This window comes from Erinaceus europaeus, chromosome 19, assembly GCF_950295315.1.
Source record: "Erinaceus europaeus chromosome 19, mEriEur2.1, whole genome shotgun sequence".
NCBI lineage: Eukaryota > Metazoa > Chordata > Mammalia > Eulipotyphla > Erinaceidae > Erinaceus > Erinaceus europaeus.
The window spans coordinates 16,822,801-16,894,889 of NC_080180.1; positions in this window are offsets into that span (position 1 = coordinate 16,822,801).

Consider the following 72,089-nt stretch of genomic DNA (forward strand, 5'->3'; position numbering starts at 1 on the left):
AAATTGTTTTCAAATAAATTTTATAATTTGAGAAGAGAAGACTGGGGATGGATTATAAACCATAGTTTGAACTATTTCAGGTTTGTACAAAGGTAAAAACAAGAACAGGCTGCTAGAAGGTCCACTTGTATAGGTAAAAAAAAAACTTTATTTTTTCCACCAAGGTTATCTGTGGGGCTTGGTGCCTTCATTATGACTCCACCATTCCCTGTGGCTTTTTTTTTCTTTTCTCTTTCTAATAGAGACAGGGAGAAGTAGAGAAGAGACAGGGGAGAGAGGAGATGGAGAGAAAAAGAAATATCTGCAGAACTGCTCTACTGTTCATGAAAGTACCCCCCCACACACACAAATGGGGGCCAGGGTTTTGAGCCTTAATCCTCTAGCATAGGAACCTGTGCTGGGTGCCGGTTGGTAGTGCAGCAGGTTAAGCGCAGATGCTGTGAAGCACAAAGACCAGCTTTAAAGATCCCGGTTTCAACCCCTGGCTCCCCACCTGCAGGGAGGTCGCTTTGCACGTAGTGAAGCAGGTCTGCAGGTGTCTGTCTTTCTACCCCCGCCCGCTCTGTCTTCCTCTCCTCTCTCAGTTTCTCTCTGTCCTATCCAACAATAGCAACAGCAACAACAGTAATAACAAGGGCAACAAAAGGGAAAAAATGGCATCCAGGAGCAGTGGATTTGTAGTGCTTGCATGGAGCTCCAACGATAACCCTGAAGGCAAAATGAATGAATGAATGAATTAATTAATTAAAATAAATTTTAAAAGAAACGGTGCTTTACTGAGTGCCACTTCCCAGTCCAGGTAATAAAATTATGAATAGACCAACAAGGTAGTTTTTAAAAATTTTTTAGTGATTTGATAATTGATTTACAAAATTATAACAGAGGTAGAATTCTACACCTTTCCTACCACCCCCGTTGGAAACTGCAGTAGCTCTCTCAAGGCCATAGATATGGGTTGACTATTATTTCTATAACTATCTGTATTTATATAGATTTGCCCAGTTTTTCTGTGGTCTTGCCTTCTCTTCCTTCCTTTTTTCTTCTCCTTTTCTTCTTCTTCTGCTCTTTTTTCTCTTCCTTTCTTTTTTTTTATTGTTGTAGTTATTATTGTTGTTGTCGTCGTTGTTGGATAGGACAGAGAGAAATGGAGAGAGGAGGGGAAGACAGAGAGGAGGAGAGAAAGATAGACACCTGCAGACCTGCTTCACCGCCTGTGAAGCGACTCCCCTGCAGGTGGGGAGCCGGGGTTTGAACCGGGATCCTTATGCCGGTCCTTGTGCTTTGTGCCACCTGCGCTTAACCCGCTGCGCTACAGCCCGACTCCCTTTCTCTTCCTTTGTAAGTCACACCTATACCTGTTATTATTCTGAAGAGCCTTCCTTTTTTCCTCTTCTCTGATTTGATATTGGTTATTTAAAATATTTGATTTTAATCTCATTAAGATAAATGACTTCATCTTGGCTCCACTTCCAACTGAATAGTACCTTTGAGGTCGAGGGATCACTAAGCCTTTGCTAAGATAGACTTTTGTAAAGAAAGTAACAGACCCCCAAATTATGTTTCTTCTGTCCGCTAATATCTTCAATAAGACAGGGATCTGGAAGATTTTATGATTTTCAGATAATTTTCATATACGTTGTCTATTTTGATCCTTATAATAACATGCAATGATATGAACAGAGAATTGTGGAGGTAGTCTACCCTGCTAATCCTGTAATGTATGGTTACACTAAGACTCAAAGAAAGAATATTAATCACCTGATGTTGTAATATCAGTTATTAGCAGAGAAAGTGCATTTGTTTTTGTGTGTATCACTAGTGTTTCACACAAGCTAGGTCTCACTTTCTTCTAGGATGACTTTTCCAGAGAAAGAGTATTTGTTAAATCTACTATTTTTCTCTTTCAAATATAGGCATTAAAAATGTGATGACATACATGAAGTTTCATAAGTTCATGGTAAAACAAGTACTGAAATGTTAATTTTCGTCTTTTTTTTTTTCTACTCAATCGTTCCACCAAACTTACAACTGAAATTTTAGTTTTAAAAGGAATATTTTCTGGGCTGAGTTTCTTTTATATATATATATATATATATATATATATATATATATATATATATATATATTTATTTACTTTTCATTGATTTAACTATGACAAGTCCATTGGCTTAGGAGTACAATTCCACACAATTCCCACCACCAGAGTTCTGCATCCCATCCCCACCATTGAACTCTTTCCTATTATTTATCCTTCTGGGAGTATGGACCAAGATCTTTATGGGGTGCAGAAGATGGAAGGTCTGGCTTCTGTAATTGCTTCTCTGCTGGACATGTGCATTGACAGGTCAACTCATGCTTCCAGCCTGTTTCTCCTACCTTTCTCTAGTGAGGTAGAGATCTGTGGAGGTGCGGTTTCAGGACACATTGGTGAGCTTGCCTGCCCAGGGAAGTCAGGTTGGCATCATAGTAGCAAGTGCAACGTGGTGTCTGAAAAGCATTAAGATATAAAGCAGTCAGCAAACTTAGCAACAAAAAAGCAATGACCCCCTTCAAAAATGGGCAGAGAATATGAACAAAGCATTCACTACAGAGGAGATCCGAAAGGCTAACAAACATGAAAAATTGCTCCAGGTCCCTGATTGTCAGAGAAATGCAAATTAAGACAACATTGAGATACCACCTCGCCCCTGTGAGAATGGCATACATCAAAAAGGACAGCAGCAACAAATGCTGGAGAGGCTGTGGGATCAGAGGAACCCTTCTGCACTGCTGGTGGGAATGTAAATGGGTCCAGCCTCTGGAGAGCAGTCTGGAGAACTCTCACAAGGCTAGACATGGACCCAGTAATTCCTCTCCTGGGACTCCCTAGCACCCAACCAAAAAGATATGTGCACACCTATGTTTATAGCAGCACAATTCGTAATAGCTAAAACCTGGAAGCAACCCAGTTGCCCAACAACAGATGAGTGGCTGAGAAAGCTGTGGTCTATATACACAATGGAATACTACACAGCTATTAAGAACAATGAACCCACTTTCTCTGACCCATCTTGGATGGAGCTAGAAGAAATTATGTTAAGTGAGCTAAGTCAGAAAGATAAAGACGAGTATGGGATGATCCCACTCATCAACAGAAGTTGAGAAAGAAGAACAGAAAGGGAAATTCAAAGCGGGAGTTGACTGAATTTGGAGCAGGGCACCAAAGAAAAAACCCTGGGTGGAGGGTGAGGGTGGATGTTCAGCTTCACGGGGGACAGGGATGGGTGGAGGGGAGGGGATGGGATACTGTCTTTCAGTAGTGGGAATGGTGTTTATGTACACGCCTATCAATTTGTAGTAATATAAATCACTATTTAATTAATATGAGAGGGGAAAAATTGATTGAATATCTCAAACTTTTTAAAGCACAGACTGAGTCTTTTTAATACATAGGCTGAGTCGTTGATATGTTGACTCTCTTAAATGCTTAGTCCAGGGAGAACAAAAGCAACTGGTGGCATAGCTATATGCAAACAATGTCAAAATGAAATATGGTGAGGGTGTGTATGATACAGCAAATCCTAACAAAGGGATTCTTCAAAGTTAACCCGATTGCCAAACAATGTGACTATTGCAATAACTATCTATTGTCTTCTTAAGCCCTAAGACAGCAGGAATCTCCCACTTCCTCTATAGAGCCTGGCACACTCTAATCAATTTATGACTTAAAGTTTCTGTGCTGAGTGAGGGCCCTACTTGGGAGGAAACAAAATGACTGTTAAGGAAGTTGTCTAGGTCAGTTTTCCACCAATGCAACCATTTGTTGGAGGCATATCTGTTAAATAGTTTGTTGAATTTATATCGCAAAATATGAGTTGATATGCAAAAATACATATGTAAATATGCTAATTTGATGGATTAATTGTATGCTTAAGATATTTATACTTTGAGAACGATAAAGCAAGAAAGTGCTATTATTGTACCGGTTTATAGCACATCAGTCTGAAGTTAGAAAGATTAGACAACAGACCGGTTATCTCAGCTGTAAATTAATCTTATCTGGGATGTATATTCAAATGAGGGAGCCTTAGTGCAGTTGTAGAATCAAGAGGTCTGACGTGTCACCAAGAATCCACACATTTTAATGAACTACAGCAGCATTCTCTGAAAGTATAGTTTTATATATTTTTAAAACTACAGAGGTGAAGAGGGCTCTGAACTCCAATTTCATCAAAACCTGGAGAGAGAAGAGGACAAGAGAAAGGACATTTGGAAGGAGCAATAGGTGTAGGTGTGACTTAGGAAGAATAAGAAGGCAAGTCCTTAGGGAAAAAGGTCAGATATATATAAATATAGGTAGTTATAGAAATAATAGTCAACCCATATCTGTGGCCTTGGAAGAACTATTGCAGTTTTTAATGGAGGGAAACTCTGGTGGTAGGAAAGTTATGGAATTATACCCCTGTTATCTCACAATTTTGTTAATCAATATTAAATCACTAATAAAAAAATACTACAGAGGTGATATTGATCTCCATCCAGGCTTATTGATATTCTGCTTCTTTGTTTTCCAGGCCAGTTATCTTTTGTTAGGAAGCTCAGAATAGGCCTATCTCAAAGCAGTGATATATATATATATATATATATATATATATATATATATATATATATATGGTCTATCATATATATAACATAAGCAGCATTATAGAATATATACATGTAAATAAAATCCAGGTTTTTAGGAGCTTAGATACTTGTAGATGAGATAAAAGATAAGCTAATATAGATTGATGCTGTGGCTCTCTCTTTCTCATGTAAATAAATAAATATAACCTGAAAAAGGTTAAGACTAGACCAAGGTGAACACACACACACACACACACACACACACACACACACACACACACCCAAGGTGCTTCTTCAGGTCTAAGTGTTTTATTCATGTGCTGACATTCAGAGATAAAGCAGGCGATTATACATAAGTTAAAGGAAGTTGAATACAATGATTCCTTCCGTTATAGAGAACGTAGCAGTAACTTCTATCTTGCATTAATGTAGAGCAGTGCTTTAAGATTTAAGGTTTCGTTGAGGTTGATTTAACTATACATCCTTTTTCTGATTGTCATGAATATGCTGTCTACATTTACTTAAAATATAAAATGGCTATTTTCTGAATTGATCTACAATTTATAAGGGACATCACTATAATTACAGATACGATGTTAGTATTCTGCGTTCATTGCGTTGAAATGGTAGCTTAATGCTTATGATAATTCCTTATTTTTCCACAACTGATTTATCACTTGTCTGACCCAACTTCTCTGCATGCCACTGTTCCCTGTTCTCCACATCTCTCACTTCACATAGGAATGTTAACAATGGCATGAATACGTTACTCAGATTTTCATTTACATGCTTCTAAGATGCCATGTTCTATAATTAATCACCATCACAAACATTCTCATGTATGTCTTTTATACATATATTCTTACTGGGTCACTGATCTAATAAAACAGCTTTTTCTAAGCATCATTGCAAATTACAGCCTATGGTGACAAACTCGCTGGTAAATTGAATAAGATAAGCATAGATTCTCCAAGCTATTTTTGGCCAGGTGAAATTGTTGGCAATCTTTAGTTTTCAGATAATGCATGTACTAATAATCAAAAGAAACCATTCTGAATTGTTTGATAAATTGTATTATTCTTACTTTAGATTTGATAATATTTATATTAAAATATTTATAAAAGAATCTAAATGCTAAATTGGTGAAAAGGTGGAATTCGCCTTTTACCCACTTTCCCTACATGTGGAAATGTGTGGTATATCACCTTTAAAATGAAAAGTTCATGTAGTCCAGAGATTTTTAAATGAGGTGTCGTCCTTCCAACCACATTTCTCTTCATTTGTATAACTGATGAACCACTCAAAATATGGTAGATGACCAAGTATGTATGTTTTCTTTTTAAGCATATTTAGATTGATTTTAAAAATGTAACTCAAAGTAACATCTGTTTCACTATTATATAGATCTCAGGTGTCCAACACTGTCAATGTCTGTCCACATACACTACATCATGGTCACTGCCAGAAGCTCACTTTCTGTCCTTTACCGTAGAAGCATCTTATTGTTTCATTGGTAGGGACCCTGAAATCACATTTTCTCCCACCAGTATGATTGCACTGACCATGAGATGGGAAAGGTTTTCTTAATTTAAGTCCTTCCCCTTTGTGGGACTTAAATTGAAGGTTGTAGAAAGTGAGGGTCCTGGTAGACAACACCAACAATTTGCTTTTCCTTACTAGAATTGTGACAGGAAGTACTAGAAAGTATATGGTTCTGTATAAACGGGGAGCCTAGGGACTGAAAGAAGGCCACCTCGAAGAAGCAAGGACTGAGATGAGATTAATAATCAGGGACTACTAGAACAGAAAAATGCAAAAGCATGAGAGCTGGGCCAAATTTCCAAGCTGACATCAATTTACCTGTACAACAGGAAGTCAAAGACTAGCGAGGCTTGAAATAATAAATTGACACAATACAATTTAGGCTTCAAAGACTGGGAAATAAGACAAAAATTGGGAGTCAGGTGGTAGCGCAGCAGGTTAAGCGCATGTGGCGCAAAGCACAAGGACCCGCATAAGGATAACAGTTCAAGTCCCCGGCTCCCCACTTACAGGGGAGTCGCTTCACGAGCGGTGAAGCAAGTCTGCAGGTGTCTATCTTTCTCTCCCCCTCTGTCTTCCCTTCCTCTCTCCATTTCTCTCTGTCCTATCTAACAACCATGACATCAATAACAACAGCAATAAAACAACAAGGGCAACAAAAAGGAATAAATAAATATTTAAATATTTAAAAAAAGATAGACAAAATTCAAATCTAAACTTCAAATTCAAAATTTCTAGCTCCATTATTATTATTATTATTATTTTAATGATTTAATCACAATCAACAAGATTGTGGGATAAGAGGGGTACAATTTCACTTAATTCCAACCACCACAGAGTTCTGTATCCCATCCCTTCCATTAAAAGCTTCCCTATTCTTTATCCCTCAGGGAGTATGGACCAAAGATCTTATGGGGTATAGAAGGTGGAAGATCTGGCTTCTGCAATTGCTTCTCCACTGGACATGGGCATTGAAAGGTCGATCCATACTCCCAGCCTTTTCCTATCATTCCCTAGTGGGTAGTGCTCTGGGGAGATGTGGTTTCAGGACACATTGGTGAGGTCGTCTGCCCAGGGAGGTCAGGTTGGCATCATGGTAGCATCTGAAAAGCATTAAGATATAAAGCAGAACAAATTGTTTAGTAGTCAGGAACCTAATAGTTAGAGTATAGCAGATAAAATTTGAGGTCTTTATGTTGGAAGAAGCTAGGAAGTCTATTTTAATATATCCCAAGGGGCCCGTGACTTTACTAATTTTTGCTTGAGCCCACTAGCATATGTGCAAGTGGGATGAAAGTATTGTCTAGGAAGATGGTGTCAGAGTTTGGAATAGGGCTAGAAAGCTGGATCAGGGCAGAGAGTAGTTCCCAAATATGGGAAAAGTGTATAAATACCATTCACTTCTAACTCCATTATTTTGACCAGAACAACTTCAGGGCATCACTTTAACTGTCATAAATAAATAATCTATAGTAAATAACAAATAAGAATATTTATCTAATGATGCTATCATGAAAACTATTTTTAGAATTTTGCTAGTATGGAATTTATTTATTTATTTATTTTGATCCACATAACTACTACCAACAATTCAGAATTCCTTTGGGTTACGTTTTTGGAGTTTATTTTTATGTCTTAATGCTGAAATTATGATACTGATTTGTTGTATAATGAAGATTTCCATTAATGATGCCCATATTAATTCTGTGGCATTTTTATAAAGAATTTTGTCTAGGTTTTATGTTCTGGAAAATATTTCTTGCATTTTTTAAAATAAGGAAATAAAAGCAATAAAAATAAAATATCTTAGAGAAAATTTGAAATGATTTGAAATTGTCACTAGGGGGAGACCTGGCCAGGTTTTGAAACTTACCCCAACTTTGACAGAGGAGAGAATTTTTTTTTCCCCTCTGAGGTTTTCAGTAGATGAGAGAAATAATGTTGTGGTTTAGGGCACTGAAAAACCTTGTCAGTTCCAACAGAAAGACTAGAGAGTATTTCTTTTTCTTTTTCTTGGAGTGTTCTTTGACTAAGTGTCTTCTCAGTGGAGGAGACACCAGAGGGGATGCTGATCCTGAGGTGTCTTTGTAGTTGATGTGTTTGAACTCAGTTCCCTAGGCGATATTTGTGGCAGTGTTGTAAGAGTCCCTGGAAGCACCACACAGGGCCAAGACCTCAGAGGGGAGTGTATGTGAAGGGAAACTGGTGTCCCCTCATGGCAGCCACCTGAGAGAGTGGGACATTAATAAACACTTCAGTTTACTTGTTGAAACTTTCAGTGATCACAGATGGTTTGTGAGTACACATACATGCAATGGGATGTATTATGTGTTTTTCTGTTAAGTACATTTCTCTAAGTAAATCTGAATCCTTCGGTAGAAGGGGCTTGACGTGTCAACGCCCATGTTCAGCGGGGAAGCAATTACAGAAGCCAGACCTTCCACCTTCTGCATCCCACAATGACCTTGGGTCCATACTCCCAGAGGGTTAATGAATAGGAAAGCTATCAGGGGAGGGGAAGGGATACTGAGTTCTGGTGGTGGGAATTGTGTGGAGTTATACCCCTCTTATCCTATGGTTTAGTCAATGTTCCCTTTTTATAAATAAAATATTAAATTTAAAAAAGTGAAAAACACCAGCGCAGGTGGCGCAAAGCACAAGGACCGGCATAAGGATCCCGGTTCGAGCCCCGGCTCCCCACCTGCAGGGGAGTCGCTTCACAGGCGGTGAAGCAGGTCTGCAGGTGTCTATCTTTCTCTCCTCCTCTCTGTCTTCCCCTCCTCTCTCCATTTCTCTCTGTCCTATCCAACAACGACAACAACAATAATAACTACAACAATAAAACAACAAGGACAACAAAAGGGAATAAATAAATAAAATAAATATTAAAAAAAAAAAAAAAAAGTGAAAAACACCAAGGAAGGCTAGCAAGGAGGAAAACTGTTTCTCAAAGGTAATGTTCCATGAACCTGAGAAGCTAACTCCTAGAAGGTTATCCTGAATTAACATTCAGTTAATTATATTCTGTCAAATAGATTCTAGCTTTCAACTGAAGCCTATTTATCTTTTCTCATTGTTTTTTTCTTTACCTGTCAATATATTTTGCTTTGTAGAGTGTACTTGGGATGAAATAGTAGATTTTTTAAAAGAAAAATAATTAATAGAAGCATGAAATATCATGGATCTTGGGTCTTTTTTTTCAAAAGGCAATTTGGGGGCCACTGAAATATCTTACTTAATGTGTTGCTTTGCCATGTGTGTGACCCGGATTGGGATTAGGCCCCAAACCCATTGGAGGAAGTTTGTTTGTTTGCTTTTACTAGTTTCCCTGAGATCTTTGCCTATTTTGAAATGTTATGGCTTTCCATTTGCATCTTAAGATACACTTTTGTTTTTGATGTTAAGCATAGCTTCTTTTTTTAACCATAAAAATATAGATTTCAAATCAGGAAATGTAGCTTTATACCTATACATGTGCAAGGACCAGGGTTCAAGTCCCTTGTCCCTATCTGCAAGCTTTACAAGCAGTGAAGCAGTATTACAAGTAACTTTTTCTCCTCCTCCTCCTCCTTCCCCTCCTCCTCCTTCTTGTCTTCTCTTTCTTCTCTTTCTCCTCCTCCTCCTCCTTCTTCCTGTTTCTCTCTCCCTTCCCTCTCAGTTTCTCCGTTAAAATTAAAAACTAAGGAATAAATATTTTTAAAAATATATTTCAATGTATAATAAAATGCCAGTAGTGTTTGTTCCATCATGAAATGGTAGATAAATTAGGGCTGGGGGTAGAGGAGAAACAGGAACTAGAGACATGGAGGAAGGTACTGGTTTGTAACGAGTCATGTTCCAGAAATATTTGGCTTTTGTATTAGCACTAGTTCTTGGTATCTTTTGTCCAGAATGGGAAACATACTAAGATTGCTTATGCTGACAGTGAAAAAAAATTTTAGGGAGCAACAGTTAAAATATATTCCAAGGATTTTTTTGAAGGGGTTAATGGTTTACAGTCAACAGTAAAACACAGTAGTTTGTACATGTGTAACGTTTCTCAGTTTTCCACAGAACAATTCAACCCTCTCTAGGTCCTCCTCTGCCATCATGTTCCAGGACCTGGATTCTTCCCCCCAACCCCAGAGTTTTTTTACTTTGGTGCAATACACCAACTCCAGTCCAAGTTCTGCTTTGTGTTTTCTTATTTTCCAGCATTATTGTTGTTGTTGTTGTTGTTGATTTAATAATGATCAACAAGACTGTGGGATAAGAGGGGTGCAATTCATATAGTTCTCGCCACCAGAGTGTCATATCCCATCCTCTTTGCTGGGAGATTTCACTATTCTTTTTTTTAAATATTTATTTTATTTATTTATTCCCTTTTGTTGCCCTTGTTGTTTTATTGTTGTAGTTATTATTGTTGTTTTGTTGTTGGATAGGACAGAGAGAAATGGAGAGAGGAGGGGAAGACAGAGAGGAGGAGAGAAAGACACCTGCAGACCTGCTTCACTGCCTGTGAAATGACTCCCCTGCAGGTGGGGAGCCGGGGTTCGAACCGGGATCCTTATGCTGGTCCTTGTGCTTTGCGCCATCTGCGCTTAACCCGCTGCGCTACAGCCCGACTCCCGAGATTCACTATTCTTTATCCACTTTTTAAAAAGGTAATTTGGGGGCCAGTGAAATATCTCAGTGTCTTACTTTGCTGTGTGTGTGACCCAGATTGGGGTTAGACCTCAGCCCCACTGGAGGAAGTTCTGGTGCTTTAGATGCTTTCACTCTTCTGCTGCTTGCCTGTACCAATCTTAAAAATAAAATAAAATAAAATAAAAGTAACTCAGGTTTGCAGTAGATATTAAAAGTTTATAATTGTAGTCCATAAATATTAAATTCTACAACTCTGACTCAAATGATAGTTTTTATTCATTTAGTTTCCTAATGTATATTTAACAATTTGGTTATTGCCTAATTATCTTTTATTAAGTTAATGTAAATTCATTAACAAAGTTCCAAAGACTTAATCTATATTATGGATGGTTGAATTGTCTCTGGAAAACAAGCGGAAATATATTGGAAGAGTACATTTCTGATTATATTAAGTTATGGTATGGAAATTTATTAATGTATAGCTCAGAAAATTCAAATTATGTACGGTTGAGTTAAATGTCTCTAAAAATTAACAGAAATATACTTAGAGTGTTTTTTCTAGTTATGAAATAACACATGCTTAAGAAATTTAGTATTATCTCCAAATGCTTCCCTTGGTGATGAACACTATTGACATGTTGGGTTGTTATATTTTTAACACTTATTCTGTGTTTTTTTTTACAAAGTTGAAATCATCCTGTAAGCACAATTATATATTCTGATATTTTTTTCTCAGAAAATAACACTTTGTTGTTGCCATACTCATTGCCTTTTACTAATGAAGCACATTTTATGCTCGTCTTTTAAACACAAAATCACTACATATATATATATATATATATATATATATATATATATATATTTTATTTTTATTTAAGAAAGGATTAATTAACAAAACCATAGGGTAGGAGGGGTACAACTCCACACAATTCCCACCGCCCAATCTCCATATTCCACCCCCTCCCCTGATAGCTTTCCTATTCTCTATCCCTCTGGGAGCATGGACCCAGGGTCATTGAGGGTTGCAGAAGGTGGAAGGTCTGGCTTCTGTAATTGCTTCCCCGCTGAACATGGGTGTTGACTGGTCGGTCCATACTCCCAGTCTGCCTCTCTCTTTCCCTAGTAGGGTGGGGCTCTGGGGAAGCTGAGCTCCAGGACACATTGGTGGGGTCTTCAATCCAGGGAAGTCTGGCCGGCATCCTGATGGCATCTGGAACCTGGTGACTGAAAAGAGAGTTAACATACAAAGCCAAACAAATTGTTGAGCAATCCTGGACCCAAAGCTTGGAAAAGTGGAGAGGAAGTATTAGGGAGGTACTCAGTGCAAACTCTAGTGTACTTCTGCTTTCTTACTTTGGTGCCATACTCCAAACTCAGTCAATTTCTGCTTTGCGTTTCTACTTCTTTTTTTTTTTTTACATGCATAACATTCCCCAGATTCCCATTTAACAATACAACCCCCACTATTTAATTCATCATTTTTCATGGACCTATATTCTCCCCACCCACCCACCCACCCCAGAGTCTTTTACTTTGGTGTAATACTCCAATTCCATTTCAGGTTCGACTTGTGTTTTCTTTTCTAATCTTGTTTTTCAACTTCGGCCTGAGAGTGAGATCATCCTGTATTCATCCTTCTGTTTCTGACTTATTTCACTCAACATGATTTTTTCAAGGTCCATCCAAGATTGGCTGAAAACGGTGAAGTCACCATTTTTTACAGCTGAGTAGTATTCCATTGTGTATATATACCACAACTTGCTCAGCCACTCATCTGTTGTTGGACACCTGGGTTGCTTCCAGGTTTTGGCTATTACAAATTGTGCTGCCAAGAACATATGTGTACACAGATCTTTTTGGATGGATGTGTTGGGTTCCTTAGGATATATCCCCAGGAGGGGAATTGCAGGGTCATAGGGTAGGTCCATTTCTAGCCTTCTGAGAGTTCTCCAGACTGTTCTCCACAGAGGTTGGACCAATTGACATTCCCACCAGCAGTGCAGGAGGGTTCCTTTGACCCCACACCCTCTCCAGCATTTGCTGCTGTTACCTTTTCTGATGTATGACATTCTCACAGGAGTGAAGTGATATCTCATTGTTGTCTTGATTTGCATTTCTCTGACAATCAGAGACTTGGAGCATTTTTTCATGTGTTTCTCGGCCTTTTGGATCTCTTCTGTGGTGAATATTCTGTCCAAGTCCTCCCCCCATTTTTGGATGGGGTTATTTGTTGTCTTGTTGTTGAGTCTGGCAAGCTCTTTATATATGTTGGTTATTAAACTCTTATCTGATGTATGGCATGTAAAGATCTTCTCCCATTCTGTGAGGGGTCTCTTGATTTGGGTAGTGGTTTCTTTTGCTGTGAAGAAGCTTTTTAATTTGATGTAGTCCCATAGGTTTATACTTGCCTTAGTCTTCCTTGTAATTGGATTCGTTTCATTGAAAATGTCTTTAAAATTTATGCGGAAAAAAGTTCTGCTAATATTTTCCTCTAAGTATCTGATAGTTTCTGGTCTAACATCCAAGTCTTTGATCCACTTGGAATTTACTTTTGTATTTGGTGAAATACAGTGATTCAGTTTCTTTCTTCTGCATGTTTCAACCCATTGTTTCCAACACCATTTGTTGAAGAGACTCTGCTTTCTCCATGTAATAGTCTGAGCCCCTTTGTCAAAGATTAGATGTCCATACGTGTGGGGCCTCATTTCTGGGCTCTCAATTCTATTCCACTGGTCAGTGTGTCTGTTCATGTTCCAGTACCAAGCAGTTTTGATGACAATGGCCCTATAATACAGTTTGAGATCTGGCAGTGTGATGCCTCCGGTTCTGTTCTTTTTTCTCAAGATTGTTTTGGCAATTGTAGGTCTTTTCTGGTTCCAGATAAACATGTGTAGCATTTTTTCTATTCTCCTAAAAAATGTGCTTGGGATCTTGATGGGGATAGCATTAAATTTGTAGATGGCTCTGGGTAATATATTCATTTTGATGATGTTAATTCTTCCAACCCATGAACATGGAATATCTTTCCACTTCTTTGTGTCTTTTTCAATTTCTTTGAGTAGTGACTCATAATTTTCAGTATACAAGTCTTTCACTTCTTTGGTTAGGTTTACTCCTAGATATTTTATAGTTTTTGTTGCTATGTAAAAAGGAACTGATTTCTGGATTTCAATTTCTTCTAACTTAGTGTTTGCATAGAGGAATGCCACTGACTTTTGAATGTTAATTTTATAGCCTGACACATTACTGTATTGCCTGATGATTTCCAAAAGCTTCTTGCTGGATTCCTTAGGTTTTTCCATGTATACTATCATGTCATCTGCAAATAAGGAGAGTTTGACTTCTTCTCTTCCAATCTGTATGCCTTTAATTCCTTGCTCCTGCCTGGTTGCTATGGCAAGAACTTCCAACACTATGTTGAATAGTAATGGTGATAGTGGGCAGCCCTGTCTAGTACCTGATCTGAGGGGAAATGCTTCCAGTTTTTCACCATTGAGTATGATGTTGGCTATAGGTTTGCTATATATAGACTCCACTATCTTCAGGAATTTTCCATCTATTCCTATTTTTTGTAGTGTTTTGATCATAAAGGGATGTTGTATTTTGTCAAAGGCTTTCTCTGCATCTATTGATATGACCATGTGGTTTTTGGTCTTGCTTTTGTTGATGTGGTGGATCACATTGATTGATTTACGTATATTAAACCAACCTTGCATGCCTGGGATAAACCCCACTTGGTCATGATGAACACAAAATCACTATATATATTTTAAAATATTTATTGACTTATTTATTCCCTTTTGCTGTCCTTGTTTTATTGTTTTAGTTATTATTGTTATTGATGTCATTGTTGTTGGATAGGACAGAGAGAAATGGAGAGAGGAGAGGAAGACAGAGAGGGGGAGAGAAAGACACCTGCAGACCTGCTTCACCACCTGTAAAGGGACTCCCCTGCAGGTGGGGAGCCAGGGCTGTGAAGTGACTCACCTGCAGGTGGGAAGCTGGGGCCTTGAACCAGGATCCTTACCAATGGTCCTTGCACTTTGCACCACGTGTGCTTAACCCGCAGTGCTAGCCTCCGAATTCCCACTAGATATATTTTAGACTACGTAGTTGTTTAAACTTTTACCATTTAAAGTCTTTGTAATTATTATTTTAATGGCTACAAGACATTTCATTAAATTTATGCATTATTCTTTTTCACAGTACTCTCACTGAGTAGATATTTTGCAGTTTCCAATAAACAATTTTATGATGAATATGTATTTTCATGAAATTCTTGTTATATTTCACTGTATTTAATTTTTTAAAGTAAAAATGATGGAAACATTTATAGAACTACTATATGTTTAAGAATTTCTAGAATATAGGGCTTTTGGAATACTAAAAACACTTTACATCTAAGAAAATGAATATGCATTTTAGATGTCTCCTCCCAAATTCCGCAACCTCTGAGATTATTGAGAATAGGGGCTGGGCAGTAAGCAGCGCAACGGGTTAAGTGCACATGGTGCCAGGTGCAAAGACTGGCAGTAAGGATTCTGGTTCGAGCCCCCAGCTCCCCACCTACAGGGGACATCGCTTCATGGGCAGTGAAGCAGGTCTGCAGGTGTCTATATTTCTCTCCCCGTTTGTCTTCCCCTCCTCTCTCAATTTCTCTCTGTCTTATGCAACAATAACAATAACAACAAGGGCAACAAAAGGGGGGAAAATGGCCTCCAGGAGCAGTGGATTCATGCCCCAGTGATAACTCTGGAGGCAGAGAGAGAGAGAACGTAAACTAATTACTGCTGTCACTGTCAAGTGTTCTTATTGACATGAGTTGTTTTTTTCATCAAAATAGCCCTAGGAGGCATGTAATGGTTTGCTATAAATCAACAGTTAAAAAATAGCTCACCTTGGATGGTGCCTATTTAGTCACATGTACCACCCAGGTTCAAGTGTCCAGTATACCACACAGAATCCTAGAGTGTTTCTCCTTTAAACACAAAACACTTGTATTTCTTTAAGCTCCATGTATATTATTATGTCATCTGTATGTAGAATACTTTTGTTCTGCTGATTGCTATTAATAAAGGCTGTGATTCTTGCTACACTTTTTATCATTGCAGAGGTAGGATTGGATCAAACGGTGAGTCAGTTTAGAATGTTGATGAGGCTGTAACAATCTGCCCTTTGCATCTTAGAACTGGGTGTAATTATCAAAACTGTTTGGCGAAAGAGTGTATCTTCTAAATTTCTAATTAGTAGTGATTTATATTATGACTTGGGTTGGTCATTCTTATGCTGACTGATCATAGCATTCCCCCCCCCCAGGCTTTTTTTTTTTACACCTCATTAATTTTTCTTAGTTTCATTGTCTCACTAGTTTATGTGAGATCTTTGCTGGTTATGGAGGCTATCTATAGAGCCATTATTTTCCATGAAAATTGGCTTCTGGTTCTCAGAGTATATAAAGCACTTATATGCAATTTTTCCTTGCTTGAGTTTGAGTTTTTCTTAGAAATGTCAACCCTTTTTTATTATTCAGCTCTCTGAATAAAAGTATCGCCTCCCATGAGGTTTTTTTTTTTCCCTATTTATCCACCTATAATAGGCACTATTTCTCCCATTAGATAGTTAAGGAAACTAAAGTTGAAAAGTATATAATTAAGGGGTCAGGTATTGGCACACCTGCTTAAGTGCACACATTATAGTACCAAAGGACCTGGGTTCAAGTCCCTACTCCCCACCTGTAGGGGGAAAGCTTCAGGAGTGGTGAAACAGGGCTGCAAGTGCCTCTCTGTCTCTTTCCCTATCTCTATCCCTTCTCAATTTCTGTCTGTACTCAATAATAAATCAACAAGATGTTTAAAAAAGTATGTAACTGATTCCAATATCATACTGTTTAGGAGATAACTAGAGAGACATCTCCCTGAGTAGAGTATTTGCTTAGTCACAGAAACAGTGGCTACTTGAGCCCCAGCTCTGGAGCTATGGTGTCCCTCCTTTTCTGTCCCCCTATCTCTCCACTTGATTGAGCAAGTCGGCCTGGGGATGGTACAATAATGATATATGGGTGAAGTCCTGACTTTGCAAAGCGAAAAGAACCAAAACAAAAATCACACTGCACATAGGTAGTTAGACTGGGAGGCAAACTTCAAGCTCAAAAATACTCTGACCTCCATGCCATCATTACTATATTATGTTGTCTCATTATGTAATTTCTATATTTCTTCATTTTGGTGTTCTAGAAGATAGACTAAGGGTGAATAGTGACTGGGGAGGTGACTCAACTGTCCAGTACAGGACTAACATGCAAGAGGCTCCAGGTTTGATTCCCAGTAGTACCTTAACTAAGGCAGTCCTCTGATCTCTCAGTCTCTCAAAAAGAAAATTTACCTCTAAAGACTTATATATTTTAGCATGGGGGGAGGAGGAGGAGGGATGAGGAGAGACCAGAGCTCTGCTCAGTTTGGGTATTCAGTGGTGCTAGGGATTGAACTTGAGACCTTGAGGGCCTCAGCCACATGTGTTTGGTGTGTGATCACTGTGCTTGCTAGCTCCTTGATTATAATAAATATCTTAGGGGATAAATAGATTCCTGGTAAATAAGGAGTAAATAGATTCCTAGACTGACAATTACTTTACTTTGAATTTACAGAATTATTTTACCGTGATCTCTATTGCTGATTGTTTTTATATGCACTGTGTATTTTGACTTTTCAGCACCCATCATAGACATCAAGCATTATTATGTGCAGTGATTATTATTATTTACCTTAGGAAGGCTATGATTCCTAGCTGGATTTAATAATTAATCCCCATAAGTATAGTGTTTATTATTCAGTACATTATGTAGTAACAGAACCATGATTTTCAGTAATTAAGAGTTTCTCTGGAACTCTCTTGGAATTAATTTTCAGGTTTAGATGAAACAAAAGGCTGATTAATGGCATGTTCCTGCTAAATGTCATGAAAACAAAACATATGCGTTACTTCAGTAAATCAAAATTACTAGCAACTCTAGAAGAATACATAATCAGAAGAGTAGGTAATAGAAAGTTGTCTAATTTTTTTCTATTAGAGTTATTTGAGATGAATGATCAATCTGTACCGACCATGAAAATTACATTATTTGACTTTAGAGGTTGAGACTCAAGAGTCCGAGTAACTAGTAGCGTTCAGAAAACACTGGAACTAATTCAAGGAAGCAGCAGAAAGAAGTTTCAGGGCCAGAAAGATCCCTCTCGTTTACAGAATAAAAATGAATCTGAGTAGATGGTCACCCAACTAAAACTTACTTTTCTCTTGCTGTCAGATATGACCAACAGGAGGGAGAGTTGCAGTATGGAAGACAACCTTTAAAACAAGTTCTTAAAGTATAAGAAATGTGCTCCTCTCTTTCTGCCTCTAGGCAGAGTACAACTAAGAGAGAAAGTCCATGAAGTTTGTGAACAAGGCCACATCTTTCACAGGGAGATGGCGGGCTTTGCAATGTGTGCCACCAAGCTTTGAGCCCAGCCACCACCACACTGAGTTTCAGTACTATGATCTCTCTCTCTCTCTCCTTTCTTTCTATCTATTTAAAAATTTTTAAACATAAATAAAAATAAAAGGAAAGGTAGTTATGTTAATTGGAAAGTACACCATATATGACTGTAAAATGAAAACAACCTATTGTCTTTAACCACCCTAAGAAAAAAATATTCGATGATTTAGCTCATTATTTTTCTATACATAATTTTTGTTTGATTGATTGAAAAATCTACATGTGAAGAGTGAACAGAGGAAGGAAAGTCCAACAAGGCTGCTATAAAGATGCATTTAGAGAATTACTGGGGGCTGGTGAAATAGGAATGGTGTCCCACTTTGCCATGTGTGCAACCCAGGTTCAAGCCTAGTCCCAACTGCATTGAAGGAAGCTTTGGTGCCATGATGTCTGTCTGCCTCTCTCTCTCTCTCTCTTTCTCTCTCTCTCTCTCTCTCTATCTATCTATCTATCTAAAGAAGAGAAAAAAGGAGAGAGAATGGAAGGAAGGGAGGGAGGGAGGGAGGGAGGGAGGAAGGAAGGAAGGAAGGAAGGAAGGAAGGAAGGAAGGAAGGAAGGAAGGAGGAAAACTAATGGATCTAAGACAATTCAATACCAAGGAAAACGTATGGGGAGAGGGTTTCAGTGAGACAGATTGAGCAATGATTTCAGACACTTTGGAAAAGCCAGTAGGTTGAGATCTGGCAATAAGTTGATTAAGTCTGGTCTCAGGTCATTAATTCTCTAGAAGGGAGCTGTTGCAGGAGAGTGAGTGAGATAGGAAAGAGACAAAAAGGAAACCAATTTAGAAGAGTTGATGGTCTGTGATGGGAAAATGGTTGGAGGTGAGTTTGAGAAATAGACTAGATCTAACTAATGTCAGGTTTTGTAGAAGATTGAATATTTTTCTATGTATTAACATATTTATTATTTAATGATAAATTATTTTAAATGGACCCTGACTCCTGTATGAAGAATGGAAACTTGGAGACAGGGTAAAAAGCTATTTGACCAGTTTGGAGTCTTTTATGATCTCTGCAGGAATTAACAGCCATTTAGACTTGGAGATAGTCATGGTTGTGATGGGGGAGTTTGAGTACTGCATATAGTTTGATGCTGAGAGACTTGGCGCATGGATTAGGATATGACTGTGAGAAAAGAGAAAGGCTATAAAGAGGGGGCCGGGCGGCAGTGCAGCGGGTTAAGCGCACATGGTGTGAAGCGCAAGGACAGACAGAAGGATCCAGGTTTGAGCCCCTGTCTCCTCACCTGCAGGGGATTGCTTCACAGGCAGTGAAACAGGTCTGCAGATGTCTGTCTTTCTCTCCCCTTCTCTGTCTTCCCCTCCTCTCTCAATTTCTCTCTCCTGTCCAACAACAATCACTGCAGTGGCAACAATAACAACAAGGGCATCAACAAAGGCAACAAAATGGGGAGAATGGCCTCCAGAAGCAGTGGATTTGTAGTGCAGGGACTGAGCCCCAGCGATAACCTTGGAAACAAAAAAAGAAAAGCTACAAAGAGAATGGAAGGGAATGAAAGAAATTGATACACCAGATTTATAGAGGTGTAGGTTTTAGGTAGGAAATCAAAAATTGTTTTGGAAATATTGTTTCAGGTCCCTACTACACATGCAAGAGGAGGTGTTAAGTTGGGTACAACAAATCAAAAGCTTGAAGGAAGTTTAGAACTAGATATACACTACCACTATGTAAATTGTCCTGAAAGTCAAATGAGTGGGTGAGATTATGTACAGATTGAAGTAGATTAGGAAGAGAAGAGTTCCTAGGATCAAGTTCTGGGTTGTGCACTATTTAAAGATCAAGAAGTGAAGCTGGGTCATACCACCCTGAACACACCTGATCTTGGAAGAAGTGGAGCTGAACTAGGAGAAAGAATGCTTATTAAAAGGACCAGGTTGATGGGGTTTACAGATAATGCTATTTATATACCTTTCCCATATTTGGGAGCTACTCTCTGCCCTGATTCAGCTTTCTAGTCCTATTCCCAACTCTGACACCATTTTCCCAGACAGTGATTTTAACCCACCGTGTCAGCTGTCGGGCTCAAGCAAAGATTAGTAAAGTCATGGGCCCTTAGAGTATGCCTAAAATAGACTTCCTAGCTTTTTCCAACAGGGGGCCCCAACTCTCATCTGCTCTATTCTGACCTTCAGGCTCCTGATTACTAAACAGTTTGTTCTGCTTTATATCTTAGTGCTTTTCAGACACCAAGTTGCACTTGCTACCATGATGCCAACCTGACTTCCCTGGGCAGACAAGCTCACCAATGTGTCCTGGAACCCTGCCTCTGCAGACCCCTACCCCACTAGGGAAAGGTAGGAAAAAGCTGGGGGTATGGATTGACCTGCCAATTCCCATATCCAATGGAGAAGCAATTACAGAAGCCAGACCTTCCATCTTCTGCACCCCATAAAGATCTTGGTTCATACTCCCAGAGGGATAAAGAATAGGAAAGAGTTCAATGGAGAGGATGGGATGCAGAGCTCTGGAGGTGGAATTATACCCCTCTTATCCCACAATGTTGTTGATAATTATTAAATCACTAATAAAAAAATAAGTAAGGGAGCCAGGCAGTAGTGCACTTGGCTACACGTTACAATGCAGAAGGACCCAGGTCCCCACTTACAGAGGAGAAGCTTCACAAGCTGTGGAGCAGCACTTCAGATGTCTCCCTCTCTCTCCTCTATCTCCCCCACCCCTCTCTATTTCTCTCTAGCTCTGTCCAAAATAATGAAATAAAAATATTTTAAGAGAATGATTATTAAGAAACCAAGGGGAATGTGATCTGGAATCATAAGTAAGGAAGTGATTTGGGAGAGAAGTGAAATTTTTGCTATAGACAGAGAGTTTATGTCCTTACAGAATTCATATGCTGAAGCCTTTTCTCCAGAAAAGGGTTATTGGGTGGCAGGACCTTTGGATCTTGAGAGTGAAACCTTCATGAATAGAATTGTGCCCATAGAAAACTCCAGAAAGCATCTTCTCTTCTCTCTGTATCTCTCTCTCTCTCATCTCACTTTCCCATAATTTCTGCCTCCCATCCACCCATGAGAGAGCACAGCAAGAAGATAACCACGTTTGAGTCAAGAAGCAGGTTCTCACTTGAACCTGAACATGCATGCAACTTGATCTTAGATTTCTCAATACCCAGAACTATGGAAACAAGTATTGTTCTTTTTATAAGCTGCCTGGTCTATGATTTTCTGTTAGAGCAGCTAGAACAAACTAAAACAGTGTGATTGTGAGAAATACTGCAGACTGCACAAATATGATACGGGCTGAGAACTGACTCTTGGGGTTGATGAGTGTGTGCATGTAATTAGATGTAGCATGTTCCTAAATTTGGGGGATATGTATCATAGTCCACTAGTTCTACCATGATGGTTTTAAATCTGCTTGTCAGACCTGTCAGTACAAATAATAAGATCAGAATTTCTTTTTTGAGCTGAAGAATTAAGTTTTGATTCTCAACTTTTAACGTTACTTGACTCATCAAGATATTGTAAACATCTGTGAGTTCAGTGAGAGATCTCAAAGGAGCTTAAAATATGTGTTTAAAAGGGTTTAATATGCTCCTTAACCCCGGAAACTATGTCGGTGAGACTTTGCTTTGGCTTTGAGAAAATGCTCTGCATTCTCCTTATTTTCTGATTTACTGCAATTTTAACACTTCAGTTGAAAGCAATCTTACCACACTGTCAACCACATATTCAAACTGTTTAACTTTTGCAATAATTTCCAATCAACTCTTGAGTTAAGTAATACCAGGAAATGGGAGGGCAGATTAAAGCACTGCAAGGAAACAGATATGAAAAAAAAGACAGCAAAGAAAATGCCTGTGATGCATCTTGGCTAAGTCACACATACAAGCACTTCCCCTGGAAAGGCAAAAAATAAAATATGTTCTGTTTTCAGTAAAATATGTTCTGTTTTTCAGTAACCAAATCTTAGGATTGTGCTTGTAGTCCAAATTCTACTGTAGAGAATATAGTTTTAAGGACCAGTAGTCCTTAAGTCAGATTGAATGTGGAAGTTTAGCTTTAGACATCCTGTCACATTGGACATAAGAGTTAGGTTGGGATAGATATGCAGTCACACAGCAGGACAATTGTAGCCACGTTGACCTTATAACTAGAATGAAAATTCTCCGGAGAGAAGGAACTGTGATATCATCTAAAGCCAGCACTCTAGGTAGAATACCTTCCATCCACTTAGCACTGTTGAATGTGTGTTTTTGTCCATTGCCATTGTCAGCTACTTAGAGAGGTTTAACTTTATGCATTTTGATGCAATAGCACTTGTCAGACAAAAGCCTGTGGCGGGAGTCAGGCAGTAGCACAGCAGGTTAAGCGCAGGTGGTACAAAGCGCAAGGACCGGCATAAGGATCCCGGTTCGAGCCCCCAGCTCCCCACCTGCAGGGGAGTCGCTTCACAGGCGGTGAAGCAGGTCTGCAGGTGTCTATCTTTCTCTCCCCTCTCTCTGTCTTCCCCTCCTCTCTCCATTTCTCTCTGTCCTATCCAACAAAGATGACATCAATAAAAACAACAGTAATAACTACAACAATAAAACAACAAGAGCAACAAAAGGGGATAAATAACTAAATATTAAAAAAAAAATTTAAGCCAGTGGCATTGAAATGTGAACTATAAACTGTATCTTTTAGATGTTAATAACTTGTACAAAGGAAATACCAGAAACAGAGATCCAGTGGCCAGGGAGGCGGCTCAGTGGGTAGAGCACATTTCTTTCTTTCATTTGTCCGTCCTCCCTCTTTCTTTTTTTCTTTCTTTTAAATTTTATTAATGACTTAATATTGTTTATTATGAGATAACAGGGGCATAATTCCTCACTGTGCCCACCACCAGAATTCTATGTCCCCACCCCCTCCACTGGAAATTGCAGTTTTCTCAAGGTCACAGACATGAACTTACTATTATTTATGTAAATATATATACATATATATGTGTATACATATATATAATCTTCCCATGTTTTCTATGGTTCTGTCTTCCTTCTTCTCTAAGTCACACCTACACCTATTGCTACTTTTGAATGTCCTTCCTTTAATTCTTCTCTGGGTCCTGATGGAATTGGAGTTCAGAGCCCTCTGGTCATCTTCCTCTAACATCCCCTGATCCCGTGGGAATATGAACCAAAATTCTTTATGGGGTGCAGAAGGTAGGAGTTCTGGCATCTGTGGTAGAGCATATTTCTTGCATGTGTGAAGCCCCGAGTCCATTCCTTAGCACTGGAAATGCCTGAGTGGGGTTCTGGTTTCTGCCTTACAAATAAATTTTTTTTTTAAAAAAAAAAAAAGAAAGGAATACTGAAAAAAAGAAGAGACTCCCCTCCCAGCCAAGTCAGATAAGCAACTCCTTCTTTCGACCAATCAATAAATAATTCTTTTAGAATCAAACAAATGAGAAGGAAGAGGAGGAGGAGATGATGATGATGATATTGAGAAAGAAGAAAATCAAACAGAGTTGCAAAGAATCTCAGTAATCAGTCTCGAGTTCACTAGTGACAGCTGTATTTGAAACTAGATACAGCCATGCTCCTCAGATTGGAGCATGGAGCTTTTTGTTCTGGTGCCACTTCAATTAACTTTGGTATTGAGCCCACCTCATAGAGCTGCTGCTTCTCTGTGGGTCATGTTATTGCTAAGAGCTATGACTCTGTAATAGGAGATAAAGATATAGGATGTCTAAGTGCTCTTAAGTTTGGGGACAACTGAGATTAAACTTTTCATGAGAGAGAAAGCAAGCCGAGCCTTCGTTTTCTGAGAAGGCATAAGTATTGAGTGATTATTAAGAACAAGCAAGCAAACAAACAAACAAACAAAAAGACTGTAACAAAAATGCTATCTTGGAAGAGAGAACACAGCATACAGCTAATGAGCCAGTATCTAGTCCTAGTGCCACCGTTTCTCAAAAGACCACCATTGAATTTGACTAGAAAGAATAAGCATATATGACAGCGTTGAGATGCCCTGACTGTAGACCATTGTCAGCTGGATTCCAGGAGTAGAGAAGCAAATATGACTTGACTGAGTCCTCCTAGAAATCCAGTTTCTTAGGCATTCTCTGATTTTTAGACCAGAAATAGGTGGAGTCCCTTAAAATGACCTGACCTTTGTCAGAGACAAAGTCTCTTTGTAAGAGACTTTAATTGCTGTGCTTCATTTTATGCTGTAAAATTCTTCTCAAAGGACTGCCAAGATAGCCCATCTGGAAGGGTGCCTGCTTTGCCATTAAGTGACCCACCACACCTGGGAGAAGCTTCAGTGCTGTGTTATCTCTCTCTCTCTCTCTACCCCCCTTCTCTTTCTCTCTTGAAAAAGTCAACCTGGAGTAGTAAAGCCCTGGTGATGACCTAATAAACTAGCCAACTAACTAACTCTTATGAAAAACAACTCTATCTTTGACAACCAAATGCAGGGATTAAAGGGAAGATGAAAAGGGATGATCTAACACAGAATCATTGATTTTTGTAGATATTTATTAAGTAGTCACATTATCTGGCTTAAGTTTCGTAATAACTCTTGGAGTTAATAATCATTATATAGCAGTTGTGAGGTAACTCGGGAAGTAGAGCACAGGACTTGCTTATGTGATATTTCATGTTTAATCCCTGCCACTGAGTATGAGAGAGTGGCATTCTGGGGGGGGGGGTGTCTCACTCCTCTCTCTCTCAAATTTATACATATATTTTAAAAGAATTGTTTTATCTATTGTCCCATTACTGATTTCAAACAAAGGGGAAGGTAATTTGCTAATAGTAAAGGCAGACTTAAAACCATTTTTGTTTAGTTTCTGAAACCTAATCTCTCTGTCTCTCTTCAGTATTTATGTGTAGTTTTATCAGAGCACTGCTTAGCTCTAGCTTATGGTGATACAGGGAACTGAACCTTGGACTATGGCGTTCCAGGCATGAGAGTCTCTTTGCATAACCATTATGCTACCTATCCCTGCGCTACTATTTACATTTCTATATTTTTTTCTCATAGCCTGCCAATCTACTGCACTATAAAGGACACTGGCCTCTTTAAATGAAAACTTGCCAAATCACTTTACTGAGGAAATGTTGATTTCAGCAGATCCATGGACAAAAAAGGGGGGACATAGGAGGGCACTGAAAGGGACTAGGAGTACCTGTAGGTTCCACCATGAACGGAGATGACAATTTGGTGGTGGGTCAAGTGTCCTGACACTTATCTTGGGGAGATGAAAATCATTTTTTTTTAATGATGCTGGGTGTCAAATCCAGGGCTTTACTATTAAATCCAAACAGAATGGACTTTGGCTATCAGAAGGATAAAAGCATTCATTAACTAAGAATGGTAGCAAAGATTCTTTAATTTTTTAAATTAGATCACAAGATTGTAGAATTACAGGGCATGGCTGCACACCACCTACACACCAAAGCTCTGTGTTCCTCCCATCTTCCAGAGATAACCACCAGAGTTTTCACAAGTCTCAGAAACAGTTGGCTAGCTTTTTTCTTTTTTTTTTTTTTTGGCAAGTTCATATGTATCAGTTCTTTATACTCCACATTTGTGTGTATGATACATACATATGAATACCGCCTATAGCAATAATTATTTTGGTTCTCAGACTCTGTGAAAACTTCACAAGCCAAACAAATTATTTCATTTAGCATGAGTATTTTTTAAGTAGAGTGATTTGGAAATTTTGGAGAAATTTCAAAATAACATTTAAAATTGACATTTTACTTTGTGATCTTAAAATAGAACACACCAAACTACTTTTTTAAAATTTTTATTTATAAAATAGAAACACTGACAAGACCATAGGATAAGAGGGGTACAACTCCACACAATTCCCACCACCAGAACTTTGTATACCATCCCCTCCCCTGATAGCTTTCCTATTCTTTATCCCTCTGGGAGTATGGACCAAGGGACATTATAGAGTGCAGAAGGTGGAAGGTCTGGTTTCTGTAACTGCTTCCCCACTGAACATGGGCATTGGCAGATCGATCCATACTCCCAGCCTGTCTCTCTCTTTCCCTGGTGGAGCAGGGCTCTGGGGAAGCAGGGCTCCAGGATACATTGCTGAGGGGTCTGCCTAGGGAAGTCCGGTTGGCATCTGGAACCTGATGGCTGAAAGCAGAGTTAACATATAAAGCTGAACAAATTGTTGATTAATCATGAACCTAAAGGCTAGAAGATTGCAGATGAAGATTTGGGGTCTCTGTTTTGGAAGTAGCTAGTAGGTCTCTTTTAGGTATATTCCAAAGGACCCATGACTTTACTAGCTTTTGCCTGAGCCTGCCTGATATGCTGGTGGACCCAAATTATTGTCTGGGGAACACCAAAATACTTTTATAATCTTTCTCAAGTAGGTAAATATGTGGCATTAAAATTCTTCCCATAGTACAGTTGGAAAATATGAGAAAAATAAAGAATTTCTGTGACTCCATGAGATCAAAAACTAAACCATGAACTTTGACCTCAGCATAGGGTAGACAGACTTTTTATAAAAGAACTTAGAGTATAGACCTTGGTAAACTATATGCCACACAAGTGTCTGTTATTTGTGTTATTCTTTTTCAGATGAGGATAGAGGCATATGTAGGGTAGGCATTCTTTGTAAGCAGCTGCCATATTTAATGGCTTGGAAAACCACCAACTGGCCTACCAGTATAGAGAGTTACAATTATTATGTAAGTAGAGATCTCTGGTATGATTTTTTTTTTCTTTTCAGATAATAGCAAAAAGAAAAATATAACAGTAAAAAAATAAGGCACCACACACTAATTTCTTATGGTATTCTCTTTTCTTCCTTTCTTCTGGATTTATCCAACTTGCAACTCCTTCTTATCTCTTTGTCCTTTCTTTTCAAAGTTAGAGATGATATGAGAGCTGAGAATGCAGTGGAATTATTTTTAGATTGTAGCCCTTTTGAATTTGGCTCTCCTTGGATACTCTGGCACCGTCATCATCACTGGCTGTGATTTGGTGGAGGCTTTTGACAGTCCTATTTGGTCTGTCACCCAGTAGGTTTGGGATTTCGAGTCTGAGAATGCAACACACACAGCACAAGCCCCAGCAGCAATCTACAACTCAGGCATCATCATGATCTCTCCTTCAGAGTAAGTTCATTCTGGTCTTCAATCCTGCCAGAAAACACCTTTTTTTGGTACCATCAAATCACACTTCCCTTCTATTTTTATCAAAATAATTTCTCTGAAGTGTATGATGGGGCATATACCCTACCCTGTTTTCTGTAAATTGAATCAACAATTATACTGGGCCAGTTCCTCACTGGGTAAGGTTCCTGCCTTGTCCACTGTGAAGCCCAGCTTTGAGTCCTGGCTCTCATGAGAGGTTGTCTGTCACCTGAAAAAGCGCAAGTGTGGTAGCATCTCTCCCTCTCTCTGTGTATCCAAATGAAAAAAGTAGTCCAGCTATGCACACGCAGTATTATTTGGGGTTTCCAACTCTTGCAAATCACTTTACTGAGGAAATGTTGATTTCAGCAGATCCAAGGACAAAAACTGGGAGATGTGGGAGGGCACTGAAACAGACTGGAAGCACCTACAGATACTGCCATGAGGGGAGATGACAATTTGGTGGCGGGTCAAATGTGCTGACACTTATCTTGGGAAGAGGAAAATTATTTATTATGTGATGCTGGGTGTCAGACCCAAGGTCTCACAAATGAAGGGCAGGTGCTTACACACTGAGCCCACTCCTTGGCTCCCACACTTCCATTTTAAACCTCAGGACCCATTACAACTTTGAAACAAACTGACAAAGTCAGAAAGAGAAAGAAAAATAAATATCAGCTTATCTCATTCACATAACGAGTATAAAGCAAGGGAACTACCAAAGTCAAAAAGAAGCAAATCCCAAGATTCTAATGCAAAACTGAGGGGCAGGGAGCCTGTGAGCATCTTGACAATGGAGTGTGGTGTGCTAACTTATAATCTGAAGAGATGTGAAATTGCACCCCAAACCTACAGTCCTATAAAGCAACATTATTCCTGCCAGACACTCCAAAACACAATTTGAATCACATGTAAAGAAATTAAGAAGTGACTAGGAGTATATATATATATATATGTATATATATATATATACATATACATATATATATATATATATATAGAGAGAGAGAGAGAAACAGAGATAGGAGAAAGAGAGAGAGAAATTTCCCCATTCTTCAGTCATTCCTTAATACCTTCTATAATCTACTGTTGTGACTTTCACAAATACCTGATGGTCCCAAAATGAGTAAATAAGACATTTGATACTCCTGCATTTGTGAGTTCAGTTTCACTCTCCTGGGGCAAATCTACCTTTATTTATTTTATTTTTTTATTATTATCTTTATTTACTGGATAGAGATAGTCAGAAATCAAGAAGGAAGGAGGAGACAGAGAGTAAAAGAGACAGAGAGACACCTACAGCACTGCTTCACCACTTGTAAAGCTTTCCCTGCAGGTGGGGACTGGAGGCCCGAACCAGGGTCCTTTGTGCACTCAACCAGGTGTGCCACCACCCGGCCCCACAAAGCTACCTTTAGAAGACAGGTGAAGTGTTCCTGTTGAACATTTAGGTGGTATCAGCTGTATTGTTGGTGTGACTCTCAATCTGGAGTCTACTATTTGGGGACTCAAGACTCTTTCTCCATTGTGCACCTCCAATCCTGAAATACTACCTGGTGTCTGTCAGCTTTTCGTTCTTTGCCCATAAAATTCCAGTGAAGTATGAAACCTTTCTGTCTCTTGGCAAAGTTCTCTGATGCCAAGTACCTCCTTGTTTTCTTTCACTGAGCATTTGTCTTCCTGGTATATCAACCTGTGTGGTAGACAGAACAATGGTCCTTCAAAGGATGTGATCCTTGGTTGATGATGATGTGTATGTGTGTGTGTAGCTGGGCTACTTTTTTTCATTCAGACACAGAGAGAAGGAGAGACACTACCATTCTGGAGCTTTCTTGGATGCTGCGTACCTATACCTGCACCTATACCAATACCTATATTAATATCTCTGTGTATATGTTAGATTACATGACAAAGAAAATGAAGGTTGCATATGGAATTAAGGTCACTTATTGGCTGACCTTAAAATAGGGATAAAGCCATAGTAACTGCTGGAAGAAGGAAGCAGGAAGCAGGAAGCAGAAATGTCAATGTCAGGATAATGCAGTGATACCCATTTCTTACCTCCAGAACTACCAGATAACAATGTTACTGCTTTTAAGACACAGAATTTGTGGTGAGTTGTTATAACAGAAATAGAATAGTTGTTATAGCTGCAGTGGGATACTCATACAGTCTGAATGTCCTTCCAGCTCTCCTATTTGTGGTTAACCTTTAGTAAATTAGTTTTGACTGAATCTTTCCTTTCTTTTTGGTTGCTACTACGGAAATGCCTAGGTCTGTTTGTGAGTGTGGGCTTGGGTCATGGAAGTCTCTTTTGCCCTATTAACCTGACTTTTTCATGATTGTGGAATAACAGACACACTAAGTTCCATCAAGGGAAACCTAAGTTTCAAGAGCCCTATGGATCTTAGTCAGATTGCAACTGTAGATGCCGATTGACTTGGCACCAGCTCCCACTTCCTATGACCTTGGGTGCATGCTGTGCCTCTTTGAGCCCCCTGTTATTTGTAAAATGGATAGTAACCTGTCCTAATTAAAATAAAATGACTTTGCTGGTGTGTCTGGGAGTGGGTTTAAATAACCAAAGCTGGGGGTCGGGTGGTAGCGCAGTGGGTTAAGCGCACGTGGTACAAAGCGCAAGAACCAGCGTAAGGATCCCGGTTCGAGCCACCTGGCTCCCCACCTGCAGGGGGTGTCGCTTCACAAGCGGTGAAGCAGGTCCGCAGGTGTCTATCTTTCACTCCCTCTCTCTGTCTTCCCCTCCTCTCTGGATTTCTGTCTGTCCCATCCAACAACAATGACATCAATAACAACGATAATGATAACCACAACAATGATAGAACAACCAGGTCAACAAAAGGGAAAAAATGGCCTCCAGGAGCAGTGGATTCCTGATGCAGGCACCAAGACCCAGTAATAACCCTGGAGGCAAAAAAAAAAAAAGCATTATTATGTATTATGGCAGTACAGGAATAGCTAGTCACATAAGTTCATGAATTAGTTACCCAAAGTTCAGCCCCATGAGATAGACAATTACCAATTACCAGCAGAGGTATAGTTTACTCATATGGCTGTAGAGGAGTCAAGGTTTACCTGCTAGCTGAGTCACACATATTTGGTTCCCAGGAGAGGCAGCCATGGCAGGCACCTTGGGCACCTTCTTAGACAAGATCCATCTGAGCAGGAGAAGAAGCAGGAGCCAAAAGGGCCAGACTTCCGGCTGGCTGTTTCTAAGTCCATTCAATCCACCCACAATACATTGTGTGTTTGTGCAGACTGTAGTATGCTCTGTCACCAGGCTGATGTCAGCTGAGAGCTGTGTCTAACTTCCTGTGGTCAGCTGGTATACTGTGTCACAACAGTGACACAACTCATTGGGCCAGGGATATGTCTTAGTGGTAGAGCACAGGAACAGAGGCCCCAAGTTTGATCCCTGGCACCACCTATACCACAGCTGAGCAGTTTTCTAGTCTCTTCCTCCTTGAAAAAAAAAATCATTGAGTAGGATACTTATGATGATTAAAAGATACTAGTGCTTAGCTGGACCCATTATAAAGTAACATTTAGATCTATATTATTTCTTCTTGTCATTAATGTGTAGCTAATAGTTTTTTCAACTGGAACAGTAAATACACTAACTCAACCCAGTATTGACACAGTGTCATGGAAAATCTGACACATGGTCCCTTTTACAACCAAGAACAACTGGCCATCTGCTCCTCTAGCATGTAGGTTGTGGACTGTCAGTATGGGAGTTTATTTCTTGAAGACACAGAAATACAACTTTAAAGTGCCAGAAAAAGAATGATGATATTATTGTATAATAATGATGAAAATGTATGGATCCTAAATCTATCCTTTAGCTTTTAGAACTGGATGAGTCTCATAGGCCCCTGAATTCAGTTTCCTTAGCTGTAACTAGGGGACTGTGAATCAGACTGACAAAAACTACTTTGTAGATTGCTACAAGGGTTGAATTTTAAAATGTACATCAGTTTAGTCTAGCACCTTTTGTGTGCAAAATGTAAATGATAGCTTTCTTTATTTTATATTTGGTTTCTGGCCATTTTCTATCCTGTTGGTAATTTTTACCCTGGTAAAAGAAATAAATTGACTTATAAAATTAATTTAACATCTCTCAACTGCAAATCTAGGTTCAATTTTATGTTTATATGGTACCCTAAATCTAAATTGTTTGAGAGCTAGTACAATTTTTTTTATTTAAAAAGTTTTTTTTTACTATCTTTATTTATTTATTTGATCAAGACAGCCAGAAATCAAGAGGGAAAGGGGATAGAGAGGAAGAGAAACAGAGAGACACCTGCAGCACTGCTTCACCACTCGAGAAGCCTTCCCCCTGCAGGTAGGGGCCGGAGACTTGAACCTGGGTCCTTGCGAATTGTAACATGAACGCTTGACCAGGTGCGCCACCACCCAGCCCATGCTGGTGCAAATTTAAGTGAAAAAAATGTATTGTCACCTATAGTCGTACTTCCTCTTTTACATTGATTATTAAATAACTAGAACTTGGTGTGAGTCTAAGACTGGTTCTCCATTTTACATCTAATGATTCCTGTAAAGTTCTCCTGCCATATATAATAAATGAAAATATTTTCACATATATTCATTCCTTATGAAATTCATTTCCTAGATTTATTGAAATTGAGCAGAGTCTGCTGTTCTCCTCAATTACATACAACCTGTTAAGTGGAATTGATGTTATTCCTGATCTCATTGCCAGTACCTAACATAACTGAAAATAAAATGCCAAATCTTTATTTGGAAAAAACAAAAGTTGGACAATTAGGAGTCCTGGCGGCAATATCTGAGAGATGAAGCGCCCATAATTCAAGAGCTTCCATAGTAATAGCAAGCTACTTAGACATTCTCTTCCCAACCAGCATCTCTAAGTAGAAGAATAATGTGTTGATCAGTATTTATCATGGTAAAATATTACGTTTTATGATTTAAGTCCTTCTCCTTTCATTTTTGATGGTACTAACCAATTTGCCAATTTCCCCAGAGATTCACTGGTGTGTGTGTGTGTGTGTGTGTATGTGTGTGTGTGTTTGTGTAGGGGGCACGGGCCCCCTCTTGAGATTTCAGAGGAAGTAGAGCAGGGAATCTTGACTTACAGAAATTTATCAGTCATCCTCTGCCCCGAGCATCACTGTCTCTTTATGACTAAACAGTCCGCTATCCCTAAGCTCAAAACACCACAACTTGGTTAAAAAGTTAAGGAGTGAGATTCTGGGATTTGAGATGGCACTGGAACCGAGACAGAGTCCTTGTGTGTGTCATGTGAGAAGGCTTGGAGGAGACATGAGGCCTTTGCTATCCATAGAAGTTATCACAGAGGGAGTCCGACGGTGGCGCAGAGGGTTAAGCGCACTTGGCACAAAGCACAAGGACCAGCATAAGGATCCCAGCTCCCCATCTGCAGGGGAGTCGCTTCACAGGCGGCGAAGCAGGTCTGCAGGTGTCTTTCTCGTCCCTTCTCTGTCTTCCCCTCCTCTCACCATTTCTCTCTATCCTATCCAACAACAACGACACCAATAACCACAAGGGCAGCAAAAGGGAAAATAAATACTTTTTTTTTAAAAAAAGAAGTTATCATAGAGTGTGGGAGCCTTGCAGTTCCTCCAACAGCCGGGATTAATCACTGGGAAACCCCACCTTCGAACCTGATGGGGTCATACTGTAAGAATGGGAACTGTGATTTCCTGGCTCGGGTTTGAGGTGGACAAAGTATGAGGAGGAGAAAGTAGACAAAGAAAATGTGCAGTGTAGCTTCCCCTGCCTGGGACCTCAGGATTGGAGCTCATGACCAAACACAGCGCCTCTGAGCTGGTGCCATGAGAACCAGTCCACTGGTGACTCAGAAAAATTGAATCTCTTGATATGCCTCAAGATGAAAAATCTATAGCAGCTTTAAAAGAGCCTATAAAATGGTGTCCTTATTTTGGCCTTATAATTAAGTAGTAATAGAAGGGCTGCACCATTTTAAAAGGTAATATTTTAGTTCCTAAGTGGGTGAGAGACACAGATGCTTGCCAAAAACTGTAATTTATTCTGACAAGAACCCACCACCCCTATTCCCACCGCATTCTTGATGAGACTGGCCACGGCATGCTCTGAAAGAGTTAAGAAAGATACATAAGCCCATATGGGGTAAAAAAACACTAATAACAGAAACAGTAGGGGTTGCTGTGTAGAGCCAAGTTGAGGTGGATTTGCCCTTAGGGCAGGTGTTTTGATAACTTTGTGTAGGAATTCTGTGATTAGAAAACAAAGCACTTTCTGGCTGGCCTCTCTCCCTGATTAAGGAGTCGTGAAGGCCACTCCTGGTCTCTGCTGAACAGGGCTGGTCAGGGAAAGGTACACCATCTCCTTAAAAGAAAAGTGAAATGTGTTTTCATTTTTCCCTCATAAAAATAATTTTTAAAGTACGAGTTGGCTTCCAGACAGTTTTAAGAGCTAAAAGGCTCTGGGAGTGGGAGCGGGGTAAGTTTGGAATGTAGTAACATTTAAATGTGCAAAAAGTTACTGTAATTTGCGTGCCTTTCAGAACTAGCATATTTGGTATCGATTTCAGATTGGCGATTCAATTCTTCAAATATTCATATTCTGCAAAATCTGGATATGACTAAATTATAACATGAGATGTTTGGAAAGCATTTACTTCCTGAAAATATGGTCCCAAAAGTTTACATTTTAGTAAACTTGATTTTAGTAGACCCACTCTAGGCAGTTAAACCTTTGTAACTTAACAAAGTCCAGGAGCAAGCTGACTTCTGCCAAGGTTTTTCCAGGACATGCTTTCTCTTATTCTCTTTTTGAAAATGATTCTTTAAGTATTACTCTGCATTAAAGATATGTAAATTAGTCTTATGTGAGTTCTAATTTATGTAAAAGAAAATGAATTCATTGTTACAAAGTAGGGGAAAAGTAACTCACAAAAAATAAAATGTTGCATGGGTTGAATACAGTCTTGGACTTTTAGAAATTATATGCATTTTCCCAATAGTCTTTTTCATTGCCAAAAAAGCACAATCCTAAGTCAGGCACATTTTTCCCATATGGAAAAAAAAAAAGTGCAGTTGAAGTGTTTCCAAAGGCAAAATATGTGATTGCACCATTGAAAGTAGCTTTTAGAAATACCAATAAATCTACAAGTCCAGTGATACAAAAACTGAAAGAGAAGCTAAAAAAGTTATCTTATTTGTGATCTTCCAGGCATTCAAGATCTTTTCTTGGACTGAGAAAGTAGTTGTCAGCTTGAAAAATATTTCAACATCTCCTTAGAGTTCTTTATCAGGTATCTATTGTTGCATTACAAATACCCCAGACACAAGAACTTAAAACTGTAAGGCTAATTTCTCAAAATCCCATAGCTTTTCTGCTCTTTACTGGGATCATTCATTTTAATTGACCATTCATCCATTTTCTGTTCTCAGCTGGGACGTGGGATCTCTTTTTTTCAGCTAGAGTGTTCTGGAATTCTCTGTACTACTACAACAGCTGAAGGGAACACTCCACAAAGCTCATGATGAAAGTTGGCCCTGGAATTTGGCAAGATTACTTCTGCCACATTCCACTGGTCATAGAAAGTCACAAATATAGCCCAGATTTAAGGAGGTTAAGAGACAAAGTCACACAGTAAGAGGCTGGTCATACAGCAGGAAGAATTCATTTCGTCTCTTCATGATGATATAGCAAAATACCATGTCTGAATAGCGTATAAACAGTAAAAACTTATGTCTCATAGTTCTGGAGGCTGGGAAGTTCTTAACCTTGTTAAGGCACTGGGAATTTGGTGTCTAGTAGTATCCACTTCCTAGGTGGTCATCCTTTTATAGTGGCCTCATAGGGAGAAAGGGACAAAGGAACTTTCACAGACATTTTTTAATTAGGGCACTAAGTCCATCCAGGAGGGCTATACATCCTCTAATTATCTTTCAAAATTCTACCTCCTACCAACACAATGGGTATTAGGTTATCAACATATGAATTTTGTTAACAGCATTGAATTTTGAACAAATATTCAGTCTTGAGTAACTACCTAATGTGGGTGATTTATAGTATTTGGTGCAGAGATCAGGCACAATGAGTGGGCATCCTTTTTGACCATACAGACATTAAAGAACTGGGGGGGGGGGGGAACTTCACTGCTAACTTTTCTACGGAAGCTTTGTAACTATTTAGAGCTAATGGAGGGACCAGGTGGCGTGCACCCAGGTAAACATACTAAGTACAAGGACCCTAGTAGGGAGAGCTGAGTTTCCCAGTCATGTTGGCAAGGTCTTCTGCTTAGGAAGTTCAGGATGGAATCCTAGTAGTATCTGCAACTTTGTGGCTAAAAGGCAGTAAGATAGAAAGCAGAACAAAATGTTTGATAGACAGGGGCCAAAAAGCAGGAGTAGAGCAAGTTAGAATAGGGACCATAGTGTGGAAAAAAATTAGGAAGTCTTTCTCAGGTATGTTTCTAGGGGCCCAGGACTTTTAGTCATCTTTGTTTTCGTTTGATAGCTAACATGTAGGTAGACTACAAATATTGTCTGGGAGGATGGTGTCAGAGTAAAGAACAGAACTTAAAAGTCAGGTTAGGGCTCCCAAATATGAAGGGAAAAAGTACAATTGGGAGTCCAGCAGTAGCGCAGGTGGCACAAAGTGCAATAACCGGTGTAAGGATCCCGGTTCAAGCCCCTGGCTCCCCACCTGCAGGCGAGTTGCTTCACAGGCAGTGAAGCAGGTCTGCAGGTGTCTGTCTTTCTCTCCCCCTCTCTGTCTTTCCCTCCTCTCTCCATTTCTCTCTGTTCTATCCAACAACAACAATAATAACTACAACAATAAAACAAGGGCAACAAAAAGGAATAAATAAATATTAAAGAAAAAAGGTACAATTAACTGTTTACCACATTGATTTGACCCATGGTCAATGTATATCCATATTTAGCAAAGACGCTTGTATAAACTCTGAACCCCTGTCAGTCTGAGATCACCATCGTTGGTCATAGGCTGGGAACATTCTAGACTGCACTCATTGTAGAAGTAGGATGACACAACCTCCCTTTGGAGAGTGGGACATTCCTTATCATTGCTTGTTGATAAGGTCCTGGAGAATTGACAAAAGGGCTAATGATGACATTCCTGATGGCAGTGGCCAATGATGGTAAAAAGAGAGACCTGCTAGAGGTCTAGGCAGAACAGAAGCTCTTTTTATGCTGCACATCAGACAAAAAGGTTAATAACCAATATGTACAGAAAGCTCACCAAACTCAGCAACAAAAAGACAAACAACCCCATACAAAGGTGGGGAGAGTATAGGGACAGAATATTGACCTTCCTTCCTTCTTATAGGCTATTATCGGCATGATATAACAGTGTATTTGAGGACAGTACCCTTTGCTTCTTAAAGTGTAAAGTTGAAACTTTAAACTAGTGTAATACCACACTTTCTTTTTCTCTAGATAAACAAAATTGTCCATGGAAATATAATTGTAACTAATTCTCCTTACATCAATAACTTTATTATTGTGTAGTTTTTGAAATCGCAAAGCAGCATACACCTGAAAGTTCGTTTGACAGAAGACTGATGTTCAACATTTATGACCATGCTTCTCTTATTGTTTCATATACATCCTGCCCCACAGAGAAAAAGTCAAGCGAGTTTCAATGGAAAAGCAATAATTGGGGCTGGGTGGTGGCACACCTGGTTGAGCACACATATTATAATGCACAAGGACCCAGGTTCGAGCCCCCGGTCCCCACCTGCAGGAGGAAAGCTTTGTGAGTGGTGAAGCAGTGTTGCAGGTGTCTCTCTGTCTCTCTCCCTCTCAGTCACCCCCTTCCTTCTTGATTTCTGGCTGTCTGTATCCAATAAATAAAGATAACAAATTTTAAAAAAAAAAAAAAGAAAAGCAAGATTTTAACACTATGAAGACATTTTGCCAAGACAGTAGCACCTAATTAGCATCGATGAATGCAAAGACTGTTTGCTCGTGGTAAATCAAATGTTTTGCATTTCATTTTATTTACTCAAATGAATTCTTTTTTCTAATATCTTACTAAATATAAAAGGATGACCAGAAGAATATATGTGTTCACTAGTGAGTATCCTGCTGACACCCCCACCCACACCACGAGAGGTCAGAGTAAGTCTGAAAGTCAATTCTAGAACTATGCCTTTCATTCCCAGGAAGCGATTTATGACCTTTCTGCTTTTATATTCATTGCATTACTACTACTTCCATTGTTCTTACATGAACCAGCTTGGAGACATAGTCTTTTGCCAATATATATTACTTTAAATGTAAATTTTGCTATTTTAAAATTATTATTACTATTATTTTGCCTCTAGGATTATTGATGGGGCTCAGTACCTGCAAGGATTCCACTGTTTCTGGTGGCCATTTTTTCTCCCTTTTCCTTTCTCTTTCTGATACAGAAAGAAAGAAGTAGAAAGGGAGTAAGGGGGAAAGAAAGAGAGCCACTTATAGCACTGCTCTACCTCCCATAAATGTTTCCCCCCGCAGGTGGGGACCATGGTCTTGAATCTGGGTCCTTACACATAGTAACTTGTGTGCTATTCTGCGTGCACCACTGTCCATCCCCCTATATTTATTTTTAATGTTGTATTTGTTATGAAAGAGAGGAGGGGAAAAAGATATCAGAGCATTGCTTCTTCTGGCATGAAGTAGTGCTGTGTTGTATTCTCTCTCTCTCTCTCTCTCTCTCTCTCTCTCTCTGTGTGTGTGTGTGTGATTTTATTCCTCACTCTAGAAAAATTATTAATTAATTTCCTTTCTGCAAAATTCCTCACTAAAATAATCCCCATGTTAGCCAGTGGGTGAATAAAACTATTTCCATCCTTAAGCATACATTTACCCCAAATTTCCACCATGTGAGCTGATGTCAGTGTTCTGTTTTAGTCATTGAAATTTCCCAATGGCATTCATATTAAAAAGAAAATGACATTGGGAATTCATTTTGTATTTAAAAAAAAAGAAAGCTTAATGTGTCATCCAGCCATTTACCTACATGTCTGAACTCCCAGTCTCCCACAGAAACCATCACATTCTTTCCCCAAGATTTTAGTAATCTTTGTTTTTAGTAGATCCTCCTGCCTAATTCACAGATGAAATAGCATGTTCATGAAGCAGACATTCCTAAACCTGATGTTTATTTTCCTAAAAACTCATTATACTTGTACCCAACCATCTGTCTGGTCTTCAAAGTTGAGGTATCCTCTTCCAGGTCAAAGCTAAGTTTTTCCAGTTGTCCTTTTGATTTAATCAACTCCTCCCTTGGTGAGCTCTTTCATTTACTTCTCTCTCTCCCTTTGACTTCTTCGTTCTTTCTATCTTAGCTGCCATTCTCCTGTTACTTCTTGTTCATCACCATTCCAACTATTAGATCACTTTTTCTTTTCACTTCTCAGTGAAAAGAACTACATCTCAAGACGATAGTTTCTAATCACTGTAACGAAATTGTTGTTTTTGCTGCTAGCAACCCTTCTTACTTTTGCTTGATTGATGTGATTTCACTAATTGTCAAGATTTTAACCATCTTTTATATTCTTGTCATTTCCAAGTGTCTTAAATTCTCATACATGCTGATAACACTAGGCACCCACTCCTGTCTCAAACTCCAAGTACTATTTACTCTTCCAAACTCACTTTAACCTTTACCTTTACCTTTATTTCCTAGCCTGTCTATGATCTTTTATTATATCAGGCAATGTCATTCCACCCTAAACTCCTACTTTCAGTCCTCCTCTTATAACCCCCCTCCCCCGCCAGTTAGTTATATGACCTCAACATAAGCATCTGATTTCTCTCCAAGAAACTCCTTGGAGTTAGACCCTTACCTAACGCCTATTTCCACTTACATTGGAAACACTGATTGCATCAGAGGTAGACACGTAAACCAAGTTATACCAATTGGAATCAATTAGACTCAACTTTGTTTTTTTTTTTCTTTGAGTTCTTGGGAAGGTTGGTTTTCTTTTCCAAAAGCTTGGAACCTGGGATACGGAGTGTTGGAACTGCAACAGGCTGTCTGCCAACACAGGGGCGAACCCAGCTGGGAAGGGAGCACAGGAGAGAAACTGGATCCTGGTGACATCATTGGGACTGCTGAGTCCAGCAATGACCAAAGCCCGAAATACTTTTGGATATTTTAGTTATGTGAGCCAACAGATAGCTTTCTGCCTAAGTCAACTCAGTGGTATTCCTTTCCAAACAAAAATGTTTTATGTGATGCTCTTCACTGTTTGCAATTTCTCACTTCTCATTCATTTTCTCAATCCACTATAACTCTTCCTCATCTCACCACATGACTTAAAGTGCTGTCACTAAGTATGTATCTGTTGCCAGGCGTTATTTCATTTGTCCTTTCTGCAGAATTGGAAAACATTAGCCAATATCTCCTTTTCCAAAATGACCTTGTCCTTTATATTATCTTCATTTCACTTTCTAGTGCTTTTCCTTCTGATTCTGTATTTTCTTTATCTCTTTCTCCGCAGGTCATAAATGCAGGACTTTTATGTCCTGATTTCCATTCCCAACACATCATAAACCAGAGTGGTGCTTTGATGCCCCTCTCTCATACTCTCATATGAGTCTTTCTCTCTCTCTTTCTCTCTCTCTCTCTCTGTAGACACACACACCATATGAAATAAATCTTTAAAAATTAAAAATAAAGTATATAAATTTATATTCTTTTCTCTGTGATTTTACTATCAACTTTTATATTCTACTGATTTCCAAGTGTCTATTTTTAGCCCAAATTTTTTCCTTGGAATCATACATTCTACTGCCACTAGGCCTCTTCACCAACTACCTCAAACCAGCCCTCCTCTAAAAGTATTTTACTTTTTTCTTTTCTTCTTTCTTTCTTTCTTCCTTCCTTTCTTTCTCCTACTTCTTCTTCTTTTTTAAACCAGAGTATTTCTCAGCTCTGTTTTATGGTGATACAGGGAATTGAACCTTGGACTTTGGAGCTTTAGGCATGAGAGCCTCTCTGAATTACTGTTATTTACGGTTATGCTATCTACCCCTGATCTTTTATTCTGATTTTGAGTTTTTGTTGTTTGTTTGTTACCAAAGCACTGCTCAGCTCTGGTTTATGGGGACTTGAACCTGGGACCTTGGAGCCTCAGGCATGAGAGTCCCCTTGCATAACCATTATGCAATCCCCATATCCCATTCGCATAACCTCCTGTCCCTACCCCCCACTCTTTTATTTCTTAACTTATCTTTCATCTTATATTTTTTTATGTTAATCAATGACTTTAAAAAATAGGATAAGGGACCAGGTGGTGGCACACCTGGTTAAGCACACACATTACAGTGCACAAGGACCCAGGTTCAAGCCCCTGGTCCCCACCAGCAAGGGGAAAGCTTCATGAGTGGTGAAGCAGGGCTGCAGGTGTGTCTCTCTGTCTCTTTCCCTCTCTATCTCCCCTTCTCTCAATTTCTCTCTATCCAATAATAAATAAATAAAAATGTTAGCCTTTTTAAAAAGTCACTTATTGGGGCTGGGTGGTGGTACGCCTGGTTGAGTGCACATGTTACAATGAGCAAGGACCGGGGATCAAACCCCTGGTCCCCACCTACAGAAAGTAGTGTTGCAGGTGTCTCTCTGTCTCTCTCCATTTCATCTCAATTTCTGGCAGTCTCTATCCAACAAGTAAATAAAGATAATAAAAAAGTCACTTATTTATCAGTGCATCACAAACACCACAACTTGGTCATTCAATGCAACAGTCATTGATTTGATCATGAATCTGTAGTGAGGGCTTAGACAGGGCAGCTCATTTCTTCTTCATGTGAATTAAGTTGGTGTAACAGTGCTCCAGTTTTTCATGGACAGATCATTAAAGAGTTGAGGGACCAAGTTTATGCAGCTAGTCCTCATTCAGCAACCTGCTTTTCATGGATATGAACCACTCAGAGTTAAAACCTACTCTCTTATGAATCTAAGTACTTAATAAACAGAAACAGTTAAACGTTTCATTTGTTCCTCTAACTGCCGTGAAAGATTATGAAATAATGAAGGACCTCATAATCCGAGTAGAACTGGGACCTTTCTGCATGCTGTATGAGACAGAAATTTAAGAAAAGATATTAAAAACTGTTAACCATCTTTTCTATTAGACATCTTTCTCTCAGCCACCAAGGTGCATCACGAGGAATGAAGATGCTAGTTTTCTTGAGTGTGTCAGGATCCACCATTCTGTGCTTCCCATCCTGCGACCCTCACCATCACCCCACCCCCGCCTGCCAGCTTCATGTTTCCAAATGTTCATCCTCACAATGCTTGTGCTTTCTTGCCTCTAGAATAGGTTCCCACTCCTCAGTTCTTTTCATTGTAGTCTCTGCGCTCTATGACCTAAAAGCTCTCCCATATAAATTAGTTCCTTCCATTCTTCTTTTCTTCCATTCTTCTTTCCTTCCTTCCTTCCTCCCTCCCTTCCTTCTTTCCATTTTTCCTTCATTCTTTCCTTTCTTCCTTTGGAATTAAGGCCTCATGCATTTGCTATTTTATCACTCCCTGGTCGATTTTTTTTTTTTTTTGCCTCCAGGGATATTGCTGGGGCTCCGTACATGCACTATGAATCCACTGCTCCTGGTGGCCATGTTTTATTATTTTTTTTTTTTGCCATTGTTGATGTTGTTGGATAGGAGAGAGAGAAATTGAAAGAGGAGGGGAAGACAGAGAGGGGTGTTGTATGCTTTACATTGGGTTGTTCTAGAACTCCCCCGACAAGAAAATTGGATCAGTCCTGCTAATTTCGCAGGCCCGCTTGGCCCCGCCCCAAGGAACCCCGAGAGGGTTCCAGAGTTCCAGAGTTCGAGAGTTGGAGAGTTGAAGAGTTAGAGAGTGCTTGGTGCCGCCACGGGGGAAAGAGGCAAGAGAGTTCTGTTTGGTGATTAGTTTGGTTTAGTTTATGAATCGTTGTTCCTGAATAAAGAAATACAGCTTCCCTGCCCAGCCGTATGTCTCTGGTCGTCTCTGTTACCCACCTGTGAAGCTAGCCCGGCCAGCTAGAGCCTCCGAATTTTAACAACAAATTGCGCCCACGTGGACCTGACCTGCGCATCTCTCAGATAAGTGAAGACAATTTGGCTACCTATGTACTATGGCCTTCTCTTCTGCTTGTGAAGAGATCTCCAAAGGCCTCTGCTCTTTCTTCAGGAGACTGTTTTGCTGTTTCTGGAACATTTATCTCTTGACCACTCTGTGGTTTCCACGCGCTTGGGCGCACTCAAAACAGCCAGAGGAGTTGGGAAGAGCCAGCCGGCAAGAGGCGAGGCACAGAGCTGCCTTTTCCACCTGGTGGAACAGCCAGCCAGCCAGCTGCGCCCAGACAACCCCACGCACCGGGCCCGCAGCCCCGCAGCCCCGCAGCCCGCAGGAGGCCGACGCCACCACACAGGAGCCCGATGCTAACACGCTGAAGCCCGATGCCAACACGCAGGAGCCTGATGCCACCATGCAGGAGCCCAATGCCAGCATGCAGGAGCCCGATGCCAACACGCAGGCCAGCCCACAGGAGCCGGCTCTCCACTGCGTGGCACAGAGCACTGGACACGTGATCCCTCCACGCTGCTCGGCCACTGCGAACAGGGCAGCAGACATGAGAGGGCCATGGGGCAGGGCCACGGTGGCCTATCATGGCCGCCACCCCTGGGCACCTAGGCCCATGCCTTCTACAAGGCTGGCCCGCCCGCCCTCATGCTATGAATTCTGGAACGATCCCCGACCTCCCGGGCTCCCTGCCGAAACTGGACATCCTGGCAGAGATCCTCAGCTCCGGTCTGAAGACAGACAAGCTGGAGTACGCAGAGATTCGTGCAGAGATCGCAACCTGCAATTCCTAGAAGTGAAGCTGCCCAAGAGACCAGCACTGGACAACGCACCCCCCCCAACAACTAAGACAGTACATATCTAAATTCGTGTTTGAAATGACATGTCTTCGTAACAAAGGTTTCTCTCCTTGTCATTAATGACCATGTTTATGTGTATGTTTAAAGTTTGGTAAACTAACTTTAAGGCTAAATTCTTACTAGTAAAAGTTAAATGAAAAAAGTTTTCAACGTAATTCTCATAAAGATAAAATTAACTTACATTTAAAGTCTGAGGTAAAAATTAGTTGACAAGCAATATATTTTAACTAAGTTGGTCTAAACAAAAGGTTAAATAGACTTGTTGATATGTAAAACTCTCCATTACCTTCTCTATTAGAAATGGTAGATCGCACAATGGCTATGCTAATTATTCTCATGCCTGAGGTTTCCTTTCCTGCCCACACCTAGGGTGTGTCTCCATCTTGAATGGGTGTAACAAAAGGTTAAAAAGACGTTGTTGATATGTAAAAGTCTCAAATTCCTTCTCTATTAGAAACATTAGATTGTGCTTTGGTTATGCTAATAAGTTTTGTTTCATAGTAAGTAAATTGCAGCCAGCTGCCTTTGGGACTCTAGGCTGTTCCCCACCCCCATGCAAATGCCTGTCGAGACAAGTACGCCCCCCAGAGGCAAGAAATGTTTTTTTTAAGCTGATAAAGTTTTGCCCACAGAGACAAAACATGGCCCCCTCAGGCCTTCCCTTGGCAGCACACTGGTTCTTGTTACTTGCTTACATGTTTCTCCATGTTTGTGCCAGTTTCTTTTTTTAAAACTGCCTGTACGATATAGGTTTCTGTTCACTCCACACCCTTGATACTGTAGTCATTTAGTTAAAAAGAAAAGGGGGGATTATTGTATGCTTTACATTGGGTTGTTCTAGATCTCCCCCGCCAAGAAAATTGGATCAGTCCTGCTAATTTCGCAGGCACGCTTGGCCCCGCCCCAAGGAACCCCGAGAGAGTTCCAGAGTTCCAGAGTTCGAGAGTTGGAGAGTTGAAGAGTTAGAGAGTGCTTGGTGCCGCCACGGGGGAAAGAGGCAAGAGAGTTCTGTTTGGTGATTAGTTTGGTTTAGTTTATGAATCGTTGTTCCTGAATAAAGAAATACAGCTTCCCTGCCCAGCCGTATGTCTCTGGTCGTCTCTGTTACCCACCTGTGAAGCTAGCCCGGCCAGCTAGAGCCTCCGAATTTTAACAACAAGGGGGAGAGAAAGGCACCTGCAGACCTGCTTCACCACTTGTGAAGCGACCCCCATGCAGGTGGGGAACCGGAGGCTTGAACCAGGATCCTTGTGCAGGTCCTTGCACTTCACACTACATGCTCTTAATCCGGTGTGCTACTGCCTGGCCCCTTCAACTTTCTTTATTATTTATAGAGAGAGACAGAGAGAAGGAGAGCCATACCACAGTTCTGAAGTTTCCCCTAGTGCACTGCATTCTCATGTGGTGCTAGGACTCAAACATGCTCTACCTGGTGAGCTTTCTCTCTGGTTTCTGTACTGAATATTTTCACAGTAGTTGCTACTCTTTAACCAAAACCATTTGCTCCCCTGAGTACTTCGTCTTACTAAGGTTACAGTATAGGTGAATACTTCTGATTCTTAATACGGTAACCATTCTGGATACTGTAACCATTCCCTTACACAGTCTCTTAGTGACTACCTTGTTTTTCAAATCTGGTAGCAGAGGTTCACTGTTTAGTCTTTTTGAAATGCCCCTGCTTCTATGAAGCTCTGCCCATCAGGTTGTGTCGCTAATCTTCTACCTGGCGCCTCAGGAAGGACCTTTTGTTCTTTACACCTCCTACTCAAGGAGACAGAACATGACACCTTCCTCCAGCCTTCCATGGCTTTGCCCTCTGCCTCATGGTCCTCTTCTCCGCCCTGTCTGCTCTCCATCCTGAGTGACCTCAGCAACCATTTGAATGAGTCAGCCCACACCCAGGCCTCTCAGTTCCTTGGGCACCTCATCTCCAGTTACCCCCTTTTCTACTTCAAGTCAACCAGCCAGAGTCATAGTCCAGCCAAGAATCCACAAAGTGTGGCCCAGGGACTGGTTGCCTTAGGATTGTTTAGGTTTGACATGATTTTGAAATTAATATCCCAGTGCTATTGAATCACTCCTTTTTTTCTCTGCCCCTCCCCCTCTTTCTCTCTCTCTGTTCCTCCCTCCCTTTTTATAATAGAAAAACCTGGGAATCTGCATTTCATAATCTTCTAAGATGATGCTTAGGCAAAGTAAGAATCAGTGTGAGATCTACTCTGATAAATTTGATTTTCATTTTAAAAATTACCCACTGGTTAACTTATTAACTTAGAAACCACATTACATAAGGAGAATTCCCCATCTTTCCAGATACTTTTCTCAACTGTTCTTTCTTAAAAGTATTATTTATTTATTTATTTATTTATTTATTTAATGAGAGAGTTACAGAATGAAAGATGCTCAGAGAGAAAGACCAGACCACTGTTTAACTCTGGCTTATGGTGGTCCTAGACACTGAACCAGGGATCTCAGACCCTCAGGCATAGAAGTCCTTTGCATAACCACTATGCTGTCTCTCCAGCCCCTCTTGCTTATTTTCACTGCAACTCAGTCCATTCTAACGGAGATCCTCTTATTTCTTTTTATTTTTCATGTGCTGTCTCCTAATTTGATTCCCTTCCTCCTATAATTTAGATTATTATGAAAAAGAATACATTTTCCTGAGTATTCACTTGATGGCAGAGAACTGTTCAAGCCTTTCAGTGAGTTAATTTTCTTTTAACCCTCACAACAGCTAATGGGACGTGTATCCATTTTAATTCTCACCCCTTCTTTCTCAGATTTTCAGTGCCTTTGTCCTTTGTGCTTTCTTTGCTTCTGACTAGTAACATACCAACCCCAAATCCACCCTTCAACACTTACGCCCAGGTGACTGAGCACACAGAAAGAGAGACTGATACATTGTGAGTTCACGGTTACTTGCCCTCCTGGACCCTGAATACTAACTTTCTAGAACTGACACACTCTCAAGCCTCTAATAAACTATTTCATACTTCCCACCCCACCTCTTCCTTCCTTTCTGCAGAAACTCTGACTTCTACTTCATATTCAGTGAAAACTCAAATGCAGCTCCAACTGCTCACTCCCAAGAGCTACAAAGACATCAGAATATACCCGGGCTTTTTCTGCACACACTTATTGAATACTTAATCTGTGACAGACTCATAAGTAGTCGATACATGGAAGTCTCTGTGCTGTACCATCTCATGGAAAAGACAGGTTATAGGCCTACTTTCTGTTCTGCAGTGTAAAAACCAAACACTTAATACAAGTTAGTAACTTTACCTGATTCCAAGCTAGGCAGCACAGATGTTGTGCAGGCTAGAGTATCAGCACCTAAGTGGTGGGTGGTACTTCCACCCCATAATGTCCCAGCATTTCCTGGGCCAAGGATGGGCAAGCTTAAAGGTGGGACTCTGCCCAGGGCTCTATTACAGTGGTGGCAGCTAGCTATACCCATATCTGCTTTACATATTGGATTGTGTAGTAAGATTGCATGAGTGAGTGCTATTTCATCATCTTAACCATCTTTGAGAAAGTACTATACTGCGTTTCTTTAGATAACTTTATAAAAAGTCACACATGATTTATTTCTTCTGAAGCTAGAGCTGGAGGCTAGAAACAGCCTTGTTGGCTCTGGAAATCTGTTTGCATTCTCTTTCTGTCATTGAAGAGGACATAACTGATCACAGTAAAGTTTTGCTTTGTCACTCTGGCCAAATTTCAACTGGTAAGGGCCTTGTGGCTTACCTGGCCTACTTACCCAGTTCATTTATTTCACAGTAGGTCCAGGTGTTTTCACTTTTGTTTATATTTCAATATGTTGCTTCAGATTTGTTTTTGAAGAAAAATCACACAACCAGAGCTGATGCATATGGAATATTTAAAAAGCTATGAATGGGAGCGGGGAAGTGGCAGACCCTCTAGTCCTCACCTGTGAGTAGAAGCTTCATGAGTGGTGAAGAGGCACAGGTGTTTTTCTCTCTCCTTAACTACCCCACTTCAATTTCTCTCTGTCCTATCAAATTTTAAAAAATAACAAATATATATATATATTTAGATGTTTTGTTTGTTTTAATCAAAGATATACACAGAGAAAGACTAGAGCACTGCTCAGCTCTGGTTTATGGTGGTCCTGGAGATTGAACCTGGCACCTCAGAGCCTCAGGCATGAAAGTTTTTTGCAGAACTATTATACTGCCTCCCTAGCCCAGTAAATATTTTTAAAAAGCCATAAGTGTACAAACATAAGGAGATAAACTAGTCCAATGTTTTTTAACAATGGCCTTGTGGTACAGATATATATGTCATAGGTGGAGTAAAGGTTTGGACAGGGAGCTAAATTCCTACAATTTCCCATCTAGGTCATAATCTTCTCTAATTCTATCCACTTTATCCCAAAGGACACAATAGCATCCCTTTTTATTGCTTCATATTACTCTGTTGAGTTATATCCTATAACTTTTTTATCTAGTCGTCTACCAAAGGGCATTTTTGGTTGTTCCCAGGTTTTTGCTATTGCAAATGAAGTTGCTATAAACATGAGAGTGACTTTACCATTTTGAAAGCACCAACTATAGTAATACGTTTTCTGTAAAAGAAAACATTTATTTTAATGAGAAAAAGAGAAATGTAGATACACATGCAGGGAGAGAGAGAGAGAGAGAAGCAGACTACTCAGTTCTGGCTGGTGGAGTTTCCAGGGATTGAACTGAGAACCTTGGAACCTCAAGCATGAAAGCTTTTTGCATAACCATTATGTTGCCTTTCCTTCCCAGTTATGTATTTTATTTCTCTCTTTTATTTTTTTTATTCATCCTAAATGATTCACTCATGCACCTCTCTTTCCTTTTCTTTTCTTTCTTTCTTTTTTTTTTTTTTTTTGCCACCAGGGTTATTACTGGGGCTCAGTGCCTACACCAGGAATACACTGCTCCTGGAGGCTATTTTTTTCCCTTTTGTTGCCCTTGTTGTTTTATCATTGTTGCAGTTATTATTATTGTTGTTATTGATGTGATTGTTGTTGGATAGGACAGAGAGAAATGGAGAGAGGAGGGGAAGACAGAGAGAAGGAGAGAAAGACAGATACCTGCAGACCTGCTTCACCACTTGTGAAGTGACTCCCCTGCAGGTGGGGAGCTGGGGGCTCGATCCTGGATCCTGGCGGTCCTGGTGCTTTGCGCCATGTGCGTTTAACACGCTGTGCTACTACCCACCCCCACCCCCGCCCCCTGCAAAATATATTTTCTTAAACAAATTATACACTACACAGAATATTTTCCCAAAAAATGTACACACGAAACTATTTTATAGAACAAGATATTAAATTGGCACTCAAATAATTGACTATTTATTTGAGTGCCTACAGTGCCTACAAGCACTGGTGTGGATCTAGATGTAGGGACACAGTGACAAAAAGCACAAGGAAGGTCACTATGACCTGTAAACTGAATTCATATTTTGCTCAAACCCTAATATGTTTCTATTTTTGAAGGATGCATACTATTTGAAGATCAACTCATGTACTTAAAGGGACTGTCTGATAAGCATACACATAACAAGAAAATGCTTTTGTTACACATTATTGTTATTACTAATTATTATATAGTCCTTTTCAATAGAGGGTGAGCTGCTTTAATACTATCCATACTGGGTAGTTAACTTATCTACTACATCATAGAGAATATCCTTTGGTTATGATTAGTTGCTCAGAGATAGAAGGGGATGGATTATTTAAATACACCTGTTTTAAAGAATAAATTGATAGTCAAATAGAAGACACAGAAAGCTGTTTTAAAAAATATTTTATTTATTAATGAGAGCAATAGGAGGAGAGAAAACCAGATACTTTTCTCCTGCTGTGCAGTCCAGAGGTGCCAGGAAGACCCACCCCCTCAATAAAGCGCTTTGTTTCTCACACCCCACACACACACATAAAAAGAGAAAGAGGGAGTCAGGTGGTAGCGCAGCAAATTAAGCGCACGTGGTGCGGAGCACAAGGACGGGAATAAGGATTTCAGTTAGATCCCAGGCTCCCCACCTACAGGGGCATCACTTCAGAGGCGGTGAAGCAGGTCTGCAGGTATCTATCTTTCTCTCCCCCTCTCTGTCTTCCCCTCCTCTCTCCATTTCTCTCTGTCCTATCTAACAACGACGACATCAATAACAACAACAATAATAACTACAACAACAATAAAAAAACAAGGGAAAATAAATAAAAATAATAAAATAAAATAAAATAAAATAAAAAGAACCAGACATCACTCTGGTACATGTGTTGCCAGGGATTCATGACTGAGAGTCCAACACTTTATCCATTTTACCACCTCTGGGACCATAGGCTTTTTTTTTAATGAAGTTTCTTTTAAAATGATTTATATGGATAAATAAAGGGATGAATGCAAACTTCTTTAGGAGTTTTGAACTCTTGGGAGCTTAGGATTCTGGTATGAGTACTAGTGTGACCTCTATAAACTAGTTACAGATAAAGGGAACCTTAATTTTGGTGCATGTTTCATATGTAAGACAAGAAAACACATTTCCTTTGAGTGCAGGATAAGCAAACAAGTATACTTTGACCATCTTTATCTGAACTCTAAGGTTTACTCATTACAAGTTTTGCTATCCTACCTCATTTTTCAGATTTGACTTCATAGTCTACTCTCTTTTCAGTTTTTAGAACATATTCCCTAAGAAAATAAATAATTAAACTATAGAAGAAGTGTCAAAAGGGAGCATTATTTTAATGCAGCATTAACGTTTTGGTAATTAACATGGAAGCTAATGCAGTTAGCAGATGTAACATTAGACTTGTAAATTTTAATTAAAGTTAATGGTTCATGATAACTATAGGGAGCAGGCATCCTCTCTAGATACTGAAAACATGTCTAGTGTGATTAGAAATCCTAATTGTTGAAAAAAAAAGGCTGGTACTCTCCATGACTGGTTTTTATTTCTTACAAAGCCAGCGTCTTAAAAGCTGTTTCCAGTGAGGAAACTGTCAAACAAATACAAGTTAAGAGATGAGATGATAAGGTTATAATGGCGGGAAAGACCAATTCAGAAAATGCAGATTTTTCTTGTATACTGTTCTTTCTCTGTATAACTGAGATCACTTTTCTCTTTCTTTCTTTTCTTTTTTCTTTCTCCTTTCTTTCTTTCTTTCTTTCTTTCTTTCTTTCTTTCTTTTTTTTCAGAGCACTGTTCATCTCTAGCTTATGGTGGTGCAAGGGATTGAACCTGGAACCATGAAGTCTCAGATATGAAAGTCTTTTTACATAACCATTATGCTATCTCCCCCAACTTTTTTCTTTCTTTCTTTTTTTTTCCCTGTGAGATCATTCTAAGGAAGGCAGTGAAGAGAGTCAAAGGAGTATCTCAGCTGTTAGGGTAACTGCCTCGTCATGCGCTTTGAGTCCTAGAGAGTACCTACATGAGAGTACCATTGCATTGTGGGAAGCTCTGGTGCTGTGGTGTCTCTCTCTCTCCATATACATGATATATTTTTTCTATTCAAAAATATGTCATGATATTTCTAACAACCCAAAATAGATATATAGATGAAAAAGCAGAGGGAAAGTGAAATCCCATAGGCTAGAGGCCAGGACTCTAGACTTTCAAAAAACAATGAAGCTCTTGGATGGACCTTGAAAAAGTCATGTTGAGTGAAATAAGTCAGAAACAGAAGGATAAATATGGGATGATCTCACTCTCAGGCAGAAGTTGAAAAACAAGACCAGAAAAGAAAACACAAGTAGAACCTGAAATGGAATTGGCGTATTGCACCAAAGTAAAAGACTCTGGGGTGGGTGCGTGGGGAGAATACAGGTCCATGAAGGATGATAAATGACATAGTGGGGGTTGTATTGTTAAATGGGAAACTGGGGAATGTTATGCATGTACAAACTATTGTATTTACTGTTGAATGTAAAACATTAATTCCCCAATAAAGAAATAAATTTTAAAAAACAAACAAACAAACAAAAACAATGAAGGTATTTATTCATTTTAAACTAGAAACTAATGTATCAGTCTTCATTCTCTATAATTTTTTAAGATGCTATTTATTTTAATGAGGAATATAGGTAGAGAGAGAGAGAACCAGACATTACTTTGATACATGTGCTGTGAATTGAACTCAGGACCTCATGCTTGAGAGTCCAACACCTTATTCACTGCACCACCTCCCAGACCACCTCTTTATGGTTTCTAGTAGAGGGTCACCATCCAAATAGTCCAATGAGATGAGTCTAGATTTTGTAAAATAAGAGTCATTTACTTTGAACAGCAGTCACCCTGAATTAGAATTTTGCTAAATTTATAAAAATGACTGATAGGTAGGACATTTATCATTCTGCCAAATAAAGGTCATATTCAAATTCAAAGTCAGGTTTATATAATGTTTTTCCAAGTAACTTTATTTCCACCAAATTAACCAGGGGAAAAATTCTAAGTTCACTCAAGGTACTATATTTCTTCAATCCTAAGACACATATTTTCTAAAAAAAATTAATGATTTAATGATGGTTCACAAGATTATAAGATTACAAGTGTATAGTTTCATACTGTACCCACCAGCACAGTACTGTCCCACCCCCCACCCCCAGCTCCGCAGTCACCACCATAGTGTTCACAAAGACACTTTGGTTAGCTTTTTGTTTGTCTGCATGTCTAAGTGTTTCAGTTCTCTACATTACACACATGAGCGAAACTATCCAGTAGTTGAAAGATACATCTTTTTGGTTTCCTAGAATGCCAGCACCTTGTGGTTCTGGTAAAACAGAATTCCAGCAGGAATTCAAAGGGCTGGGCAGAAGGTCCACCAGTAGAATACCTGCCTTGCAGGACCTGAGTTATGGGTTCAAGCCCATGTGCTTGAGAAGACAAAGAAAAGATCTGTGTGTGACGGAATGATGCTTTGTTCTCTCTGTGTCTCCTTCCATCTCATTCTCTCCTAACAAAATGAAATAGTATGTTTTAAAGGAATTTAAGAAGATCGGTTCAGCGGAAGAATAGATTTGATTTTCTGAAAATAGAATACATACATAGTTAATGTCTGCATTCAATACTGGCTATTGATTGGATGTGCTATACATTATATGTGGCTAACATCACTTATTTTCTGTCCCCTCAAAACTGTCTTAAAATCCACATCTTACCATAAATAATGCAATAGAATAAAAACATATACAGTTGAATGTTTGCATCAAATAAATATTTCCTTAAGAGTAATGTGATGTTGGACCAGTAGGATAGCTCACCTGAATAGTGCATCACCTTTGTCCTGCCTAGGACCCAGATTCTAACCTGGCGCCCAGAGTAATGGAGGAATCTTTGGCGCTGTGGTATCTTGCCCTCTCTCCTCTATCTCCACCTCTCTCTTCCTATCTGAAAAGTCATCTCGGGGCAGTGAAGACCCTGTGATGATAGAGAGAGATAGAGGGAGAGAGGAAGAGAGAGAGAGACACACACACAGAGAGAGAGAAATTAGCACTCCAAATAATAACTTTGTGTGGGCCGGGCAGTAGTGCAGCAGGTTAAGCGAACATGGTGTGAAGTGCAAGGACTGGCTCAAGGATCCAGGTTAGAGCCCCTGACTCTCTACCTGTAGGGGGTTGCTTCACAAGGTGGTGAAGCAGGTCTGCAGATGTCTATCTGCTGGGAGCCAAGGCTTTAGCTAAGTGAGAGGACATTCTGACCATTGGAACTGAGATTACCATCTAGCATTTGGAAAGTTGCTCACCCATCTCCCTCCCCCAATACCTAAGCAGAACTTCCTCATTGCTTGTGCATATATTGCGGCTGCAAAATAAAATTTTCAGAGCTTGATCAGACCTCCTGTCTTGCTCTCGTTCTTTGTGTCTCTTGTCCTTTCTATTCTCTCGCCCCCTACCCTAGGTTTCCATCGATAACCCTGCAGGCTGGGGCACCTGGCACCCGACGTGGGACCTTTTTGGGTATGGGGTCCGAGAGAACGTCGCTCCCCAATGGTCGACCACGGAGCATAGGACCACCACTTCAGAGAAGGAGTGAGTGAAGGTTCGCATAGGATCACCACTTTAGCCCAGAGTGAGTGAAGATCTGCGTGGTGATCACTGCAGATTCGCCCGTCTGTGAGATTGATCCATTTTAAGGTAAGAAAGAGTGACACAATTAAGGGACAAGCATTGAGCAAGCATGATTTATTTCTTAGGAGCCTCAAAGAGTCCCTCAAGACACAAGGAACTAGGGTTAAGAAAAAGGATCTCAAGAAGTTTTTCGATTTTGTGAGTGATGTTTGTCCGTGGTTTCCCTTAGAGGGGACTATTGATGACAAAAGATGGGCCAGAGTAGGAAACTGTTTAAGAGATTTTTATGAGACCTTGGTCCAGAAAAGATTCCAGTCCAGACTTTTTCCTATTGGAATTTAGTAAATGATATACTCAAAGTCTATAAACATTGCCCTGATGTACAGGGATTCATGAGAGAGGGAGAAAAGTCTTACAGTGACACTCCCAGCCACCTTCTGTTTGTGAGTCCATCTCTATTCCCATGCCTGATTCAGGAGACCCCACCTCTGAGGCCGCCACAATCAAAACGGCACCTGCTAAGTCCCCTCTTTGACAACCTTAAGACCCCCCCCCCCCGCCAAAGATGGGCCTGATGATAGTCTTTCTCCTGAAGAGGCCTTATCCCTTGATGAAGAGATGGCCAAATATCATAATCCTGACCGGCCACCCCTATGCTCTTCCTTGTCCAGACCGCCTCCCTACGCCACCGCCCCTCCGTTTTGTGCTCCGGTCCTCGACTTGGCCAATATTACTGACTATACCACCAAGGCTAAAACTCACCTAGCACAAAAAACAGCTTCCCTTAGAAAATTAATAGAAGAAAAATGAGAGCATTTACAATTAATTAAAGAACTGTGGGTTCTTGATTTGACATTATCTTAAAACTAGCCAGTCAAAAAGATCCAGCCTTTTTCCTCTGGCCACCAGAGCTCTCAGAAAGTGTTAAACCAATTCTGAGTGAGATCTTATCTGGCTAGCAAGCTATTCTTTAAAGAAAGAATGAAATCAATCAAACAAGACATTCTCTCTAACTTAAAAACTATTAATCAGAGAACCAGCAGACACTTTTGATAGAAATTTAATGAATTATTTCTTTAAAACTCTAAAATGTACCTTAGGCCAGAAAAAGAGCTTTCAAGGATTTTTCTCCGCATGGTAAACTAAGCCCGCGTGTTCCATCCGCACAGCCAATCACGGCACAGAGCTCCTGCTCCACAGATTGGCAAAGACTTCAGTCAATCATTCCCTAGCCATAAATGCCCCTCCTTGGGGGGGTGGAGTCAGGAATCCAAAAACCAAAGCCGTTTTTCAAAGGGAAAATTTTTATTTTCACCAATAATGTCTGTTTTAAGTCTGTGTGCTAACCTTGTTTTCATTAATGTGTGTTAACCCTAAGTAACTAAAGTTTGTTTTAAGTTTTAAATAAGATTTAGTTAAGCTAAATGTGGTTTTAAAGATCCCGACTCATAGAGTTGGCACACCTTTATTGGACTAAAATATAGGACAGTTTTGTCCTTCTGATAGCTAATATCAGCATCAATTCATTAGTTAGAGATTTTCTGAGATCTCTAGGCATGGTAAAACACCTCTGCAGTCTCTCTCACTCTTGTGAGAATTTTAAATCTTACCAACACCCCAATACCAACTGCCACTGTTTGTAACAAATTCCACGTTTGGACTGGCTTTCTAATAACCCAGTTAGTGTAGAGCAGTGGCCTTGCCAGGAAAAACATGTTAAACATGATATTCCTGGCATGATAAAAAATTTTTATTCAGCAGATGTGATTCAACAAAATTATTTAGTGCAAAATGATCATCTAAAAGAAATGTTAACAGTAAAAATTTATTTTGAACATTTAAGCTATGAGGTTTATCTTAGCTTTTTAAATTACCTATCCAAATCAAAGTGAAAGATTAATTAAGTTTTGTACCCACCCTTGTTCATAGCTGCCCTAAGGGTGTGATAGCTTTGTGATAAGCAAAAATCCTAACAAACAAAGTTTAACATTTTACTTAAAATTTTTTAAGTGACTCAAAAAGAAAAGTTTTCAACACAGTTCTTATGTGGTAACATAAAGGTAAAAATTCATTTGCTAAGACAGCTAAAGATTTAAAGTAAAAGTCTTAAGTATTTAATGTGACAATTCTTCATCTCCAAATTGATATGCAAATTATCTATGTATTTAACTGAAAAAGTTCCAGCACATTTTGGAGGGCCCCCAAAATGTCCTGTGAACTGTTTTGTGGATAATGGTCCACAGCAAATTTGGCATTTGTCTGACACTAAAGATGTTTTGAAAAGCATTGTCACTGGTGTGTGTTAACTCTTTAAGTAACTTAAGTTTGTTTAAAGTTTAAAAAAAAAATTTAGCTAAACTAAATTTGGTTTAAATTTGGTCCTGGTTATGAGAGTTGCTACAGGAGGTTAAAAAGATAACTTTTAAATTTATGCTCTTTAAAATTCAAACAGAGCCTCTTAAAATTAGGTATCACACACTGAGGAGGTGTCTAGATCTTGATTGTGATAGGTAAAAAAAAATAATAAAAATAAATAAATAAAAAGGTTTTAAAATACCTTCTCAACTAAAGAAGTAAAACTGGCCTGGGTTAGTGAAAGATAACACAATAGTTATGTTTATGCCTGAGGATGTTGCTCTGATAAATGAGGTTTCATTTAAATAAGATATGTAAAAAAAAATTTCCAAATAAAACTTATAAAATAAATATGAGACAGCCTAATGTAGAGCTGTATAGATGTTTTAGCTAACCTTTTTTACATTTTATTCAAAAAGTATGCCCCTGGTTTCCCTGAGAAAAAACTCTAGATATTAAAACATAAGAGAGACTAGATAAAAAGTTAAGAGAGTTTTATGTCTGATATAGACAAAAATGTTCCGGTTAAAACTTTTATTTTAAAACTTGGTAAGAGATTTTTTTTATCTTACTCATGAGTTAGTTACTTTTGCTTTTACAGTGACTCCTTCTGATAAAGTTGTTACTGAGATAACTCCCCTATTTAGGAAGACTACAAAAATTATTATCAAATAATTGGCTTTTGAGAGTACAGATTCTACATGTCAAACTTTAATTAGTTATTTTAGAGAGTAAAAAATTATCTGGCTTGTTTTAAGACACTGTCAGAGGTTTATTCTTGATAAATTAAGGTAATACATGGTGCTTCTGGTCTGATAGATTTGTTTTGGCAAATCTTGATTTAACAAAATTATTATTTTGAACATTTAAGCTATGAGGTTTTATTTTAGCCTTTTAAGTTGCCATATTAGAGTTCTAAAGAGCAAAATATATTAAGAGTTTTATATCTACGCTTACTCATGATAGCCTTGTGATGAGTAAAGATCTTAGTAAACTAAGTTATAGTAGTGTGCTTAAACTGTCTAATCAGCTTAAAATAATGCTAAAAAAAGGTAAACATTTTATCATGTCAACACATTATGTATTGATTTTCTATAACATATTGGTATATTTTAATAAAGAGCCTTCTAAAATCATATAAAAGAACTCAAGCCAATTCTAACCATTAGATCATCAATTAACTTGGTACAAGTTCTCTCCCTAAGTAAATAATTATAGGTACATCTGCACATGAAGAACTGACTGCTCATATGGTAAGATTTAAAACTAAACATTTTTCTTTTTTTATTTATGGGTGTATGATGACTCCTAAAGTCACTCATATCCTAAAATTTTTCTCATTTATTTACAAGCCTCTTAAAATTTTAACACTTGGGAGTCGGGCAGTGGTGCAGTGGGTTAAGCGCACGTGGCACAAAGTGCAGGGACCAGCGTAAGGATCCCGGTTCGAGCCCCCGGCTCCCCACCTGCAGGGGAGTCGCTTCACAGGCGGTGAAGCAGGTCTGCAGGTGTCTATCTTTCTCTCCCATCTCTCTCTGTCTTCCCCTCCTCTCTCCATTTCTCTCTGTCCTATCCAACAACAAAGCAACATCAACAATGGCAATAATACCACAACAAGGCTGCAACAACTAAGGCAACAAAAAGGGAAAAAAATGGCCTCCAGGAGCGGTGGATTCATGGTGCAGGCACCGAGCCCAGCAATAACCCTGGAGGGAAAAAAAAAAAAAATTTAACACTTGACCTGCCATAGTGAGAGCACTTTACTGGCTCTTGCATTGTTTAATTAAGATCCTGCTATTCAGACTTTTAATATTAATCTCCATTGATAAAAGCCAATGCTCTCTGACAGATTGATGTAATTCACCTGCCCATGTTTAGTAAACAAGAACTTTTTTTTTCTCAGTTGGCGCTTTTTCTAAATTTATGTGGGCTACAGCTCAAACAAGAAAAACTAAAACCCTTAAGCTCAATTAATAAAAAAAAGAGGGGGAATGCACCCCCCAATATTCAGTTGGCTAAAGTGTCAATTTAGTAACTATACTAAACCTTAATATTTACAAAAATTCGAATTGTCCATTTATTATATCTCATTGACAAAGCCACCCACTTTTCCAGTTAGAGACATATTTCCTTTTTCTCTTTTTCAACACTGGATGTCCATGTTTGTTTTCCTTTTATTATGGTGGATGACATTATTGCTCTTGCAAAATCCACAGAGTACCTGTTGGCAAGTCCTTACCACAAAGGACGCCATGGCAGTATATACTCCAGCTAACCTCACCAGCCTATCCAAGTCTCCTCTTTCTGCTGACCTACCACTGCTGACTTCATCCTTGCATGTTTATTGACCGCTCACTTTTCTCCCAATATTCCTCATGTTCAAGGAACCTCACCTAATGTGTATGCACCTCCTCTGTGTTTTGGTACAACACCACCCTATATTTCCATGTCAATTCTTCTCTACCTGGCCCTTGCCTCCTAGTTTTGCTTGTTCCACAGCTGACCCTCTATGAAGAAGAAAAATTTCATCAGTTGGCGCTGATGACCACCAGAGGACCAGACGTGCTGTGTTTCTTCCCCTGGACATCACATCCACTGACTGCTTCCCTTAGACTTGCTGGTGGCGCACTAGGACACTCTATATATTCCTCCCATGAATTTTCTGACAAATTACAACAGGTTATAGATTCCACCACAAATAGTCTTAAGTCACTACAGAGCCCCTTATGGGACCCTTGATTAGTCTTTTGTTAATGATTACCTTGGAGCCCTTTATTTTTAATAAGATTACTGGCTTTATAAAACAACAAATTGACTCCTTGGCATTGAAAGCCTTACAAATATATTACCACAGACTTGATTTGGCTGACAGAGGCTTGGCTGAACCTGAGGGTGACAGACCTCTTTTAGGAGCTGCATAAAACTCAGATTTATGCACGCCAGCCTTGGCATGGTGTGGGCACCGGTAAGGGGTGCAAGGCTAAGCACTGCAGGGGGAGGACCCTATAGTCCGCCTCTGAGTCCCCCGTGAAGCAAACCTGGTTTGCATGGAGGTTGGTGTCGGTCATCAGAACTCTTAGCCATGAGTTTTCCTCACCTTGGAAATAGTGGCTCTGCCTCCCTCCCCAAAAGACACCAAGAGCCGTATGAGATGCGGGAAGATCAGTTCTATATTTACCCCGCAGGAGAAATCAGGTCAATACTTCTCTCCCTCTGGTTAATGCCTGCTTATCTCTTGATAAGATTCCTAGCTTTTACCCTCATTTGCCCACCTCACTTAAATTGTAAAAAGGAAGGACATGCTGGGAGCCAAGGCTTTAGCTAAGACTCTCATATAGCCAGTGAGAGGACATTCCAACCATTGGAACTGAGATTACCATCTAGCTGTTTGGAAAGTTGCTCACCCACCTCCCTCCCCCACTACCTTAGCAGAACTTCCTCATTGCTTGTGCTTATATTGCGGCTGCAAAATAAAATTTGCAGAGCTTGATCAGACCTCCTGTCTTGCTCTCGTTCTTCGTGTCTCTTGTCCTTTCCATTCTCTCGCCCCCTACCCTAGGTTTCCGTCAATAACCCTGCAGGCCGGGGCATCTATCTTTCTTTCCCCCTCTGTCTTCCCTCCCTCTCTCCATTTCTCTTTGTCCTATCCAGCAACAACAGCAATAGCAACTATCATAATCACACCAACAATGATAAACAACAAGGGCAACAAAAGCGAAAAAAATACCCTCCAGGAGCAGTGGATTTGTAGTGCTCACACCAAGCCCCAGCAATAACCCTGTAGGCAAAAAAAAAAAAAAAAAAAAGAAATAAAAATAAAAATAAATAAATAATAATACTTTGTACCCTGTATAGAAATGCAGCTCTAAGTGAAAAAAAAAGTCATGGCTCTTCACCCAGAGTACAAAATACAGAAGGCTCAATCAGGAAAAGTTTTAAATACCAGGGACTTTGGTGGCTAGCATTCCACCAAAGAAATCACGGATTTTGAAACACTGGAGCTCACTCATCACTGTCAAAGTTCTCCCAGTGCAAAGCAGTGGACTGACTGGTCAGCATTCAAGCCTTTCTCATTCTTCACTCCTCTGGAGCGTAGAAATTACGGATTAAATAGAGACCGTTCTAACTTCTTTAAACACTCAATTCTTGGCTTGATTGCCAGTCTAGATATAGACAGGCTAATTGCCAGGGCTAGTGAAAAGTGGTAGCCCTGAGGTTTATTGTAGATTATAAACCTAATGGAATGTTGAGAAATAAAGCTGGTTTTCCAGCTGGTTACTCGAGTACTCTTTAAATGGCTTTTTAAAAAATGATGGGAACTAGAAGCAGACAGAATCTGTTGGCAAATGACCATTCCACTTCTCATATTTCAACACATAAAACATTGATTATGTAATATTCTTGTTATGAATTTTAAGTGGCTTTCAATAATAACAGTGACCCCTAGGTCATGTATGTTCTAATAATTAGTAACTAGCTGGGTTAGGAGTCTGAAGCTCATAAAACATTGTTAAGACGATTTTATGTTTTTATAATTTAGAAAGGTCAACCAGGGAAGCTAGGGAGTTCTCTGGGTTTTTTAAATGATGAGCATGAACTTAAAACTCACCTAATATTACTTTACATTAAAAAATATATAGACTCTTACTGTCATGATGGGCAGAAAAATAAATGGTAAAAGTTAAAATTATGTGAAAACACAGTGAAGGTAAATAAAGAAATTATTGCTGAATTGTAATTCAAAATAACATCTACTGGTTAATCCTGTATAGAACTAGTCCTTTTCTCTAATTATACCTGTTTAGATCTCACCTAACTTTTCTATATTCATGTGCAATCTATATTTTTCATTCAGATATAAAGAGACAGAAAAACTACAGTGCCAGAGCTTCCCACAGTGCCCTAATGCTCTCTCATGTGGTGCCAGGTTCAAACCCCAACCAGGTTCATAACAAGGCACATGACTTACAGAGTGAACTATGTTCCAGCCCCCCAACTTTAAAAAGTATTAAAAATATATATAACAGAGAAATGGTCAAATACATGCAAACATAGACATATAGCTATAGAAGTAATAGTTAACCCATGTCTGTGACCTTGGGAGGTTACTACAGTTTCCAATGGGGAGAATAGGGACATGGAACTCTGGTGGTGGGAACAATGTGGAATTTTACCCATTTTGTCCCATAATTTTGTAATTCAATATTAAATCACTAATAGAAACCAAATAAAAAGAAAAAAGTTAAAAAAAACCCTGATTCAATCAAATAAATGGAAATTTTAAAAGAAAATATATGTGTGTGTTAGCCTGACAAATACTTTTACACTTGAATTGAAAACCAACTAAGTTTGAATTTCAGTTAACCAGAAGCTGCTGTTTTAATATTTGTTGGATTCAGTTCTTATCAAAAAGTCTTTCTTGGTGTATCTGACATTCACATTTGACAGGACATGCTCTGTGCTTTCCAGCAGACTTCCCTCCTTATCCAGATCTCTAGATCTCTGACTCTTCCCCGCACTGGCCCCCTCTGCTCTTCCTATTCCCCAAGGGCAGGAGTTAAGATGGAGTGGCTTGTGGTAAGGATATGGAGTGTCCTATGTGGCCATTTCAGTGCCTCCTCACTTGTCCACCTTGACATGCATCCCTTTGTCAGTACTATCTGATCACCCGTCATGAAACACTTTGAAGTACCGTCCTCTCAGAGCTCAAGGCATCCTTGTGCTCTAATGACAACCACTTGCAGCATTACCACAAGGCAAAACCCAATTCAGCTCAGATTTCCTGATTCCTGGGAACACTACCACTAACCCAGTCCTCCCCTGCCCCCCTCTCTGGACTTCCATCCTCAATTCAGGAAAACCCCACCCCTTGGCTTCTTGTGAGACAATAACTCACCCCTCCAACCACTCCCCACCCCACCCCCACCCCCAATTAAGATTTGCTTCACTCTGTGGCTTAAACCATTTTGCTTTTTGAATGGGAGAATCTTGATCTACCATCAACTGTTTCTGACACAAACTTCAAAAATCTATTTTTGGAATTGAAAAGCTGAATGCTGAGCTTCTGTGGGTTTTCACCATAGTTTACCTTGAGGCAGAGGTCGTCTGTGGTCACATAGAATTAAAGTCACCCTAAAACAAACGACAGAAAAAGGAAAAAATGTGCTTACCTTACTTCATACTTTCAGCATTTCATTTTTGGCTAATTGCTTTAACCAAAATATTTCCTTAATTTCCACATTGAACTAGTGGTGATATTTGCCAGTCTCCATTCAGTTTTCTGAGTGGTCTTATAAAAGTAAGCATTGTATTTCTCAGTTTAGTGTTTTATAAAGTGACTATTATATGTGAGGAAATACAAAGTATTTTTTTTTCCTCCAGGGTTATTGCTGGGCTTGGTGCCTGCACCATGAATCCACTGCTCTTGGAGGCCATTTTTCCCCCTTTTGTCGTCCTTGTTTTTGTAGCCTCATTATGGTTATTATTATTACCATTGTTGATGTTGTTCATTGCTGGATAGGACAGAGAGAAATGGAGAGAGGAGGGGAAGACAGAGAGGGGGAGAGAAAGATTGACACTTGCAGACCAACTTCACTGCCTTTGAAGCGACTCCCCTGCAGGTGGGGAGCCGAGGGCTCAAACCGGGATCCTTACACCGGTCATTGCGCTTTGCCCCACATGTGCTTAACCCACTGCGCCACCACCCGACACCCAATACAAAGTATTTTATTCCACAAAGTATCTGACACAGTAATCCTAACCTACAAAGCCCACAGTAGGGTCCAAGACATGTATTTCAAATATAATGAGTAAAGGCAAGATCTTCAATTAACTTTTTTTTTAATTTTTAACTTTATGTACTTTATTTGATAGGACAGAGAAAAATTGAGAAGGAATGGGACAGAGAAGCAGAGAGATGGAGAGACACCTGCAGCACTGCTTCACCACTCGGGAAGCTTCCCTCTTGCAGGTGGGGGCCAGGAGCTTGAGCCCAGTTTCCTGTGCAGTGTAAGGTGTGCACTTAACCAGATGTGCCACCACCTAGCCTCCTCTAAGTTGCTTTCTTACAAAATGCATGATTCTGTATGGTATATGCGGCTAGGGAAATATCTCAGTTTGTAGAGTATAAGGTTTGAACACCTGGCTCCTGCTTCCATCCCTAGCACTGTTTGTATGGGAGTTGTGCTCTGGCTTTTCTTATATGGAATGTTTACTCTTTCTAACCTGTGTCTAGTATCTGATCACCCAATAATAAGATAAGCTTTATGTATTTCTTGGCTGAGTTTGTCATTAATAATAACAATTAGCTTAATAATAATAATAATATTATTATTAATAAAGCTAATAGTAAGAATTTAGCTTTGGAAGAGTGGAGAGCTGGACCCCTGAGCCCTGTTTTGAAGAGTAGTGTCCTAAAGCATGTTGCATGTTGCTGAGCAGGTCTGATGGTCAGAGCTCTTGTGGCTGTCACTGAGCACTGGAGAAAGCTTTCTCTGCTGCCAAACCAGGTGCTTTTGTGCCGAGAACTCATAATGCAGCACTGGGAAGCATCACCACTTTTATTTCCTACCAACTAACACACCCTCTGTCATCCACACACCTGCACAAATGGGATTTCCAGAGGAGCCAGTTTTCTCCTTCCCAAGTTGTTCAGATAGAAGATAGGAGCTTCTCATTGGCTGAAAGAAGATCACATGTTGCATATCTATGAGAGAGTCAGTCTTATTTTTTTTGTACATGTGTAATATTTCCCAGTTTTCTTATCTTTTTTATTTTTTATATTTTTATATTACAGAATTACATGTCGACAGGGGTTTGAATCCACACCATTCCCACCACCAGAGTTCTGAATTTTCACTCTCCCCACTGCAATCCACCACAGAGTTTTCGACATGGGCCAACCATCATCTCTACAACTATTTGTCCACATTTATACATAGTTGCCCCTTCTCTTTCTGATTCACTCCTCTCTTTCCCTCTAAGCCACTCATAACATCGTAGATACCTCCATATGTCTCTCTCGTTTTCCTTCTCTCTCTCTGGGTGCTGATGGAGCTGGAGTGCAGAGTCCTCTTACCTTCATCCTATCACTTCTCCCCCACTGGGAGTTTGGATCAAGGTTCTTTATAGGGAGCAGAAGGTAGAGTTCTGGCTTCTGTAGCTGCTTCTCCACTGAGCATTGACAGGTTGATCCATACCCCCAACCTGTTTCTGTCTTTCCCTAGTGGACCAGAGCTCTGGAGGTGCAAGGGTCCAGGACACATTGGTGAGGTCATCTGCCCAGAGAAGTCAGGTTGGAGTCATGGTAGTATCTGCAGCCTGGTGTCTGGAAGGTGGCATGACCCAAGTGGAGACAAGATGGTTAATGACCAAGAACCAAAAAGTAGTATCAGAGTAGATGAGATTAGGGATTTTAGGGTAGAAGAAAGCTAGGAGAACCGTTTTTAGGCATATTCCTGGGAGAGAGTCAGTCTTTAAAATTGTCTCCTGCATTGGAGAGCAGAGTCATAGTAACGGTTCCCCCAAATATGATATTCAAAAGATTACTTGCTTTAAAGACTGATGTTTGCAAATTGATAAAATAGTGAACAAAAGCCTAAGTGCAGTAATTCACATTATAAAAATAATCTAAAGCTTGTGACCTGGGAAGTGGCACAATGGATAAAGTGACGGATTGTCAAGCATGAGGCTCTGAGTTCAATCCCTGGCATCTCGTATGAGAGTGATGCTCTAGTTCTCTTATTTTCTCATTATTAAGTAAATCGTTACTAGATAATCTAAAGTGATCACATTACCATTAATTTTTTTGCTTTTTTGTTTGTTTTACAACTCTATATCCAGTTAGGGAATCCTGTTAGCTCTACTTTCAAAATATATGCAGAAAAATGGTTTTCCAATGCCTCTGTTGTACACACCTTCGTTCTAGTTACTGCAGTCTCTATCCTATGATAGAAGCAGCTTCCTAGCTGTTTGCTCTGCTTCCTACTCTGTCCTGTTATAGACTATTCAAACTCAGCAGAGAGATGCTTTCAGACATTAAGGAAGATACTGTTATGTCTATGCTCAAAGCCATGCAAAAGCCTGACTGATGACTCATAGAAAAGTCTGAAGTCTTCCACCCACGAGCCTGCTAGGTTCCTCCTGACCTGCTGCTGTCCTCCACCCCACAATGATCTCATCTTCTCCCACTTCTGCCCTGGTCACTGTTCCCATCACTGTTCTCATCACTGAGGCCTCTTGCTGTTCATCAGACATGAGTGACAAGTTCTTAAGTGCCTGTGACTTTTAGCATTGCCTTGTCTCTCTGCCCAAAGCTTTCTCTCCCCAGGTGTCTGCAAGGTCAAATCCTTCATGCCTTGAAGACCATTCTCTCCACAGGTAGCGCTTTCAGTTTTACTTACCTTTTAAAGAAAAAAAAAATATATAAACATATACACATATATATGATTTTTAGAGATTTTTTTATTTTTATGAGAATGAAAGAGACCAGAGACCAGCTCAGCTCTAATATAGTTTTGATATAATTAATTAACAAGGAAGATATAATGAATTACAAAAATGTGAAAATACAGGATAAAAAATTCATCAAAGTCTCTATTAGTAGGAGACTTTGCAATCTGTTTGGAGCTAAATATCCCTGCCCGTTTCTACTCCCCAAATCCACTGTCTCTAAGGAATAATTAGGTTTGGATGAGTTTATCGGGGCACAGATTCCACAAAGGGCCTGTTACCTTGTAAGAGAAGGAAGAGATCTTTCCTTTGAGCAATGTGAATATACAATCAAAATATGGAAGTCTGTGACCAGAAAGAGCCCTCTCACTAAAACCTGACCAGGCATCTTCATCTCAAACTTCCAGCCTTCAAAGCTATGAAGAGTAAATTGCCCTCTGCACTTTATTGAAAAATAACTGTTGTCTTCATTCCACCAATTGTATAGCACCTTGTTGTAGCAATCTGAAATGACTAAAACAGAAGAAAAATATCAAAGATAATAAAAACAAGTGTTTCTATTTTATAAGTAAAAATTATAATAAAAAGGTAACTTCGATATTCTTTTCACCAAGTACTTTTCTAAATGAATTTTTATCCTGAACATTTTCATGCAAAGAATAAATGAATATCTGTGTGCTTCACCTCTTATCTTTGTCAAAGCTTAGTATATTTTTAGGCCCCTGTTACTTGATTTGCCTCATGTGTGTGAGTCTTCAATCTGGGTGAAGATGATTTACAAGTTGAGGGGTTTCTCTTTGAAATGTAAGCAGATGATTCTACAAATTCTTAATAGTCAAGGTAATAGCTTATGTGCTATTGAAAAATAATGAGACATACTAATCAAGTCCTAAAAATATTGGGTTTTTTGAAGTAACTCAAAATATGCAGAGACTATGTAAAATGCACATATGTGGGAGAGCAAGACCTGCAAAGTAGGCTTTGAAAATGCTCTCTGCATGACTGAAACTCTGTTTATGACTCAAGAAGCCTAATTGCTGGATGTCAGATTCTTCCTAGGAGTAATAAGAGCAACTAATCTCAGTTGTTTCCTCTGAAATATGTAATTCTATGTCTCATCTGCTATGTAGAATGCCATTTAATAGATAATTTCTTAATACATAAGAAAGGCGTAGTAATGCTATCCCAGCCATATCATCTTGCTTCGGCTTGCTAATCACTTTTTTCAAACAATCCTCTTACTGGGTTACAATCAACCACTCATGAAAGAGAGTGAGCATCAGCTGACTAACTTGGGGAAGAAGGTAACTACAGTTACCTTCAGTCTGTTCTTATCTCCAAACTAATGAGTGGTATTAGTGTCTGCCTCAGGCAAGTGTGTGATCAATTCTCCTCCATTCTGATAAGGCTGTCATGGTGATGAATGACTGAGTGACAGGTTTTACAGAATAAGCCCAGCTAGGTAGACAAAAAAACAGGATAGCCTATTTTAATAAGAGCAAAATTAGGATTAGCACCCTTAGTGACTGATCAATTGCAGTTCATGAGAAATATTAAAAGGAAAAAACTAATAAATGAACTCTTCTATTTGTTTACTGTCCTTCCTAGTGAATAATTCACTAGAGTTCTCAAGTTAGAACTACAGAATTTAGATGAGCAAAGAAAGGAGTTAGGAAGCACAGTGGTCCTGCATGCTCTCTGGTGTATTTTTAGCAGTAATATACAAACATTAAAGCCTTGAGAATCATAACACTGGACTCAGTATTTTAATGAACTCATATTAAGGGCCAAATATTTAGAGATTTGAGGAAACATTTATTCTCTTCCCAAGGAAGCCTCACTGCTTAATCATCATCTTCAGGTGACCTCAACATTTGTAAACACTTCACTTCATATACATTTTTGCTGATTGCAAAATACAAGCTTTAAGTATTTAAACTTAAGTATTTAAATTTTCTGTTGAGATATACAAACAGATTCCACCAAGGACTACAAAAATACTTTTAAAATATCTCAAATATATCAAATCAATGGGGTTTATAGTCAACAATATTTATACACCTTTCCCATATTTGGGAGCTACTCTCTTCCCTGATCCAGCTTTCTGGTCCTTTTTTCAGCCATGACATCATCTCCCCAGACAATAACTTGGATCCACCTGCATATCAGGTTTCAGGCTCAGTGGGGAAAAAGGAGAGAGAGGGGGGAAAAAAAACCCAAAAAAACTAGTATAGACACAGGCCCTTTGGAATATAACTAAAATATGCCTACTAGCTATCTATAGAATGAAGACCCCCCCCCCCCCCACTCTTCATCTGCACTATTCCAGCCTTTAGGTCCACGATTAGTCTACAATTTGTTTGGCTTTGTATGTTAACTCTCTTTTCAGCCACCAGGTTCCAGATGCTAGCAGGCTGCCCACCAGACTTCCCTGGACAGACAATCCCACCAGTGAGTCCTGGAACTCTAATGATTCCCCAGAACCCCACCTAACTAGGGAAAGAGAGGGGCAGACTGGGAGTATGGATCGACGTGTCACCACCCATGTACAGCGGGGAAGCAATTACAGAAGCCAGACCTTCTACCTTCTGCATTTTATGATGACGTTGGGTCCATACTCCCAGAGGGTTAAAGAATAGGAAAGCTATCAAGGGAGGGGATGGGATACAGAGTTCTGGTGGTGGGAATTGTGTGAAGTTGTACCCCTCTTATCCTATGGTTTTGTGTTTTCTTTTTATAAAAAAAAATTTTTTAAATAAAATTAAAAAAAAATCTTGTATTCATAAGGGAACAGCACCAAACCTGACAAAAACAGAGGTAACTAAGTTATCATAGAATCTATGAGTTCGTTTTGTTGTGGCCTGCTAATTCCTTTGCTTCAGCTATTGATGTCTCACAAATAAGAGAAACCATCCTGTAACTGTCTTTCACTTTCTGATTCATTCTTCTCAGCATAGTCACTTCAAGTGGAATACAGTTAAAAACAAAACAAAACAAAACAAACAAAAAAAATGAGCAGGACTTTCTCTAAAGTGCTTATCCTGTGGGAGAAGAGAGTTTCTGAAGCTACAATTCCCCTAACTTATTTTCCAACATAGCCAGGAGCTCTCTCTTAAAGGTGAAGTGACTAATCTTTCACCCTTGAAGGAGGATGCTAATGAGTGCTGAGTGTGTCTCCTCTGTCCTCTGCCACAAATGTCATCTCACCAACTCTGTCTAAAGCTATCGGTTTGACAGCTTCAAGTTGTCAAGAACATTGCACAGGAAGCTTTCTTGAATTATTGATAAATCTTCATAACATGGGGAAGTAGGAAACGGTAGAGTGGTAGAATTAATAGTTGTTCTAATTCTTTCTTTAGGAATCTGACATTTTTACACATGTTGCACAGAAGGGAGCTCTTATAACTCCACTAATTCGTCTTACAGGAAGTATATTTGCGTAGGAAGATGCAGAGGATACTTCAACAGGAAGTGTTGTGTCATTCATCAGTGCATGCCCCTAGGAACATGGTGCTTTATCATCAGTTTTCAATACATATTAGTTGAATAAATGAGTGTAAATTGAAACAAAGCAGATTCAGACATGTTAAAATCTTGATTGTCAAGATAATTTTTTTCCCAGTTTGGATCCTGCAATTCACTAGAAGCTACAACCAGGTATATCAGATTTTTCAAACAACTGCAGTTCAGGCTACCATTCGCTTATTAGTGGTCCCTTTTACACAGCTCCTTGACCAAAAAAACAAAAGAAAAGGGTCTAATTTGGCAAGTAGTTGAACCTAAACAGCATAATAGTTAGATCCTAGACTAACAACTTGTTATTTGCTTTTAAATAACTTAGTAGCATTTAAAAAGTAATGAGTATGATTTGAAAAAAAAATTTTAATTTTATTCTGAAATTGTCAGTTACTAATACAATATGCATGTCTGTTGGACACTGCAGTCTCAAAGTTCAGTTCCACTGTACTCCTGAACTGTCAGCTTTAATTTCTTTTCATGTAATACTTGACTTAAAAAAGAAAAATTGTGGTGCCAGGAATGAACCATAGGGGCCAGTGCCAAGAATTTTCCTTGGGCCAATTTATTTCATTTGCACAGAGGCTTATCAACAGACTCTTGTGGCTGAGATGCTCAGATATCAATTTCAGTCCCCAGCATCACCATAAACCAAAGCTGAGTAGATCTAGTTAAAAGAAACAAGTAAGGCAAGGGAGAGACGTGGGCAGTGGGACACCCAGTTGAGCTCATACGTTCAAATGCACAAGGACCTGTGGTCAAGCCTCTGGTCCCCACCTGAAAGGGGAAAGCTTCAGGATCAGTGAAGCAGGTCTGCAGGTGTCTAGTTAACCATCCCTTTATATCTCCCACTCCCCTCTCAGTTTATGTGTGTCCTATCATGTGAAAAGAAAATAACTGAGGGAACTGGACACCTGGAGAGAGAGATTTATAGTGCAGATACTGAGCTCAAGTTATAACCATGGTGGCAATAAAAAATAAATAAGAAGTTAATATTGAGGTGTGTGTCATACAAAAAAAATAGAAAACCATAGAAATTAAAAAGACTAAGTGATATTTTCAATTCTGAAACAAGTTATTAAGGACTGGGTGGTTATGTTCTCAGCAGAGTACACACATTATAAAGCCCCTCATCTCTGCTTGCAGGGGGAAAGCCTCAAACCCAGTGAGACAGTGTAGGTGTTTCTCCTCTCTTTCTTCCTCTCTTGTCTCTCTCACCCTGTATTAAAAGCCCAAAGGAACAAACAATGGTCACCAGGAATGGTGGAGTTGTGCAGCACCAAAAGCTAATGATAGATAACCCTGGTGGCAAAAAACCAAAATTATTAGAGTGTCTCTTGAAAAGTGAAGTCATACAGTAGTTGTCATTCTCTGACAGTGTCCTCAAGCACAGAGTCCTCACGATTGCCATGTTGTAGCAAATGGAATGATTTCCTCATTCCGCTGCATTTACTTTCTGTAAATATGTGTCTGTACCACAACAACGGTATCTATCCATCATCCATCAGTGGATACTTTGATTGCTTTCATCCACTGGCTATTTCAAATAATGACAATCTTTCTGAAATTGTTTATATTATTTAAACTTACCACTAGCCTTTGAACTTGGAATTTGAATAACTTTTATTAGAACTCATTTTTAATCATTTTAATGTAACTACATTGATGAGTTTAGTGGTAAGGCATGAGCTTAATGATAATCTGCCACTAGAGGGATAAAAACAAATGTTATATTTAGTTCTTCTAATCTTATTATTTATTTTACTTTTTAACAAAATATTTATTTCCTTTTTTTGCCCTTGTTTTATTGTTGTAGTTATTGTTGTTGTTGGATAGGACAGAGAGAAATGGAGAGAGGAGGGGAAGACAGAGAGGGGGAGAGAAAGACAGACACCTGCAGATCTGCTTCACCGCCTGTGAAGCGACTCCCCTGCAGGTGAGGAGCCGGGGGCTCGAACCAGGATCCTTACGCTGGTCCTTGCACTTTGCACCACCTGCACTTAACCCACTGCGCTACTGCCCGACTCATTTATTTATTTATTTATTTATTTATTTATTTATTTATTTATTTATTTATTTTAAAGACAGAGACACACTGAGAGGAAGGGAAGATAGAGAGGAAGAGAGAAAGAGAGGCAGCTGCAGCAGTGCCTCACCATTTGTGAAGCTTCCTCCCTTGCAGGTGAGGACCAGGGGCTTGAACCCAGGTACTTTCACCTTGTAACGTGCCATCACCCAGCCCCACCAGTGTGAGATTTAAAACACTATGAAGTACCACTACACAGCCACTAGAGTGGCCAAGAAATAGAAGGACTGGAAAAACCAAGTTTTCATTTTGCTGTGGAACAACTAGACTTTTCTGTATCACTGGTAGGAGGCACAGAATGAAAGGATTTTACTTAATGAGAAGATTTAGAGCAGGTAACTAAACTAAACTAACATGGAGTTGTAGGAATCAAATAGGGGGCCGGGTGGGGGTGCACCTGGTTGAGCACATAGGTTACATTGTGCAAGGACTGGGGTTTGAACCCCCAGTTCTCACCTGCAGACGGAAAGCTTTGCAAGTGGTGAAGCAGTGTTGCAGGCATCTCCCTGTCTTTCTCCCTTTCTATCACCTTCTTCCCTCTCAATTTATGGCTATCTCTATACAATAAATAAACAAATATAATTAAGAAAAACTTTGAAAAAAAAGTCAAAGAGACATGAAGGAACTTTCTGGGCTGATGAAAGTTTTGTTTACACAGATACCTATGTTTGTCAAAAATTGTCCTTACGCAAGAGACTGGCATACTTTAACGATGACTCTAGTCACTATCAGGCCATTACACCAGCTGGGGCACTAATCGGAGAATCCTGAGATTCCCAAACAGACTTGATGGGCCTAGAACTCGAATAAATCCCTCTGTCCATTGCTACCAGTCATTTCTATCAGTAACAACACAATAGACCCCTCTGTGGGACCCCCATAGGACCTTGCCCTCAACCTGGATCAACAATAGTAGACAATGTTCCATCCTCTGAAGGGAGAATGGTCAACATACTCTATGCTACACCTGAGGAAGATGGGTCAATACCAGGGCAGCATGGAATGTTCCTTCTCATGACCACAGAATGTGAGGTCAGATCTACAGGAATGCAGAGGTCACACAGGCTCCTAAGCTAATTATGGACCCCAGATCACTTCAAGTTGATGGGGTTTATAGTCAACAATATTTATACCCCTTTCCCATATTGGGAAACTACTCTCTTCCCTGATCCAGCTTTCTGGTCCCTTTCCCAGCCATGACATCATCTCCCCAGACAATA